General features: G+C 43.2%; 1 protein-coding gene across 2 annotated transcripts; it reads right to left on the bottom strand.

The window, feature by feature from the left end:
• Window positions 1–23,627: 23,627 nt before the first annotated feature.
• bpgm (2,3-bisphosphoglycerate mutase) lies at window positions 23,628–55,211 on the bottom strand. Of its 2 annotated transcripts, none has more exons than XM_078235367.1 (3): window positions 55,169–55,211; window positions 45,161–45,803; window positions 23,628–29,004 (listed from the first exon to the last, which is right to left on the bottom strand). In XM_078235367.1, exons 2-3 carry the CDS (start codon window positions 45,756–45,758, stop codon window positions 28,817–28,819), a joined length of 786 nt encoding a protein of 261 aa, XP_078091493.1. In that variant the 5' UTR covers window positions 45,759–45,803; window positions 55,169–55,211; the 3' UTR covers window positions 23,628–28,816. The 2 variants fall into 2 exon arrangements, with proteins under 2 accessions (XP_078091493.1, XP_078091492.1); XM_078235366.1 differs by lacking the exon at window positions 55,169–55,211 and adding an exon at window positions 50,281–50,436.
• Between the last annotated feature and the right edge of the window lie 5,737 nt (window positions 55,212–60,948).

Genomic DNA, 60,948 nt, shown 5'->3' on the forward strand with positions numbered 1-60,948 from the left:
CGACCACAATCCCACCCAGACCCTAATCCCATATCCCTACATACTTTACCCACTAATCCCTCTAACCTACGCATCTCAGGACACTAAGGGGCAATTTTAACATGGCCAATCAACCTAACCCGCACATCTTTGGACTGTGGGAGGAAATCGGAGCACCCGGAGGAAACCCACGCAGACACAAGGAGAATGTGCAAACTCCACACAGACAGTGACCCAAGCTGGGAATCGAACCCAGGTCCCTGGAGCTGTGAAGCAGCAGTGCTAACCACTGTGCTACCGTGCCGCCCGACTGTCACAGTCTACACTTAGGTAATTCAAATCCCCATTATAACTTCACTATAATGTTTGAATCTATCTATAATTTCCCTACAGATTGTTCTTTGATGTTCTTCTCACTAGTTGATGGTCTATAGACTAGACTGAGCAATGTAATTTCACCCTTTTTGTTCCTTAGCTCCAGTCAAATTGATTCCGTCCTTGAACCCTCTGCGACAAACGCAATGCACTCCTTACCCAATACCACCATCTCTCCTCCTTTCCTTCCTTTCTGAACACTTTGTACCCAGGAATATTTAACACCCAGCTCTGTGCTTCCTTGAGCCAGATCTGTGTTATTGCCACAACGTCATGGAGGTGGTTTTCTGACCTCACTGTGCCTGGCGCAGATTGCGCCGATCTTGGAAAATAGTGTGCGGGCCTAAAGGTCAGCTTCACGCCCATCGCCAAACAGTTTGCAATCATCCCAGTCCCTTTCCAATGGTGCAAACCAGATCATGCCCAGAAAGAGCACCCAAAAGAGGGACTGAGTGTGGAACAATTGTGGGTGCGAAGCAATCTGAGAGACCGCTGTGCATCGCTCCATTATTCTCGCTCTGATGACACAGGCTGGAATTTTCTTCCCACCCTCCTGCCCACCAACCCCTTGCAATCGTCCTGGTCCCTTTCACATCTCTCCGCAGCTACAAGTGAGGATGGAGAATTTGGTGCTCAGGGCAGAAGGAGACCATTCGGCCCATCAAGTCTGTACCAACCACAATCCAACCCATGCCCTGTAACCCCAAACATTTCCCTTGCTAATCCCCCTGACGCTAGGGGCAATTTAGCATGGCCAATCAACCTAACCCGCACATCTTTGGACTGTGGGAGGAAACCGGAGCACCCGGAGGAAACCCACGCAGACACGGGGAGAATGTGCAGACTCCACACAGACAGTGGCCCGAGGCCGGGAATTGAACATGGGTCCCTGGCGCTGTGAGGCAGCAGTACTAACCACTGTGCCACCATGCTGCCCCTGTTGCGTTCACTGCAGCAGGACCAGAAAATCCCACTGGAATCCCAGAAACTTACACCTTTGGTTTTTTTCGTTTGGGAAAATCCTACTTATTTCCACAATGGAATGTGCGCCTGTAACTCCACGATGTTATTTACTATACTGCATGCATTCATATACAAGCAGAGTAACCCTTAGATATCATGGGTTGAATTTGCCCCAAAAAGTCTGTGTGTCCTAATGGTGAGAAACATGAGGTGAACAATGGCAGTCTCTCAGGAGCGCTCCGCAGTGCAATCTTTCCACAGTCAATCACTCTTTTGGAAATTGGGAGCTGGGTGCCAGCATGGGGGTGGGGACGGGATTGGCTGGGGTGAGGGGGTGGGGAGGAGGGCGGAGAGACTAAACACGCAGGTGAAACTGGCTTCAGAGTGCTCGGCTGCCATTTTGCAAGGGGTTCCTGATCTCACGGTGCACTGGGAAACCCCTCTAAACCCCTCATGAACATCAGACCCCACCCCCTTCATTGGCAGCATTGGCTTCCCCCACCCTGACATGGGTCATTCGCATTGGGGCATCAAACCCTCCCAATGGGTCCCCTGGCTGACCCCCAACATGCCCCTCACGTCATGACCCACCTACATAGCCCCCCTGCATAGCCCCACTGCAATGCCCCCACTTAATAGCCCCCCCCTGCATAGCCCCTCTGCATAGCCCCACCCCGTCATTGCCTCACTCAGGCCCTACCTCCATGCACTACCCCTGGCACACCAGCAGTGCCTGATGTCCGGTACAAGGTGTCTGGTGGGCACTGCCAGTTGGACATTGTCCAATGGGCACTGTTCAACAATGACCCTGACCACCCAGGGGCTTCAATGGTCTCTGAGCCCCAAGGCATGACCAGCCGGCCAGATCTGCGCTAGTGCAGACCAGTGCTGATTCACGCTGGTGTGACGTATTGCTGGAGAGGTGAGAAGGTGAGAGGAGAGGGGAAGCTTGTGTGCTGAACTCCCCAATGATATTGAAATCCAGTCAATCTCATGCGAATAAACTTTGTGTCCTTTCGGATTTTTAGTTTTCCATACTATTTTCCCAGCTCGCCGCACTGATCGTCGGGTGTGGAGCGATGGGAAAATCGTGCCCCATTACTTCCACCCTTACCCTGACTTCACTTCTGAATGTATAATTCTCTATACAACTGCTATCTGTCCCTCCCAGTACTTGTGCATCTTCATCTCCAATATTTCCTCTTGCTTCCCACACCCCTGCTGAGTAAGTGTAAGCACTCCCGGCTGCACGAGCAATGTTTGGAGCTGCCTCATCCATTGCCCAGCTGCCAGTGATATGGCATGAAATTTGCAACAACATCTTTGTGATTGTTCCTTAAGTCAGGATGACCAAAGAAAAGCATGCACAGTTCCAGAAGAAATCAAACAGCCCAGCGCCGCAGGGTCAATAGTGTTCTTGAGTTCCCTGCCTGAGAACAGGTGATTATTCTCAAAACCACAGCAAAGTGCTAGTACATTTTCCTAAAGGTAGGACAAGGAGGGCGGCAGGGTGGCATAGTGGTTAGCACTACTGCCTCACAGCACCAGGAACCTGGGTTCGATTCCAGCCTTGGACGACTGTCAGTGTGGAATTTGCCTGTGTGGGTTTCCTCCGGGTGCTCCAGTTTCCTCCTACACTTCAAAGACGTGCAGGTTAGGTGAATTGGACATGCTAAATTGCCCCTTATTGTCCGAAGATGTGTAGGTTAGAGGGATTAGCAGGGTAAATACATGGATAGGGCAGGAAGTTGGCTGGGAAAGATACTCTGTCAGATTTGATGGGCTGAATGGCCTCCCTCTGTAGGGATCCTATGAAGGGGGTAGGCCCCAAGTCTATTAGATCGGGAATCAAATTCTGCTGTTGACATTAATCTGATCCACTTACTAGCTGTCTGGCCAGCTGAGCTAACATCCCCACTTAGGAAACAGAAATCTGGGAGCTATATTTTCACCAGGGTGCAACATAAGATTGTTATTTAGTGAAAATTTGAGACCGTTGTGATGTGACTGACTTTGATTATTCCTGGTAATATAATGGGGCTAATCCAAAAATATCCCCAAAGTATCAGTGCACATCTGCAGTCAATGGAAAATACATGGCATAAATGCTGGATTATCTGCGATACATCCGGAATATGTAATTTGTGAAAGGAATGTCTACTCCTGTCTTTTTTTCATTCACTCGGTAGCTAGAATGTAATGAATGCACGGATCTGGCAGTCAGACAGGCCAGAAAATCGGAGGGGGCACATACCAGGCTTTCTTTCATTCAAATGGTCAGAAAATGATGGTAGCTTCCCCTTGATTTCCCAGGGTGTGCGTTTGGATGGGTAAGGGTCTCCAGAATTTGTAAATCAGCCTTTATTTTTATGCACAGCAGTTGTTTTCTATTTCCCTATCTTTATATTAGTTATCAGCAATCTGGGACGTATCTGTCACAATTGCCAATACAACTCATGGTCTTACAACAATGGGAGAATGGACAGAAGGATGGTCAGTAAACTTGATGCTGCCTGTTAGGATACCTCGGAACAAATTTCAAATTTATTGATTCGTCTCACAAATAGGCTTACATTAACACTGCAATGAGGTTACTGTGACAATCCCCTAGTTGCCACATTCCGGCACCTGTTCGGGTACACTGAGGCTGAATTTAGCATGGCCAGTGCATCTAACCAGCACGTCTTTTGGACTGTGGGACGAAACCGGAGCACCCAGAGGAAACCCATGCAGACATGGGGAGAATGTGCAGACTCCGCACAGGCGGTGACCCAAGCTGGGAAACAAACCCGGGTCCCTGGTGCTGTGAGGCAGCAGTGCTAACCACTATGCCGCCGTATTTCTCTGGGCTTTCCCCTTGTGGAGCAATCAAGAACAACAGGTCACAGGTATAGGTTGTGAGGCAGCAGGTGTAAAACTGAGATGAGGAGGAACTACTTCCTGCAGAAGGTGGTGAATTTGTGGAACTCGTTGCCCCATAGCGCGGTGGAGTCTGAATCGTGGAATGGTTTCAAGAAGGAGATAGATATATTTCTGATTTTTTTTAAAAATGGGTTAAAGAGATATGGGGAACAGGTGGGGAGGTGAATTTGAGATCAGGAAGAGATCAGCCATGAACTGATTGAATGGCGGAGCAGGCTCGAAGGGGTGAATTTGCCTACTTCTGCTCCCAATTCAGGTGCTCCTATTTTCCTATGTTTCTATAGCTTCTGCACCAGAGTTCCAATGGATATGCAGGAGGTAGAATCCCTCAGCAGAAAATCATTCAAGTTTTTAAAGTATTGTTTTTGGGAATATATTCTGCACTGTTACCACGAAGATGGAAAACCAATGTCCTCTGTCTGTAAAACACAAAAATGCTGTTAATCACTCACGAGGACTGAGTAAAATTCTGTTTCTCGTAAATGCTTTGTCTCACTGATTTTGGGGACCATATTCCATTCACTTTTCTGTGACAACTAATTTGCCTTGCCAACTGGTGTTATAAATATCCCTGGTATTTCCCCTATTTAAGTATGAAGCACAGTCAGAAACTGCCTTGGGGTATGTGTGCATTAGAGCGTAAAGGGCACAGTTTTCATGCTTTTCCCATCAGTGGGAGCTTCCTTCACCTTCCTCCCAAAATAACCCGCGAATATTTTGATAAGTTTGATGCTGGGAGTAAAGGGCCAAATGGTTCCCATGCCATTATGCAAATGACAAACGGGAAAGAAAGGATCAGCCATATGGATAAATACCGTGATCAGTTAGATTACTAGGAAACAAGAGGCTTGCAGGTTTACTGAGTGTCCATAGCCAAGAAGCTCCTTAGATTTGACCTGACTCCACCAGTTTTACTTTAGTGCAAGTCACTGGTGGCCAGTAAAACCAGACTTCATCCGAACCCCGCACGATTTCCACCAAATAGATAGAGTGTGCGTGGGGAAGATGTCTCGATTTGTAGGAGAGACTAGGACCAGCGGGCATAGCCTCAGGGTAAAGGGACAACCCTTTAGAAGTGAGATGAGGAGGAATCTCTTCAGCCACAGGGTGGTGAATCTGTGGAATTCATTGCCACAGAAGGCTGTGGAGGCCGGGTCATTGAGCGCATTTAAGACAGAGATAGATAGGTTCTTGATTGATGAAGGGACCAAGGGTGACAGGGAGAAAGCGGGAGAATGGGGTTGAGCCATGATTAAATGGCGGAGCAGACTCGATGGGCTGAATGACCTAATTCTGCTCCTAAATTTTATGATCTCAGATGATGTCCCATGAACTGAAGCATGGTTTTGTTCATGGGACATCATCCAGCAAAGTCGGTCTGAGGAATTTCCCGGCCTGCATTATGGGGGAGCATGTCTTATGGTTTAGCACTGTCAGCATGGAGCTTTGCACAATGAGAGGTCAGTGCATTGTGATTCACAGCCTGTGTGATATCCATTAAAATCAAAGAATGGAAATGCATATGCTGTACTCTGCATTCAAAATATCCCATTGAGTAAAGCAGGGAAATGGAAGTGTTCTCACATAAAATTCATCACAGCACCACATGCATCACTCTTCATGGCATGGAGAGTTCCTACATGATATTGTGACCAGAAAATAGTGGAATCTGGGCAGGATGAAATAAAATAGTACAAAAGGCTGTGGAACTTTAAGCGCTAGCTATGCCAACATAGCTCGGGTATCTGTGATCTTTTTGAGCTGTCAGGCACAGTGGCACAGTGGCTAACACTACTGCCTCACAGAGCCAGGGACCCGAGTTCGATTCCCGGCTCGGGTCACTGTTTGTGCGGAGTTTGCATGTTCTCCCCGTGTCTGCATGGGTTTCCTCCGGGTGCTCTGGTTTCCTCCCACAGTCTGAAAGACGTGCTGGTTAGGGTGCATTGACTCGACCAGGCGCCGGAATGTGGCGACGAGGGGAATTTCACAGTAACTTCATTGCAGTGTTAATGTAAGCCTTACTTGTGACTAATAAATAAACTTTAACTTTAAAAGTGTTTGCCGACAAAATTGGATATGGGTCAGGAGCAGAGTTCCTGCTGGCTGCACCCTTCCAGGCTGGTCCATACATTACATAAGAAGTTCAGGCACCTCTGTTTATATTAACTCATTGTCATTATTTTTTAGATCTGCCCTTGGTACGTAAGGCTTATAACCCACAGTCAATTGAAACCAATTAAGAAGACAGGCCAAGATTATTAAATCAGTCGACTGAAAAGCTCATTTCCTACAATCCCACTCTTCACTGTAATGTCCTGCTGCAGTAACTCATAAGTTACATTTGACTATGCTGCTTGAATATGCTGGTTCACTGGTCGTCTGTGACTTGGGCTTAACAAGTTTACTGGCAGTCTGTGGTTCTGGTGTAACAAGTTTACTGGTAGTCTGTGGGTTCGGGCTTAACAAGTTTAAACTGGAGCCTGAGCATAAATTCACCACAGGAAAATCGGCACGGTCTCCAGTACATTCAGGGCACACTTTCTGATAGCTTCCCTAGCTGAAATCCCATACCTATCAGATTAGACTTGAAAGGGGGCGGCACGGTGGCACAGTGGTTAGCACTGCTACCTCACAGGCCACAGACTTGGGTTCGATTCCGGCTTGGGTCACTGTCTGTGTGAAGTCTGCACGTTCTCCCCATGTCTGCATGGGTTTCGTCCGGGTGCTCCAGTTTCCTCCCACAGTCCGAAAGACGTGCTGGTTAGGTGAATTGGCCATGTTAAATTCTCCCTCAGTGTACCCGAACAGGCGCCAGAGTGTGGTGACTAGGGGATTTTCACAGTAGCTACATTACAAGTGTTAATGTAAGCCTACTTGTGATATTAATAAATAAACTTAAAACTTAAACTTAAATTTTAACTGACAGGAAAAGTCCAATCAGAAACCACTTAGTAAATCTCAGAGGAATGCTCTAACAGTGAAGTCATACAAATCGGACAGATCCGTGTTGAATTAACAGATCTCCGATGGAGACTTTTGAGCTTGACTGCAATGCCCACTTACTCCATTCCACAGAATTCCAAAGTTCCATGTCTGATCACGTGGATAAAAGCTCCATGGCTGAGGTACCTGGGGGCTCATGGAGAGACAGTCAATGTTTTCAGCAGAGAATAGAAAATAAGAAAAAGCACTGATGGTCATTACTGATCTGAATAGAAGTTTTACATTTCCCTAAAGTTATGGAGTTAAATATTTGACTTGCACACAATAGCTGTATATCAGTAATTACATATTGGTGAATATGGCAGCCAAGGTTTCTACATGACTGGCTCATTATTCTGTGTTCCGGTGATCGAGTCATAGAGGTTTGCAGCATGGAAACAGGCCTTCAGCCCAACTTGTCCATGCTGCCCTTTTTTATTAATCACTAAGCCAGTCACAATTCCCTGCATTTGGCCCATATCCCTCTATACCCATGTAACTGTCTAAATTCTTTTAAAAGACAAAACTGTACCGGCGTCTACTACTACCTCTGGTAGCTTGTTCCAGACACTCACCACCCTCTGTGTGAAAAAATTGCCCCTCTGGACACTTTTGTATCTCTCCCCTCTCACCTTAAACCTATGCCCCCTAGTTTTAGACTCCTCTACCTTTGGGAAAAGATATTGACTATCTAGCTGATCTATGCCCCTTATTATTTTATAGATCTCTATAAGATCACCCCTAAGTCTCCTACGCTCCAGGGAAAAATATCCCAGTCTATTCAGCCTCTCCTTATAACTCAAACAATCAAGTCCCAGTAGCATCCTAGTAAATCTTTTCTGCACTCTTTCTAGTTTAATAATATCCTTTCTATAATAGTGACCAGAACTGTACACAGTATTCCATGTGTGTCCTTACCAATGTCTTGGATAAACTTCAACAAGACATTGCAACTCCTGTATTCAATGTTCTGACCATTGAAACCAAGCATGCTGAATGCTTTCTTCACCACTCTGTCCACCTGTGACTCCACTTTCAAGAAATTATGAACCTGTAGCCCTAAACCTCTTGTTCTGTAACTCTCCCCAACACCCTACCATTAACTGAGTAAGTCCTGCCCTGGTTCGATCTACCAAAATGCATCACCTCACATTTATCTAAATTCAACTCCATCTGCCATTTATCAGCCAATTCAACATTCAAAACTACGAGTATTTTTAGGACAAACTGCCTTTTAGGCTAGCTTGCTGAGAATGTTGAAATGGAGTACACATTTCACTGTCATTTCACGACATTAAGGCATTCTAGCACCAAACCCAGTCTGAAATATTCTCATTAAAATAATACATGGCCCAATTGATCAAGATCCCATTGCAATCCTAGATAACCTTCTTCACGGTCCACTATGCTGCCAGTCTTGGTGTCATCTGCAAACTTACTAATCATGCCTCCTAAATTCTCATCCAAATCATTAATATAAATGACAAATAACAGTGGACCCAGCACCGATCCCTGAGGCACACCACTGGTCACAGCCCTCCAGTTTGAAAAAACAACCCTCTATAACGATCTTGTGACATCAAGCCAATTTTATATCCATTTGGCTACCTCACCATGGATCCCATGAGATTTAATCTTATACAACAACCTACCACGCGATACCTTGTCAAAGGGCTTACTAAAGTCCATGCAGACAACTTCGACTGCACTGCCCTCATCTACCTTCACGGTTACCCCTTGAAAAATCTCAATCAAATTCGTGAGATATGATTTTCAACTCACAAAGCCATGCTGCCTGTCCCTAATCAGTCCTTGCGTCTCTAAATGCCTGTAGGTCCTGTCTCTCAGAAAACCTTCCAACAGCTTACCCACTACAGATGTGAGGCTCACCGGTCTGTCATTCCCAGGCTTTTCCCTACAGCCCTTTTTAAACAAAGGCACAACATTTGCCACCCTCCAATCTTCAGACCTCACCTGTGGCTGTTGATGATTGAAATATCTCTGCTAGGGGGCCCGCAATTTCCTCCCTCGCCTCCCACAATGTCCTGGGATATACCTCATCAGGTTAGTTGAAAAAGACATGTTGGTCTTTGGCGTCTTTAATTAATGTAACTGTGGTAACAAGAGGGATCTCAGTTCACCCACTCTGAAGAAGCTCTGAAGAAGTCATACAGATTCGAAACATTGGGCAGGATTTTACGGCCTCACATCCCGAAACCGTAAAATCCCACACAAGATCAATTGGCCTTTCCATGTTCCGCCCCTCGCCAGCCCTGGTTCCCAGGGCAGGCGGGGTGGTAAAATTCCATTAACTCTGATTTTCTCTCCACAGAAGCTGCCAAACCTACTCAGTTTCATAGAATTATAGAATCCCTCCAGTGCTGAAGGAGACCATTCGGCCCATCGAGCCTGCACTGACAGTTCCATCCTGGCCCTATCCCCCTAACTGCATATATTTACTCTGTTAGTCCATCTGGCTCTAAGGGCCAATTTAGCACGGCCAATCAACCTAACTCGCACATCCTTGGAATATGGGAGGAAACCGGAGCATTCGGAGGAAACCCACGCAGACACGGGGAGAATGTTCAGACTCCGCACAGACAGTGAGCCGAGGCCGGAATTGAACCTGGGTCCCTGGCGCTGTGAGGCAGCAGTGTTGCCAGTGCTGCTGGCACTCTGCCACCATGCCGCCCAGTTTATCCAGCATTCTCTGTTTTCATCAAGTTCACCTCTTCAGAGTTGGATTTGGACCTCTCAGCTGGCTTTGTGCTAGTTATACTATCAATCGTATCAAGCGCGGCACTAATCTGAGTTCATTCATCAGTAACTCCACTCCAAAGATGTGCGGGTTAAGTTGATTGGCTATGCTAAATTGCCCTTAGTATCCCGGGATGTGTAGGTTAAAGGGATTAGCGAGGTAATGATGTGGGGCTACGGGGATAGCGCCTGGATGGGATTGTTGGTGCAGACTCGATGGGCTGAATGGCCTCCTTCTGCACTGTAGGGATTCTATGATTCTATAACTATTTTTGAGGATCCAATCTGGGAGCAAAATGGGTAATTTGACTTGAGGAATTCTAGTACACTGAACCTTTTGGGAAGATTTCAGAAAGTCAAATCTTCCTTCTCTCTGTCCGACGCTGACAACTTCCTGGATAGTTTTGACATGTTTCTTTGTTTTGTCTTGGCCCTGTACAGATCATTCAGCTCGTGTGATGTTGAGTGTGAGGATGCTGGGGATGCACAGGTGAAACAACTCCACAGGTTGCTACTTGTTGACTTGTTAGGAGGTTTTCATACCTGGCTAATCACTTTACATCCGAGTCAAAAAGAATGTTCCTGTACAGCACTTCTGACCTTTATCTAGGTATGCAATCTACTGCCAGGACAGTTGAATACTTGTAGGGTGAATAACTGTTTACAACTGCTACTTGCATTTCTTTTCTACCCTATGTGCCTTAATAGAAAGTCGGAATTTTACCAGCCTGCCCGCAACGGGAATCGGAGTGGGTGAGAATCGGAGTGGGTGAGGGGCGGAGCATGGGAAGGTGTGTCAACTTCCTGTCAGGGGTTTACGGTTTTGGGATGAGCAAGGCTGTAAAATCCCACCCAGTGATTTTCCTTCACTGTCATGGGATTACAATCCTGAACTCCCTCCCTGACAGGACTGAGGTGTACCTGCATTGGATGGTCTGCAGTGGTTCAAAAAGGCAACTCGCCATCACCTTCTCAAGAGCAATTAGGAATGGACAGTAAATGTTGGCCTTGCCAGCAACACGTACATCCCTGAAAGAATCAGTCTGTTGCTTTTCTTTCTGGCGAATATATTTAATCAGTGCCGGCTTCAAATCCAGTAAGCAATGATTTAATGCTTTCAAGGAGCTAACCTATTTTAAGAAATAATCTTTGGCAAATTAAACATTATTAAACAAAATTACACCTCATGGGATTGGGTAATACATTAGCATGAATTGAGAACTGGTTAATGGACAGAAAACAAATAGTATAGACAAATGGAGTATTTACATGTTGGCATGCTGTAAATACTGGGGCATCACAAAAATCAATAATTCAGCCTCAGCTATTTATAATCAACATTGATCACTCAAATGAGGGGAATGATTGTGAGGTAACTAGTAAGGAGGAAGCAGAAGGCTGGAAACAGTTTGGTCAGATAGAATCAGAATCCCTACAGTGCAGAAGGAGGCCATTCAGCCCATTGAGTCTGCACTGACTACAATCCCACCCAGGGCCTATCCCCCTAACCCCATGTACTTACCCTAGCTAGTCCCCCTGACACTAAGGGGCAATTCAGCATGGCCAATCCACCTAATCTGCACATCTTTGGAGTGTGGGAGGAAACTAGAGCACCCGGAGGAAACCCATGCAGATATGGGGAGGACGTGCAGACTCCACACAGACAGTGACCCGAGGCTGGAATCGAGCCTGGATCACTGGCACTGTGAGGCAGCAATGCTAACCATTGTGCCACCGTGCCTCCCTTCAAAGATGTGTGAAGGCATGGCTACTGGGATACAATGTGGCAAAACATTAAGTTATCCACTTTGGTAGGAAAAATTAAAAAGCAGAATATTTTTTAATAGTGAGAGACAGGAAAATGTTTGTAGTTAGAGGGACCTGGGTGTCCTTGTACATGAACCACGGGAAGATAAGATGCAGGTACAGCAAGCAATTAGGAAAGCAAATGATTGTTTTCTTTTTAAGTGGATGGGAGTATAAGAGGACTAACAACAATTATACTGAGTATTGGTCAGGCCACATCTGGAGTACTGTGTGTAGTTTAGGTCTCCCTATCTAAGGAAGGACATACTTTCCCTACGTGGAAAGGATCGCGAGATTGATTCCTAGAATGACGGGATGGTTTTATCTGGAGCGATTGAGAAGACCTATATTTCCTGGAGTTTGAAGTGATCTAATTGAATTTATTCTTAAGGAGCTTGACAAGGTAGATGCTGACAAAATATTTCCCTTAGCCAGTGAATCCAAAACACGGGGTCACAGACTTAGAAGAAGGGGTTCGCCACTCGAGGAGTAGTGAATCTTTGGAATTCTCTCCCTCAGAGAGCTGTTGATGCCCAGTCTTTGGGCAGGATTTTCCACTCTCCCTCCGTGGCATGTTTTGCCATTGGCCAGTGGCAGGATCTTCCACTTTTTGCACCCTTCACCGTTGGGGAACCCACAGTGGGTGAGGGTCACTGTCGGCTGGATCAGAGGATCCCGCTGGCTGGAATGACCAGAAAATTCCGCTGGCGGGAATGACTGGAAAATCCCGTCCATGGAGTCTATTGACGACTGGTGTTGATAGATTTTTAAGTACTAAGAGAATTAAGGAATAAGGAGGATATGTATTAGCTTTAATCGACATGGTTTTCATTCAACCAAATGTCTAATTGCTTCCATAGCCAGGGCTATATGGTTGTTTAAGGACCAGCTGTACAGTCCAAATATTCATTTGGTACAGGTCGTTTTCAAACATTCTCACCCAGCCATTAAACAAAAATTTTTTCATTTATTTGATCATTGGAGAAAGATAAGTGGCTGGACTGCAGTCACGGAAATTCACTGAAACAAACCAGAGAACAAGGTATTTGAACAATGCATGCTTTATTCTTCCAGTTAGTGCACAGTGCACAGCCTTTTCTAATCGCTGCAAGGCTGGCTCGCACTCCACCTGGTGGATGAACAGTTATGATGTGGAGATGCCGGCGTTGGACTGAGGTGAACACAGTAAGAAGTCTCACAATACCAGGATGAACAGTTATAGCAGACTTTAAATGGTGCAAGACATTTTGAGAAGTAAGTTTTGTTTAAAGTGGAGAGAATTTGAGATCCAGGACATTTACTAAGCAAATAAAGCCACAAGATTCAATGGGCTTGGAACAGACAAAAATAGACTTTACTATAATAAAAGTAAATTACTGCGGATGCTGGAATCTGAAAAACAAAACAGAAAATGCTGAAAAATCTTAACAGGTCTGACAGCATTTGTGGAGAGAGAATAGAGCCAATGGTTTTGAGTCTGGGTGACCGTTCATCAGAGCTTTAGTAAATAAACTTTACTACACAAGCTCAGAAAGGTGGAACAGCAAGAGTATCTGCTGCCTATTCTGACCTTCAGGGTAACTATGAGGTACATGAGGATTAACCAATAATTGTGGTCAAACGCACCACACTACAGAGTAAATGACAGATGCGACCAAACCTGATTTCATGGATTTCTCAACAGTCCACCCAGACATTTGTCACATTGTGAGTCAACCATCTCACTGAAACATCACCTTATGAGGATTTCAAATATCCGCATTTGAGGAATTCTCTCCAAAAGTCACTCTCACTTGGATGGCTTCAACAAAATTCCAACTCACAGGATTGCAATCTTACCTTCTCAGGTTATTTTTCCCTCCATTTCTGAGTACACTCAGTCACTTTCCAAGCACAATTTCAGATCTTCAGCCATGCCAAGCAGAGCACCTACTACTCCAAAGGGGTACCTCTGCCCCAACAGCTTGCAGCATGAAATGACCAACCTTCGGCTGCTTTCTTGGATCTCCAGAGCTTCTTTCCTGCCCACTTTGCTTAAAGCTTGCTCCCTGCAGCTCCTTCCTTAATTTGGAGCCTATGTTTCTGTTCCTTTCCTTTAGTTTAACAAGACCTATTTCTGGCTTCTATCTTTGCCCCTACCCTGGACCTTTCTTCTGGGACCTCTTCCCATCCCTCTGCCTGGTTTGGGACCTTTCCCTATCTACATTCAGTGTCCTGTTCCCTGGGACACACACAGGTGCGCTGTTCTAGGTCACCTGAACTAGTTTGTGCACCATTCTCCTTCCTCTCTTTTGCACAGGGCCTGCCCTCAGCCTAAAGAATAAAAAATAATCAAACAGCATGTGTGTGAACAGTTACTTAGCTCATGTGAGGGAGGCCTTAGGTTTGTCGGCAACTGGAGTTCCGAATTTCAGACTAAGGTAGATATAGATTTCTCAACAAACTTCAGAGTCCCATTTTAGAGTGGCAAAACATATAATTGCTCCAATTTGATTTTGAACATGACAAGGAAATGTTTGCTGTTAAAAACAATGTTAATACTGCATATGAGAAAAAAAGACTGGTGCAAAATGGGAGATGAAGTGCACCAAGATATTCCAGCAAATCTTTCAGGGTCAGTAAAAACTAACCTGCTGTTAATCGCTTAAAGGTTTTGTTTTCTTAAATAGCGTTCTTGAGGAGTGGACAATATGAGAGACATGGTGACGTGAAGGTTAGCACTACTGCCTCACAGTGCCAGGGACCTAGGTTCAATTTTGGCCTCGGGTGACTGCCAATGTTTGCACGTTCTCCCCGTGTCTGCATGGGTTTCCTCTGAGTGCTCCAGTTTCCTCTCACACTCCAAAAATGTGCAGGTTAGGTTGATTGGCTATGCTAAATTGCCCTTTAATGTCAGGGGGATTAGTAGGATAAATATGTGGTGTTATGGGGATTGGACCTGGGTGGGATTGTTGTTGGGTGCAGACTTGATGGACAATGGTCTCCTGCTGCATTGTAGGAATTCTATGATTGCTGAAAAGTTCACAATTACTGGAGTGGTTTGGCCAGAGATGATGGCGAAGGACATTTATCTTGAAACAATTGTACCACTGAGTGATTTGCTAGGTTTACCTCAGAGTGCAGTAAGCATCAACTCCGCAGTGCCATCCAGGTACATGTAGTCCAGGCTCCCTTCCCTGGAGAATGTCATTCCCCATGAGTGGCGTCTATGTGAGTTTCTTTAACAGCTTTAAGAGTTTGTGTTCATGATAGTGTTATCTAGTTTCCCCAATATTGCAAATCAATTTCAATATGCTTAAAAGTGAACTGGAGCTTTTATTGGTCGGAAGAATAAGGGGGCTAACTCCTTTGTCAATAAGAATCTAAATAAGGCAGGAGGAGCAAAAGGCTGAAAGAATGCATATTCACAAATCAATAAAACATCACAAGTGTCAGAGTAATGTAGGAAAAAACACTAAATTACAGCAGGAAACATTGGACATAAAATAAGACTTGAGTTTTTTTTAAATAGACATACAAGCCAAAAAATGGCTGAAGATGTAAAATCAGTCACTGGCTGAATTTCTAGTGGTCTGGACGACAATGGGGACCCCACCCTCTTTCCAGGCAAGAATACTTCTAAATCATCCAGAAACTAATTGGCATCGCCGGTGAAGACTTCTGTGAGTAACAGAGCAGACGGTTTTGTGGATTTCACCTTCCAGAAATATACAAAGACTGGAATAAAAGCCAGCAGATAAGATGGCCCGAGTGTGTGTGTGTGTGTGTATGTGAAATTGTACTGGAAGTGTCAAAGTGTGTGTGTGTGTGAGAGATACAGAAGCAAGAGGCAAGATAGCAGCAGCAGCTCTGCAAAAAAGCTCTTGCTGGTATATCATTATCTCTGATTGTTGAATTCAGACAAGCCAGCAAGGATTGTAGCTGAACTGGAAGCAAGGAAGCTTCTCTGCCAAACTGCAGAACGACTTACAGACAGCAAGTTTCTAGGTGTCTGTGCCCTGTTTGAGAACAGAGACCACTCCATCTGACGAAGGAGCATTGCTCCGAAAGCTTATGGTATTTGCTACCAAATAAACCTGTTGGACTTTAACCTGGTGTTGTGAGACTTCTTACTGAACTGCATAACACCAGAATCTCAAAACCAACTATTTACCTGCTGAAGTCAGCACTACTGGAATCACAGATCGCAACTCACTCATCTACTTCTGTTCCTACCTGATCCTGTCCAACAGGCACAATGTACATGCTACCTCCAAGGATAACAATAAAGACTGCCAGAAAGGCAGTTGGAATGCAGACCATGGCACTTTGGAGCAGTAGGCTGTCCAAAGCAGGAGGAAGGCAAGACAACATCAAGCGCTCCACATGGTTTGTTGTTGATTAGCTGTCAGGGTAAGGAACATCTTGAAGTGACTTGAAAGGATATTTGAGAATGAAGGGGAGGATCTAGTTGTTATGATCCACTTTGAACCAACAATGTCAGAAAAATTTGGCAATTGGTCCTGTTTGGAGAATGCCGGGAATTAGGAGCTAAGTTGAAGGAGAGGGCCACAAGGGTTAAGCCACTGAATCACTTCTGAGCCACATGCAAATTGGCATTGGGATAAACAGATCAGCATGTAGTTGAAGAAGGGGTGTGGGAAAAAGAGATTCCATTTCAAAGATCACTGGCACTAGCACGAGGACAGAAAGGAACTGTACCAATGGGATGCGCTTGACCTGAACCAGGCTGGGACCTAATCCTAGTCAGAAAAGGGTAGATAGGGCTGTCACAAGAACTTTAGAGGAGGAAGTTAGGTGAGGGAGTGCTCAGATGAAAAAGGTAGATTAAATAAAAGATCGAAAACAAACTAAAGGGAAGAGATCGAAAGTCAGATGTTGCACTACAGGTAAAGGGAAAACTAAAAGATGTAAAGGAATTAAACCAGGAAGCAGAAATAGGAATAAAAACAGAACATGCTAGAAAAGAAGAAAGGATTTAAGACTCTAGCAAGGATTGTGCATTGGCCCCCTGTTATCACCGGTGAGGTGGTAGCTTATATAAATGTTAAGGCTAGATAAACATTTAGAAAAGGCTGAGTAGGGTGAAATAAGCTTTTAATTGTCATTTAATTGACCAGTATGTCAGAGAGTGAATATCCTGAGTGTCTCTGGGATAGTTTGCTGCAGCATATAAATTAAGAGCAGGAGTAGGCCACTCAGCCCCTCAAGCCTGCTTTGCCATTTGATAACATCATGGCTGATTGGATTGGGGTTTGAACTCTCTCCCTATACTCTTTGACCTGCTCTGGCAATCAAGGATCTACTTAACTCAGGGTTAAAAATATTGAATTACCCTGACTTATCCTGATGAGCCCAGAAACTTGGGGCACGGTGGCACAGTGGTTAGCACTGCTGCCTCACAACACCAGGAACCCAGGTTCAGTTCCCGGCTTGGGTCACTGTCCGTGTGGAGTTTGCACGTTCTCCCTGTGTCTGCATGTGTTTCCTCCGGGTGCTACAGTTTCCTCCCACAGTCCAAAGATGTGCAGGTTAGGTGGATTGGCTATGCTAAATTGTTCCTTAGTGTCAGGGGGACTAGCTGGGGTAAATGCATGGTTTTATGGAGATTGGGCCTGGGTGGGATTGTGGTCGGTGCAGACTCGATGGGCCGAAAGGCCTCTTTCTGCACTGTAGGATTCCATGACTTAACTGCTGTCTGCTAATGACACAAAGATGGGAGACCAAAGATGTGGTAGATGTGCAAGTCCAAAGGTGTGCAGGTTAGGTGGATTAGCCATGCTATATTGCCCCTTGGTGGCCGAAGACATGTATGTAGGTGGATTAGCTATGGTAAATGAGTGGGATTATGGGATAGGGTGGGAGGGTGTGGGTGCAGACTCGATGGGCCAAATGGCCTCTTTCTGCACTGCAGGGATTCTATGGTTTGTGAACAGTGTAGATGTATGTGTAAAATTACAACAAGATATGGATAGATGACAGAAGGGCATAACTGTGACAAATAGATTTCCATGTAAGCAAATATGAACCACTTTGGACCTAAAAAGGATAAATGAGGATACTTTCTAAATGGTGAAAAGCTATAAATAGTCATTGTTCAAAGAGACTGAGAGAAGATGGCCGGGGTTTACCATTGCGTTGTGCCCATTTTCAGGCATGATGTGATCGTAAAGTGGAGCGTAAAGTGATTAATGTGACTGGCGCCAATTTTCACGACCAGCGCTATTTTACGAGCGCCAGATTTCCAGGCGGTCAGCCTCTCGCCAGAAATGGGCAAGAGGCAGGTTAATTTATTGAAATTTACTTAAATAAGCATTTAGCGAGCCCGGCAGTCAATCGTCTGGGGCTCACCTACCTTTGTGACCTCACCTACCTTTGTGACCTCGCCGGGAAAGGTTCTCACCTGCGAAGGTGACATGCTCCCCATGAATGGGGAGCAGTCAACTTGGCCTTGCTGGTGGAACCGGAGGCTATTGAAGTCCCCTGGGGAGGCTGAGGGCAAGGAGGGGGGGTGTCCCTTCACCAAGCAGTGCCAGGGGGTAGGGTTAATGGTGGAGGGCAATGATGGGGGGAGAAGAGACTAGAACAAAGAACAATACAGCAGAGGAACAGGCCCTTCGGCCCTCCAAGCCCACGCCGCTCCCTGGTCTAAACTAGACCATTCTTTTGTATCCCTCCATTCCCACTCCGTTCATGCGGCTATCTAGATAAGTCTTAAACGTTCCCAGTGTGTCCGCCTCCACCACCTTGCCCGGCAGCGCATTCCAGGCCCCCACCACCCTCTGCGTAAAATATCCTTCTGATATCCGTGTTAAACCTCCCCCCCCTCACCTTGAACCTATGACCCCTCGTGAACGTCAACACCGACCTGGGAAAAAGCTTCCCACCATTCACCCTATCTATGCCTTTCATAATTTTATACACTTCTATTAGGTCACCCCTCATCCTCCGTCTTTCCAGTGAGAACAACCCCAGTTTACCCAATCTCTCCTCATAACTAAGCCCTTCCATACCAGGCAACATCCTGGTAAACCTCCTCTGTACTCTCTCTAAAGCCTCCACGTCCTTCTGGTAGTGTGGCGACCAGAACTGGGCGCAGTATTCCAAATGCGGCCGAACCAACGTTCTATACAACTGCAACATCAGACCCCAACTTTTATACTCTATGCCCCGTCCTATAAAGGCAAGCATGCCATATGCCTTATTCACTACCTTCTCCACCTGTGACGTCACCTTCAAGGATCTGTGGACTTGCACACCCAGGTCCCTCTGCGTATCTACACCCTTTATGGTTCTGCCATTTATCGTATAGCTCCCCCCTACGTTAGTTCTACCAAAATGCATCACTTCGCATCTATCTGGATTGAACTCCATCTGCCATTTCTTTGCCCAAATTTCCAGCCTATCTATATCCTTCTGTAGCCTCTGACAATGTTCCTCACTATCTGCAAGTCCAGCCATTTTCGTGTCGTCCGCAAACTTACTGATCACCCCAGTTACACCTTCTTCCAGATCGTTTGTATAAATCACAAACAGCAGAGGTCCCAATACAGAGCCCTGCGGAACACCACTAGTCACTGGCATCCAGCCGGAAAAAGACCCTTCCACTACCACCCTCTGTCTTCTGTGACCAAGCCAGTTCTCCACCCATCTAGCCACCTCCCCCTTTATCCCATGAGATCCAACCTTTTGCACCAACCTACCATGAAGGCCTTTGTCAAACGCTTTACTAAAGTCCATATAGACGACGACATCCACGGCCCTTCCCTCGTCAACCATTCTAGTCACTTCTCAAAAAACTCCACCAGGTTAATGAGGCATGACCTCCCTCTCACAAAACCATGCTGACTATCGTTAATAAGTTTATTCCTTTCTAAATGCACATACATCCTATCTCTAAGAATCCTCTCCAACAACTTCCCTACCACGGACGTCAAGCTCACCGGCCTAGAATTTCCCGGGTTATCCTTCCTACCCTTCTTAAATAACGGGACCACATTAGCTATCCTCCAATCCTCTGGGACCTCACCTGTGTCCAGTGACGAGACAAAGATTTGCGTCAGAGGCCCAGCGATTTCATCTCTCGTCTCCCTGAGCAGCCTTGGATAGATTCCATCAGGCCCCGTCAGTCTTTCTATTCCCTAAAAAACCTAACACTTCCTCCCTTGTAATGGAGATTTTCTCTAACGGGTCAACACTCCCCTCCGAGACACTCCCAGTCAACACATCCCTCTCCTTTGTGAATACCGATGCAAAGTATTCATTTAGGATCTCCCCTACTAATGGAAGGAGGGAGCCCACTGCTACTCTGCAGCGATTGGTGGGGTTAGGGTAGCAGGGCTGTGATCGGTCTGGGTGGCAGGGGGGTCTGTGGGGGCTGCATCTTTGGCCACAGACCCCCGTGATTGCACGGGGTGGTTGCCTGCAGTAGCAGGGGCCTGACAGCTCTCTCTTTTCTGGCAGACTCCTGTTAATGCGCATGTGCAGCATTAGAGACCTGCACATGCACACTGCCTCCCTTTGCAAGCTTCTGGGCATGTTAAGCCCCGTCCATAGGCTTCTGCAGTGAGCAACAGGCTCGCTCAAAATTTTGCAGGCAGTGTGTGTATGGGGGGGCCTGATAGCACATCCAAAAGACAGATCTGAAACTCTCCTAGTTCTACGCCCGCCCAGCACTTAGACTAAAAGTGGTAAAATACCACCCGATGAGTCTAAAACTAAGGATCGTAAATACAAGGGCCATTAATAACTTCAATAAAGACCTAAGGAGAAAGTTATTTATCATAGAATCATAGAATCCATTCAGTATAGAAGGAGGCTATTTGGCCCATCGTGTCTGTACTGACAACAATGCCACCCAGGCCCTATTCCCATAAACCACATTTACCCTGCTAATCCCCCTGACATTAGGGTCAATTTAGCATGGCCAATCCACCAAACCTGCACATGTTTGGACTGTGGGAGGAAACCGGAGCACCCGGAGGAAACCCACGCAGACACGAGGAGTAACCACCACAGACAGTGACCCGAGGCCGGAATTGAACCTGGGTCCCTGGCGCTGTGAGGCAACAGTGCTAACCACTGTGTCACATTGTCGCCCATATTGAGAATGCCTAGTGTTATGATTCTCGTAGAAACCAATAACTTTTTTGAAAAAAGGAATCTTCACGATGCTGATGAAAAGAAATTGAAGGACAAGATTTCACCTTTGAAGACTTTTGCTGCAACAAACTAAAATAAACATAGACCAAACATTAAATAACAGGCAACTGACAAATTAAAGGGAAGGTACATTTGACATTAACCACCAAATGCAAATAAAAATTACCTTATGAATAATTTTATTCATCAGTGAAATTCTTAAACAGAGTTAGTTTATCACCTCCGTACTGCATATTGGAAATCCCCACAGCAGTAAAAAAAGAATAACAACAACAAAAATAATTTGTCCGAGCTAAAAATCCTTAGCAAAAATAGAAATAATTAAAAATCAACAGATTTACTTTAATGAAATAGTTAAATTTCATACATACGCCTGACAGTCAGTATAAAGCTAAAGTACAAAACTGAACTATGTAATCCTGGTCAGATAGCATGTTTAATTAATTTGTCACCAATGAAGTGAAAAGCTCCAGTGTAGTAAACCATAGTACACCTGGAGACTTGATAATCAGATATATCGAAGACCAAGCTAAAGTGATTTGCGTCACTGAATGAGGATTGGTCCTGGCTGTAACATATCAGTGTTCGTAGATTAAGTTCCCAAAATACCAGTACTCAGGAATTCACAATTATCATGAAACATACCTGACTGCTGATTGATCTGGAGCGGTAACAGATTGGCTTTAGCCTTCTAGTTGCCTATTTCCAAAGAGTTAAACTGTTGAATCAGCTTTGATGATGCTCACTTTGAAGATTCCAAAGCAAGTTTGAGGAAGGCATGCTTGGTATGACCAGAAACAAGTCTATTAGATTGCATTCCAATCCTGTTGAGTTATGGATAAGAAAGCTCCCACATGGAGGGAGATCATAAGCAATGGTTTTGTTGGTATGTAGCCCTTGAGCTGCACTGAAAAATTAACCATTTCCCCAATTTTTATTTCATAATTATATCTTTGTGTATTCTAATGGATAAATTTCTGTTCACCTTGAGAATTCAGCAATATGTTTTCTATTTTTCTTTGATTTTATCTACCAATCCATATATTCAAAATGCAAGTCTTACATATTAGCATGTATTTCCTGTGAATAAGCATTTTAGTTTTAATTTATTTATTGGTGTCACAAGTAGGCTTAAATTAACACTGCAATGAAGTTGCTATGAAAATCCACTAGTCGCTACACTCCGGCACCCGTTCACTGAAGGAGAATTTAGCATGGCCAATGCAGCACATCTTTTGGACTGTGGGGGGAAACCGGAGCACTGGACATGGGGAGAACATGTAGACAGTGACCCAAGCTGGGAATCGAACCTAGGTCCCTGGCGTTGTGAGGCAGCAGTGCTAACCACTGTGCCACCATGCCGTGCAGGAGCGCTAAGAAAATGTGGTGGCCTTATCATTTTTAAATCTACTATTATGTTGGTTTTGATGTATCAAATCATTTTAGACCCCAATCAGTAAAACTATGCTTTTTAAGTGAAAAATATTAGTGCAGTAGACACTTTATTTTGAACTTTGTGGTATTTTGAAACATTAGTCTTTAGCATAGCTAGAATTTCATGATGCAATTTAATTATTTAATTCAATCCTATTAAAACATGAATTGCAGAAAACTTCACTTACTTTTGACTGGGGGGATGGTATATGGAAGGAGTCACGGCTTTTCTTGACTTGGGTGTACAGGCACATGGCAGATGAAATCTAATGTAGAGAAGTGTGAAGTGATACATTTTGGTCAGAAGAACAAGGAGAGGTGACATACAGTAAAGAGTAGAATTCCAAAGGAAATGCCAAAGCACAGGGCCCTGTGTAAATGTGCATAAATCATTGAAGGTGGCAGGGCAGTTAATAAATTATATTGAGTCCTGTGTTTAATAAGCAAGGACACAGAGAACAGAGGCAAATCACTTTACAACCTTCATCCAGCCCCAATGGAAAGGTTTTAGAAAGGGTGCTGAAAAAATTATAGGAATCATTTTGAGGATGAGAGACTTCAGAGACTTCATGTGCAGAGATTGGCAAAGCTGGGGCTATTATTCTCCTTGAAGAGAAAGTTGAGAAGAGATTTGTTAGACATGTCCAAAATCATGAGTGGTCTGGAGAGCATGAATGGGGAGAAAATGTTCTTTCTCCAACCTGGCCCCTCAAAACACACTCTCCCCACACCGCCTCCTCACCTCCCTCGCCACCCTCCTCCCCGTCCCCCCTCACCACCCTCCTCCTCGTCCCCCCTCACCACCCTCCTCCCCGTCCCCCCTCACCACCCTCCTCCCCCCATCCCTCCGCCACCCCCTCCCTACGAAGAAACCATCTCAGTGTTCCAAGCCATACACCATGCTTATTTAGACATTTTTCTCCATTCCAATTATTGGGTCAAAGTCTGGAACTCCTACCTAACAACACCATGGGAGTATCTTCACCACATGGACATCAACAATTCAAGGTGATAGTTCAACTCTTTCGCCAGGCAATTGTGAATGGGCAATAAATGTTGGCCTTGCCAGCGACACCCACATCTGAAGATCCTTTTTAATTGGATTTTTGTACATTTCTGTCATTAACATTTAAGGTTTGATAGGTTATGATTACGATCATGTTAGTTTAGTTAAAAAAAATCAATACTACCTAGATTTCTCATTGCGTGTTCAAAAAGTGAAAAAACAAAAGATTACTGACTCAATTCAAGGGCAATACTTGCACATTTAATCATTAAAACCATTGAACAAGCATAAAATGTTAAATAGTAAAAGCTAATGACTATAAATGTTTACAATACAATCAACCCAAGTTTTAACACAGCGATAGTCATAGTGAATCACTCGTGCTCTTAAAACATTATACAAGACTTGAAAGTTAAACCTTAAAAAATTCACAATTGATTTTCCAACTTTAACAACCAAATCTCGTCCTTACTCAGAGAAAATGTCATATGTGTTTGTTGTAACCGTGCAGAGGGAATTTACTCTGTCTCCTCTGTTGCAAGAAAAGACAGCATTTCCAATTCAAGGGTCGCCTTATGAAAATGATTCATTTGGTTGCTTTGTTACCTTACTCAGGAAGCAAGGACAAAAATATTGCAGAATAATTTACAATAATGAAAACATTCTTGTGATTAATTAAAAACTTGCATAGCAAACTACAAAGTTTTTGGATTGGATTTGGATTGATGTTTTAACAACCTGAATGACAAGAGAAAGAACATTTTTAGTGCAATTATCTGCAAACAGTATTCTTTATGCAGTTATTTCATGAAAGATGGTAATGAAAATATCTGTATCTTCTTCTTAGGCAGTCACTCCATGTAGCTTGGAGGCATTCAACTTTCTCCATGATACACATTGTGAATTTCTAATACATGGCCAAATTGAGAAACAATGTGACCTGCTAAGCTCTAGCCATTTTTCTGATAAAAGTGCATATTGTAGACATTCTGCATTTAAAAGAATAATGTTTTTTTCAATATCTTGTACTAAAGCAGTAACCAAATAGGAAAATAAGGATTACACACAGCAGCAAGCTATACAGCTCCTTCAGTCTGCTCTGCCTTTTAAAATCATATTTGATCTTTGATCTCAATTCTACTTTGCTTCCTGATCCCCATATCCCTTGATTACTCTAGAGCCCTAACTTTAATCTACCTCAGCCAAGAGCACACTCAATGATTGAGTAGCATGGCCTCTGGGGGACAGAATTGTAAAGATTCATGACCTGTAGAGAGAATTCCCCCTCATCCCAGTCTTAAATGATCGACTTGTCCCATCAAGGATAAACGTCACAGAAATTGTAACAAAAATAGGGTAAATCTGGGAATTCCAGTGCTGCATCACACTTGAGGAAACACAGATCAAAGGATTACACCAACACTGCTGTAGCTAAAACCTCTCGGCTTCTCATTCAGAATAATGGATGGTTGAATTGAATGCTTAATCGCCAGCAGTTAAAATTATTTCCAGGGCTATAAATGAATTTGCCTAAAGATTTTTTTTAAATTTACTTAATGGGGTGATGAAACATTGAAGATATAATGGATTACACAAAAGACTTAGTCAAACAGTATTTTATAGCCAAAAGAACAACATAAAATACAATAATACATTTCATTACAAAAACCACCACACTGTAATAACTATTTTGATGCTATTCTCCAGACACCAGGTAGGTAAACCATCTTCAATATTTTCATATATAGTACTCAGACATGTAATAAATAACAAAGTAATAATTTAAATAGCATACACAAATTGAAATTTGATGTATCGCATCTACAGATTATACTAAAGATAAATACCTCAAGTAAACTGAATAATTCTGATAATACTGCTCAACCAAATGGGAAGACTGAAATACTCCTTATACTTGTACTGTTAAAATGGCATGTTTTTATTCATTCTCAGAAGGTAGACACCCTGACAATGGTGACATTTACTGCATGTCCCTGCCTGCCCCCAATTGCCTTCTTGAATCACTGTGGCCCTGTGAGTTTTATTCACATTTTCTGCAGCCGTTGAAATTCAACTGAATGGCTTGCTAGACCACTTCAAAGGGCAGTTACCCATGAGCCCAACCAGTTTCCTTCCCTAGGTGAACCAGCTGGATTTTTGACAGCAATCCAACAGCTTTAATGGTCACTCCTGCTGATAGCCAGTTTTTTTGTTTAAACCAAATTCAACTTCTCAAACTACCATGGTTTAAATCCTCGTTCACTAGATTCACTAGTAGTCGAGTTACGTAACATATAGGTTCACCATTGAATTTTGTTTTACTTTCATTCAATAGACGTGATGTTGACAGTTCATGCAGTAAGTGAAACGTCAATGAAAAGGATAATATTCAGCATGAATGTCCATGACATCATTCAACTGACAATACAATACTAGGGCTCCATTTCTCTGCATCTGTGATTAGACGTACGCCATAAAACAAAAAAGTCTGATACATTGGGGCAAATTTTACCATTCCACTGGCGATGGGAATTGGAGCGAGCGAGGGGTGGACCATGGAAAGGTCAGTTGACCTCAGGTGGGATTTTCCGGTTTCGGGGCGAGCGAGGCCAGAAGATCTGCCTTGTCTTTTTTGGCTTGCTCTTCATTCTTCATGGGATGAACTCTGCACTTGCCCTTTTCCCCAAAAGTACTTGCTGGAGTTTAGTTCAATGGGCATGCGTGGTCCTCCAGTACTTCATCCAAATGCCCAACGATCCTACATCAGCCTTAATGAGTGCATGCAAACACAAACTTGGGTTGCTTGATAGCAATCGAGAAGGCTTTGGGCAAAAGATAATCTCAACTAAAATTTCTCTCCTTAATCTAGAGATACTGAGATCAATTGTAGTATCTCCACCATTACATCTATCAAGATGGATCAAGTCAGTACAAATTAAAACAAGTTCAAGGGATACCCTGTCTGTACAAATGAGCATCTCGTGGGATAAGCTTAACTGAGCCATGGGTGGAGGCATAGCTAGGGAAACATAAGAGGTATGAATACTTGATCTTTAAGTCTTCATCACAGTTGACAGTAATAATGCAATACAGTAAAAAAAGGTTACTTTTCTATTTCTAATCATTTGAAAAGTTACATAAAGCTCAAAAAATGCCTACAGTTCCAGACACCAGAACAACTAGTAATGTAAACTCGAAAATATAAAATGCCATGGTGCTTTTTATCTTGCAGACTACAGTACAGGAGCATTCTCCTATATTTCAAGATGTTTTTTCCCCAGGTTTCTATAGCACTGACCATTCAGTATTCCCCATTTGATCTGCTTATTGAAATAATATTCTGCACTTGTTTTTCTAATGAATTTCCATTGAAGCTATTGGAAGCGATCAGATTACAGATACTTCGAATAGCAATATATGGTTAAGATCTGAAAAGACATGACCTCTATTAAGGATTCTCCAATTTCTCCAATAATTGAAGCAGACAGCTATATAAAAAAAGGTCTGTGCGTCATTTCTTCAGGGAAGTCTTAAAATGTTTAGTCAGTTTTAGAATACCCAGAGAATCTGTAAATCTTTACCGATTACTTATTATCCTATTCCTTCTGATTATTTGGACCGTATAAGGTCAAGAAAACAATTTGGCTGGTATGGTGGCACAGTGGTTAGCACCGCTGCTCCACTGTGCCACCATACCAGCCAAATTGTTTTCTTGACCTTATAAGGTCCAAATAGTCAGAAGGAATGCCAGGGACCTGGGTTCAATTGGGGCCTCGGGTCACTGTGTGGAGTTTGCACGTTCTCCCCGTGTCTGCGTGGGTTTCCTCTGGGTGCTTCATTTCCTCCTACACTCCAAAGATGGGCAGGTTCGGTTGATTGGCTGTGCTCAATTTCCCCTTAGTGTGATGGAGATTAGCAGGATAACTATGTGGGGTTACAGGGATGGGGTCTGGGTGGGATTGTTGTCAGTATGAGCTCGATGGGCCGAATGCCTCCATCTGCACTATAGGGATTCTATGAATAAGCTGGTACGTATGGTTTGAAATTATGTTGATAATCAGGAAATGACACGGTAAGGAATTTGGGGAAGTGAATGGCACCATGGGTTAAAGCATCTCTTGGACAGGAGCTGGGATTTTGTCAGACCAATGGAGTGTCTCCCATCTGTCAGAGAACTGGCGAGTTCCCCCACCAGTTCCGTGGGGGAGGTCCAGAGGAATCAAGTGCCTTTTCAGCACATAATTTATCATATTTATATCTTTTCCGCAGTTGAGCTCTCACCTGACCAGAGCTGCCAACCAATTAGAGGCTACCAGCTCCTCATAGCACCAGTAGCTGCTAGTGACACTGCATACCACATGGCCCTGGATCATGGAGGGACCCAAGCCATAGGTGAGTGAAGATAGGATGTAGCTTGTGGGTAGGGGTTCGTAGGCAAGAGCAGGTGTGGCTTCCAGCTGCCGCCCCTGCCTGATGCCAGGTTGTACAATCGAGCACAAAGTGCAAAAGACCCTCCACCAGGAAGCTGCTGACAAACTCAACCAGTTTTAATCCCCAAACCATCACTAAATTGCAGTAGACTCAAGGACAAAAGGTGTCAGTTGGCTCATTAATTATTGATATTGATTGATATTCTGTCAACACCAGCACAGAATCTTGCATCAGTACCTTCTACCATCCAACATAATTAGGAAGGTTTTCCTGCCGCCTGAGACTTTGCTATGATTAAGTGGGCCCAGTTATCATGGGTGCTGCAGTACCAAGATACTTAAAATTCAGCCCATGGTCTCAAATCCAGCGCAGATTCATACAAACTTTTAAATCCTCTATCTGCTGGCTTTATGGGTTTCATGTGAAAAGTTAAAGTTTATTTACTAGTCACAAGTAGGCTTACATTAACACTGCAATGAAGTTGCTGTGAAGTAAGTTTGTGCCAACATTGTTGTGCTGTCTCCAGCACCAACCTCCCTCAGCATGATAGCCAGAAATAAAGAATGGAGACTTGAAATTCTAGTTCACAGAAAGGTACCTCCTGCAGTTCCTAAATAACGAAGCAGGCTTTCCCAAGGAGGTACGTCACAGCTTATATTACAAATTATAATTAACATCACTTTAACTTTACCTTATAGTAACTAATTTGGCTTGAAGAATCCTTAATACAGGACTAAAGCTATCGTCTTGTGTGTGAAGACATATGAAGTTTTAGATTTTTAAATTAATTAGCCTTTAAGACATTAGTGCAAAGCAGCAAATAAAACTCAACATACTTCAACAGTGCCGAACCTAAGATATTCTCACCAACTGCAGCAAATCTACACAGAGCATTCCAAACGAAATAAATTTCCCCTCCCAAGTATTTTTTTTCAAATGGTTTCCAATTACACCTCTCCTCCAAAGGTCATACACTGAGAGCTAAATGGCACAAGCGGGTTAATTGCCGCTCTTTGCTGGAACTGACACTTTGCCCTGATCCTCCACCTTCTTGATAGCTGCCTGGATGGCCTTCTGATCACCCAAAAATTCATGTGGTCGAACTGGATGAAGGTTCTCATCTAGTTCCAAAAGAACAGGCACTCCAGTAGGCAGGGTCACATTAACTATTTCATCATCTGGGATACCTGCAATAAAAATACAAGTTAATTAGAAGTAGAAATTTGAAGACTGACGGTATCCTAAAGATTTCCTTGTTGAGGCAAGTTTGCAAATGTTGGGTTACTATAAGAAAACCCTTACAAGGCTCTACAGTAGTATTACGCATAGTAACTACAGTACAAAAAAAGGCAGTCAAATGATCCAATGGTCCTATTTTTAGTGACACCTCAGATGAATTTGGCACTGAAAAATCTCTATTGGTCTTTGCAAGATTCATGTCTGCAATTAAGTGCAATTTCTCCAATAATGATCTGCTATTTGAAAACACTCTCTACTATTAACCCAAATTTAACACAATATAGAAAGCCTTAACAGTCACATAAATATCAAAACAAACAGCAATTAAATGATGTTAATATTCACAATCAAAAATAAACCATATAATCCTGTCTCATTGGGTAAAGTTTTTATTTTAGTGATACATGTGAATTTTATGCAACATATTTATACTTGAAAATGCTAACACCACCTTGCATTTGGATAGCACCTTTAACATAGTGAAACATTCTAATGGCGCATTCACAAAATTTGACACTGAGCCACATAGATTACATTAGGACATCTGGCTAAAAGTTTGTCAGAGGTAGGTTTTATAATCAACATCTTAAAAGCGGTGAGAGAGAGGTTTGTGGGGGGATTTCCAGAATTTAGGGACTAGACACAGCTATGAATGGTGAAGTGTTTAAACTAGAAGATACACAACAGGCCGGAACAGGAGGAGGGTAGCGATACCAGAGAATTATAGGGCTAGAATAGTTAAGGAAATAGGGATGGACAAGAGGTTGGAGGGATCTGAAAATTAGGATGAGAATTTTCAACTCGAGTTACTGTTGGATCAGGAGCTTACATTGATCTGTAAGCATAGGGGTGATGGATGAAGAGGACTTGGTGCAAGTTCGGAAGGGGTAGAGTTTTGAATGAGCTGATATCTGAGGCTGGAAACTGGGCTATCGGCTGGAACAGCAGTGGAACAATCAGATCTAGGAGTAATAAAAGGCATGGATGAAAGCTCCAGCTGATGTTGAAGCAGTGACAGAATTGACTAATGTTAGAGGTGGAAGGAAGTCGTCTACATGGATGCTCAGACATATAGTCAGAAGCTCATCTGGAACTCTCAACCACATGCTTCAGACTCAGATAGTTGCCAGAGAGAAGGAAAACGTCAGTGCCAAGGGAACGGAGTTTGTGGTAGGCTCCGTATACAGTTGTTTTGGCCTACCTATCAAAAATGTAACTACCTATCCTCTAATTGAGAAAAACATATTTAAACAGTTTTAACTTGCAGTAAATCTGGTTCAGACCAGAAACCCTGGTTTAAACGTTGACTGCTCAACCATCTTGTTTCCAGTAGCTGTGCATTTATGCAGCCTCAACAACAACATCATCAAACTATAGATATCAACAGACCTTGGTGTCGATTAAGGATTTATCCAGTATTAGGAACAGCTTTTTACAAAGCTAATAGCCTAGAACGTTCAAACAGGACAAACTGCAAATAGAACTTCAAACGAAGCTGAGCTGCCCAATCTGAGGCTAATAACAGCAATTAAACAATTATTTACAATCTTTTTCACTGACATATAAACATTAAAGTTACAAAATATAACTGTAAAATTATGCTGCTACACGTTTCTAAATAGAAAAAGAGTGGGCATAGATATATAGTAAGGAAGCCAGGTTTTTCCAGCAGTTAGCAGTTAGATTTTCCAGCAGTTATGTGTGGAAGGTTGTTGCTGACTGAGTTGAGCTGCTCCTCCGAAAGGTACATGATAATGGTATCTCGCTGAGTTGGGGCTTGTACATTCCAGTGAAAGCTATTTTTTTTAAAAAACAGAATCACAAGCCGTAGCTAATGCCAAAAAACCTCCCTGCACTCAAAATTAACTTTTACAAGCGTGGAGTCTTATTCTTTTAGATGTTAACTGTTGATGATTTAGAATATAAAATTTCAAACATTGTCTTTTAGCTCTCTCACTCCCATCTTTCTTTTGCGAAACCTTTTCCATTTTGATAGGTCACAAGCCAGGGATTCTCATGAGTCGGCAGGAATGTTTGACCTTGTCAGGGATGCTTTGAAGACATTCCTTAAGCATTTCCACTGTATTCCTGTGAGACTCATACATGGTCAAGTTCTGAGTAGAACAATTGCTTTGGGAGTCTGATGTAAGGCATATGAACGACATATCCTGTATAACGCTTTGACATTGGGCATGTTGGTTTAGGAGAGGATGCTGCTGATGGACTGCCATTCTTGCTTTCACAAAGGGGAAAATAAGTGTATGCCGGGGAAGGGATGCTATGATCATGACTATATTCAAGAAGGGAGACAAATTCAATTGTGGTAACAGCGCAGGTGTCTCATGGCTGTCTGCCACAGAGAAGATCATTGCAAGGATCCTCCTCGATCACCTCCTCCCAGTGGCTGAAGTTCTCCCTTCAGAGTTGCAGCTTTAGTTTTCAGTCATCAAGAGGCATCACATATGATCTTCGCTGCACAGCAAACTCCAAGAAAAATGCAAGGAACAACCCCAATTGCTTTACAAGGTCTTTTCACCCTCATGAAAGATTTTGGGCACGATCTTACCAGCCGTTCAGGCCACACTCTCGCTGCAGCGAAGTCAGAGAATTTGATGCCCGGCCAAATCTCGGTTCATTGCAGCGGAATGGGAAAATCCCACCAGCAAGAATGGCCATAACCCTCCGGCCTTTGACTCTTGTCCACCACCAAGGCTAATGGAATATCCTCCTTAAATTTGGCTGCCCTCAAAAATCTGTTACCATCCTTGATGACATGCAAGCCATGATCCTCATCAACAGGTCCACCACAAACCCCACCTCAGTGAAAACTGGGGTCTAATGAAGCCGTGTCATTGCACCAACTCTCTTTTTTATTTTCCTCGTGTAATGTTGCACCTCATCTCTAACTTATTATTTACAGGCATGGTGATAATCTATAGAACAGAACTGTTCAACCAAGCTGCCTTCAATTCAAAACCAAAATTTATGAGGCTGAGCCTGACTGTGCACATTTGACCCAGTGATGCACTTCTAACTACATAAGCTTACTAAGATTGCCTATTTCCACCTGCCATCATCATCCTACTTCAACTTGCCTCAGCTTCTGAAACTCTTATTATATTCCTTGTTACCTTTGACTTGTCCAAGATTATGAGGCGCATGGAAAGAGTCGATAAGGGGCACCTGTTCCCCTTAGTGGAAGGGTCAATCACAAGGTGACATAGGTTCAAGGGGATGGGAGGAAAATCTTTTTTACCCAGAGGGTGGTGGTGGTCTGGGATGCGCTGCCTGGGAGAGTGATAGAGGTGGGTTTTCTCGCATCCTTTAAAAGTACCTGGATGAGCACTTGGCACATCATAACATTCAAGGCTATAGGCCAAGTGCTGGTAATTAGGATTAGGTGGGAGGTCAGATGTTTCTCGTGTGTCAGTGCAGACTCAATGGGCCTCTTCTGCACTGTATGATTCTATGACTTAACTGTTACCTGGACTGATCAGTCACTCACAATCAACTCCTGATAAACTTGAGGTGATCCAAAACTCTAATGCCCATGTCCTAACTCGCACCAAATCCTGTTCACCCATCGCCACTTCCTACACTGGCCAACGGAGAAGCAGCAGCTCAATTTTAAAATTCTCAACCTTGTTTTCAAATGACTCCATGGTTGTGACCCTCTCTATCCTCTATAATCCCCTCTACTTCCACAAGCCTCTCAAGATTTTTGGGCTCCTCCAATTCTGGCCTCCTGATTTTAGTTGCTCCATAATTAGTGGCTGTGCCTTCAGCTGTCAAAGCCATAAGGCCTCTGACATTTTAAAGCAAAAAGAAAGTCTATGGCCAGTTCAATTACTTCAACTGCTGGTATGGTTTGCAGGCTATGAAAATACTCTATCAGCCTCTGGTGACAGAAATTGGATACTGCCTTTCCACAGCTTGGGCAAAGAGCCACCTCTATTCTCTCTGCAGTTCAGGTTGGTGAGACATTCCTCCTTAGCTTTGTACTTAATTAAAAAACTTAAATACATAATCATATTTCACATATAAAGGACAGAAAAAAAAGTTCAGGATAACGTGGCAATATTTTATATTAGTTGGCACGTCTGTATTTCCTTACTGATTGTACAAAAGACAAACAGACCTTTGGATATTTTAATCTTAGACTAAATATTTGAATCCTAGATTTTATAACATAAGCGAAGTTTAAATACTGCAAACCACATTCCGCGAGCCAACTTTATTACACTGAATTAATGAACATCTTCTGCTTCAGGGCCATAAGAACACAGGATGTAGGAGCAGGAGTAGACCACTCGGCCCATCGAGCTTTCTCAGCCTTTCAATACAATCATGGCTGATCTTGGGCTTCAACTCCACTTTCCTGCCCGCTCCCCATATCCCTCAATTCCAAGAGACTTGGTCGATCCAAATCTTAAACATGTTAGGTGGTGGCATATCCCAAACCCTCTGGGATGGAGAATTCCAAAGATTCACAACCTTTTGAGAGAAGTAATTTCTCCTCCTTTCAGTCCTAAATCATTGGCCCCTTTTCTTGAGCCTGTTCCCCCATGTTTTAAATTTCACAACCATTAGAAACAATCTCTCAGCGTTTAATCTATCAAGCCCCTTCAGAATCATACAGTCCCTACAGTGTAGGAGGCCGCCATTTGGCCATCAAACCTGCACTGGCAACAATCCCACCCAGGCCCTATCCCCGCAACCCCACATATTTACCCTGCTAATACCCCTGATACCGAGGGACAATTTACCATGGCCATTGCACCTAACCCACACATCTTTGGACTGTGGGAAGAAACCCCGCAGACACAGGGGGAACGTGGAAACTCCACACAGTGACCCCAGGGCTGGAATTGAACGCAGGTCCCTGGCGCTGTGAGGCATCAGTGCTAACCACTGTGCCACCGTGCTGCCAAATCTTGTACATTTCAGTGTGATCACCTCTCATTCTTCTAAACTCCGGACAATATAGACCCTATTTACTCACCCATTCATCATAGGACAATCCCCTCATCATAGGGACCAATATAACGAACCTTTGTTGTACTGCCTCCAATGCAAGGATATCAGAACAAAACTGCACATAATATTTCAGACGTGGCTTCACCAAAACTCTGTACAGTTTTAGCAACTGACCAGCGTTAACTATCCCTTGCTTTCACATGTTTATTGCTTCATAATACACATGCAAACACACAAATGTAATACAACAAGATCAGCTGATGCTGCAACCCTGATTTAGCTGTACAAACTTTGGAAACATAAATGAAAACTATGTAGAACAGATCAGACTGATAGAACAAAGGAAGAAAATCACTTTTTTATGCTTGATGGTGGGTAGATGGACTTTCAAAGGTGTTCGATAAAGCACAATATAATAGACTTGTTAGCAAAATTGAAGTCAATGGGATTAAAAGTGGCTGAGGCAACATAGACATAAAATTGTCTAAGAAACAGAAAGCAGAGAGGAGTGGTGAACCGTTGCATTTCAGGCTGGAGGGAAGTATACAGTGGTGTCCTACACGGATCAGTACTAGGACCACTGGTCTTTTTGATATGCATTAATAGCCTGGACTTAGGTCTAGAGGGCATAATTTCAAAGATTTCAGATGATGCAAATTGGAAATGTAATCAGTGAGGAAGACAGGAACAGGCATCAGGAGACAATGGACAGACTGTGGAAATGCGGAGCTACATATCAAATGAAAGCTAATGCAGAGAAATCATAATTGGAGACAAAAATTCCTAGTCACCTAGATAAAAGCGAATTAAGAAAACCCAGCACAGATTTATTCAGGGCAAATCCTGTTTAACTAACTTGTTCAAGTTTTTTGATGAGGTAACACAAAGGGTTGCTGAGGGTCACATGGTTGATATGGTATACATGGGCTTCCAAAAGGCAGTGAAGTATCACATAACAGAGTTATCAGCACAGTTAAAACACATGGACTAAAAGGGGCAGTAGCAGCATGGATGAATTGGCCAAGTGACAGAGAATAGAGGCAAGTATTCTTTTTTTGGACCAGCGGAAGATGTATAGGGTTGCTATTAGGACCACGGCTTTTCTTCATCTATATTAACAAACCAGTCTTTGGTGTATAGGACACAATTTCAAAATTTGCAGATAATACAAAACTTGGAAGCATTGTGAACTCAGTGATAGACTTCAAGAGGATTTAGACAGGCTGGTGGAAAGTCTAAAGTTTAAGTTTAAAGTTTATCTATTAGTGTCACATGTAGGCTTACATTAACACTGCAATGAAGTTACTGTGAAAATCCCTTAGTCGCCACACTCCGGTGCCTGTTTTGGTACACTGAGGGAGAATTTAGCATGGCCAATGCACCCTAACCAACACGTCTTTCGGACTGTGGGAGGAAGCTGGAGCACCTGGAGGAAACCTACAGACCCCGCACAGTTACCCCAGCTTGGAATCGAATGTGGGTCCCTGGCACTGTGAGGCAGCAGTGCTAACTGCTGTGCCACTGGTTGGACAAGCAGCAGATGAAATTTAGTTCCAATGAAGTTGTTTATGTTGATATGGAGAAGAAGAAGAAGCAATGTAAAATAAAGGGTACAACTCTGAAGTGGGTGTAGGAGCAGGTGGACCTCGGAGTACTTGCATACAAACTATTGAGGGTGGCAGGCCAGTAGCTAAAAGACATTAGGAATCCCGGGCTTTATAAAATGTTATAATCTGGTTCGGGGCCTTTAATATTTAAAGAGAAATCCAAACACCTCATTTTAATCACTACCGCTATACTGCAAGGTTGCACTTTTTTAAAACAAAACACATGTTTTATTGTGTACAAAATAATTAAACAAAGTTGTAACACTACTAACAATATGGTTTATAACTATACACCCTATGTTCTCCGGTTTACTTACCTTCCCCAAAAATTCTCTTATAAGACATGTCAACCTTGAATTGATTAGTCAGTCTTCCTTCTGAAGGGACCATCCTCAGTATGCCAGAATCCGCTGGAAAATTCCTCTCAGCTCCAGCTATTCTCAAAGGTAAAACTTTCATTTACCCTCTCTTGACTGTCAATGCCTCAGTCCCTTGTTGTGGTTAATTTTACAATACTTCCACGTTGATCTGCATGTTCCTTTACTGTAAGACTCAGCATGGACCACAGTAGATCCTCCCACTAGTTTCAAACTGATTATGCCTCACATTCCACGTGGTGAATGAACAAGTTTGTTCTTTACACGTCTGTATTTCCACGTACAGTGCAGTTCTAGTTAACTGTCATTTACTTTGGTTATCTTCTCTCTCAGTTTCAAATCATACAAGGTCCAAACTGCACCAAATGCTCTTTCACCAAATGCTCATTGAAACCAGAGAACCTTCCTGAGCTCTCATTGTCCCAATAATGACACAGCTTGCTCTGGGATGTCCTCAAACTGACCTTTAGGTTAGTTACCCCTCATTTACAATTTCCTTTTTAAAAGGTTGTAAATGGATTTTACAACCTTTCAGAGCTCATTTAATGCTTTTAAATTAATCTAGCTCTAACTCAAATATTAAAACATCTCTTTGGACTGCCTTTACCACAAGGATTGTAGACATCACATCTTCCGTTCTTTAGCTAAGTAAGCCTGCTTGCTATGTTATAGTTCTCTCTCTTCTATTCTGACTTTATTAAACAAACAAGGGTCATATTTTGATCTGCCATTTCTTAAGATGTTTTGGCAATCTCTAGAGCTCTCTATTTTAATTACCTTAAATTTACAATTTTAATCTCCCCAGACCTAAGAGTTACCTCCGTCCCACAGTCCAAAGATGTGCAGGTTAAGTGGACTGACCATGCTAAATTGCCCCTTAGTTTCCCAAGATGCGTCGGTTAGGGGGATTAGCAGGGTAAATGCACAGAGTTACAGGAATAGGGTGGGGACCTGGGTGAGATGCTGTTGTCAGAGTCGGTGTAGACTCGATGGGGTGAATGGCCTCCTTTTGCACTGTAGGGATTCTATGATTCTATTCTGGGCACGTGAACAAAGAACAAAGAACAGTACAGCACAGGAAACAGGCCCTTCGGCCCTCCAAGCCTGTGCCGCTCCTTGGTCCAACTAGACCAATCGTTTGTATCCCTCCATTCCCAGGCTGCTCATGTGACTATCCAGGTAAGTCTTAAACGATGTCAGCGTGCCTGCCTCCACCACCCTACTTGGCAGCGCATTCCAGGCCCCCACCACCCTCTGTGTAAAAAACGTCCCTCTGATGTCTGAGTTATACTTCGCCCCTCTCAGCTTGAGCCCGTGACCCCTCGTGATCGTCACCTCCGACCTGGGAAAAAGCTTCCCACTGTTCACCCTATCTATACCCTTCATAATCTTGTATACCTCTATTAGATCTCCCCTCATTCTCCATCTTTCCAAGGAGAACAACCCCAGTCTACCCAATCTCTCCTCATAGCTAAGACCCTCCATACCAGGCAACATCCTGGTAAACCTTCTCTGCACTCTCTCCAATGCCTCCACGTCCTTCTGGTAGTGCGGCGACCAGAACTGGACGCAGTACTCCAAATGCGGCCTAACCAGCGTTCTATACAGCTGCATCATCAGACTCCAGCTTTTATACTCTATACCCCGTCCTATAAAGGCAAGCATACCATATGTCTTCTTCACCACCTTCTCCACCTGTGTTGCCACCTTCAAGGATTTGTGGACTTGCACACGTGAGGATGCAGTGAAGATTTACGAGAATATTTCCAGGGATGAACACCTTCAGCTGTGTGAATAACTTGGAGAAGCTGAGGCTGGTCCTGTTGGTAGGAAGATTGCGAACCAGAGGACACCAATTTAAGGTGACTGGCAGAAAGAAGCAATGGTGATATGAGGAAAGAATTTCCTTACGCAGCGCATGGTTAGGATTTGGAACATTTTGCCTGACAATGTGATGGAGGCAAATTCAACTGAGGTCTTCAAAGGAGAACTGGATAATTATCTGAAGTGAAAAAGATTTTGAGGCTGTGGGGGAAGTGGGAGTCGATGAGTTGCTCTTGCAGAAAGCTGGCAAAGGCATGGCAGACCAAATGGCATCCTTCTGTGCTGTAACCATTCCTTGAAAAGTGAACTGATGCAATTTGTACGCAAGACTGAATAGAGGCAATACAAATGGTATCATTTTAAAGATAAGGACCTGCATTTATAAAGCGCCTTGCACAAGCACCAGATGGCTGAAACTGCTTTACAGCTAACAAAGTACTTTGCTGATGTGTGGTCACTGTTGTATTGTAGGAAACATAGCAACCAATTTGCGCACAGCAAACTTCCACAAATAACACTGTAATAATGACAAGATAATCTATTTTCATGATGTTGATTGAGGGATAAATATTGGCCAGGACATCAAGGATAAGTCCCTTCATTTGACATACTGCCACTCAACCGAGTAGATGGGTGTGAAGTATGTTGTCTTTTCCAAAAAATCTGGAAGTAAGTTCCATAGTAACATTCAAAATGAAGTTGGATATTAATTGAAAAAGGAAAACTAGCAGGGTTATGGGGAAGGAGTAGGTAGGGGGGACTAAATGGAAAGCTTGTTCAAAGAGCTAATGCCAACACATTGAACTGGTTGGATTACTTCTATGCAATATCCTTTGATTCCATGCCATACAATAATTAACAATGTCTATCTCGAAGTATATCTTACATTTATTTAAGATCTTTAAGTAATAAGATCTTGTTTTAATTTTACAGGATAAGTGATGAACGTGGAAAAGGAATCGAGAAACATTAGGGTAGGTGATCAAACACACTGGTGAAGGAAGCTTCTGAAGAGAACAGAATAAAACAGTTTCAAGAATTTATGTAGTTAACTAGCTTAAGTTTTATTCAATGTCTTGATTTATTGAGTTCTATTAATGTTTGAAGTAAAACTGATTTAATGACTTTATCCATAAGTTTTGGTGTCCAATTCCTTTCTTCATGATCTTTTCCTGGCTTGCGAAATAGAATCTGAAAAATATTAGTTTTAAGTGGGTAATAAAATGAATTTTAATGAACTTTTAAGTGTGGCCAAGGAGAAATTTGAAGACCAGGACAAAGTTTTGAGTCAATATGCTGAGGTACAAGCAGTCAGAGAGAGCTGATATGTAGGATACATGAGCCGCAGCGTTCAGAACGAGTCTATTTGTAGAATGGGGATTCTGATGATGGGAGGGTTAGCAGCCTGAAGATTATGAATAACAGATAAGAGGTAATAGTTTCAGAGCAGAGGGTAGGCAAACATTTTCTAGAGATGGAAGTAAGCCATCTTGGTAATAGATTAAACATGTGGTTTGAAAGTTGGGAGTTAACAGAATGCCAAAGTTGCCTAGCTTTGAGGTCAGCCCAAGGTCTGTCCACAACAATTCCTTCCTTCACATATTCTCACACACACTGATCAAACCTGACCAATCTCAACAGCAGCACTACATTGCCTTGCTGAAGACACCAGATCAATAAATTCTTGAAGACATTGCCCTAACCGTTCCCTATTTTCTCTCAATGTGTGAGGCAGAACCTGTAGCAAGGACTCACCAGAAGACTGCAAGCACCTCATCAAGCACCCCTCAGTGAGAGTCTGGAACTATCGCCATTTCCAAATGCTGACAGCATACTCTCAATACATTCAGGCTGTGGAGTATTCCAAACTTACTGTTGTATGTTGCATAACCCAAGAACGTATCCTTTTAAACGTTAGCCTCCAGAGATTGCAATCTCAGAGATTGCTGCCACATCTACTGAAGGAACTGATCTCCACCCTTGGTGAAATGCTTTCCCCTTATTCGTCACCTCCTTCTACTAATGCTCACTGTGCTCAGTGCATCATCCAGTGTGCTCTTCCTTCTACTGTCCTTAGAAGGGATGGCTTCATGCTGCTGCGCTACACTGATACCATGCTTGATGAGGTACTTGCTGTCTTCTGGAGGGTCGTTGCTACACATTCTGCCCCACCATTGCCCCGTTTCTATTTTTCTGTCAATGTTTTCAAGAATTTATTAATCTGGTACTCTCAGCAAAGAAATGTAATGTTGCTCTTGAGATTAATTTGGTTGGATCATCATGTGTGGAAATATGAAAAGGAAGGATCAATTGTGAACAAGCCTCGAGCTAACATGGACAGAGCTCAAAGCTAGGTTATGTTGGCATTGAATTTAAATGCCCAAGTTCAAACCACATCTTTCAACTCAAAAGTTTTATTTATTTATTAGTCACAAGTAGGCTTACATTAACACTGCAATGAAGTCACTGTGAAAATCCCCTAGTTGCCACACTCCAACGTCCGTTCGGGTGCACTGAAGGCAAATTTAGCATGGCCAATGCACCCTAACCAGCGTGTCTTTCTGACTGTGGGAGGAAACTGGAGCACCCGGAGGAAACACGCAGACACAGGGAGAATGTACAGACTCCACACAGACAATGACCCAAGCCAGGAATCGAACCTGGGTCCCTGGCACTGTGAGACAGCAGTGCTAACCACTGTGCCACCGTGCATGGTAAGAACATAAATATAGGCCCCTGCAATAAGGAGGGGCTAGCAATACATTACGTTGCTGCCGCTACAGTTAGCGACACATCCAGACTGATCTACCTACCCCATTGTTTATGGTAATCTTAACATATCGACATTTGCTCTCTCCCTCCCTCCCATCAACACTCTGGGATGCTTCTATTTCCTCCAATACCCATTAAAATTGAATGCAATCCCCAGTCTTATGATTCACTCCACTAAAGTCCAAGTTTTTTCATCCCTTCATGGAATGTGAGCATTGCTAGCTAGGTCAGCATTTGTTGCTCATCTTTAATTGCCCTTGAGAAGATGGAGGTGAGCCACCTTCTTGAACTACTCCAGTCCATCTGGTGTAGGTATACCTAGGTTGCTTTCAGAGAATTGCAGGATTTTCACCCAGCGGCAGCAAAGGAACTGTGATACAGTTCCATGTCAGGGTGGTGTGTGGCTCGGAGGGGAAGTTACAGTTGGTGGTGTTACCATGCATTGCATCTTGCACTCCTTGTCCTTTTAGGTGGTAAAGGTTGTGGATTTGGAAGGTGCTGTTGCAGGAACACTGGCACGTTGCTACAGGGCATCACTTATGGTACATACTGCTGCCACTGTGCATTGGTGGTGGAGGGAATTAATGTTTATAGTGTGGATGGAGTGGTGATCGATGATATTGCCCAGGCCAATGCTGGTAGGTATAAAAGGTAAAAAGATAATGATGTTGGAAATGCACAGCAGATTTGTTGGTGCATAATGCTACATATTTTGCAATAGCACACAATAAAAAGTGCAACAATATGCCATCTTGCCAGTGTTAGTGCCTCATCACATCCTCAGGATGTTCGGACTTGTTTTGTAACCAATGCAAAATTTTGAAGTTAAGCAAATGAGAAAACCAACATATGCACATCAGATCATGTGAATCATCAGGTAATCTGCTTTCAGGTGATATTGGTTGCGGAATAAATTGGGTTTCAGGAAAATACACTGCCCTTCTAATAATGCTACAGATTTTCTTTAATGTCCACCTGAGCAGGCAAGCCAAACCTTAGTTCAGTGACTTATCTGATAGTCTAGACAAAGGGCCCGATTTTACCATTGCGTTGCGCCTGTTTTCGGGCGTGAAAACTTGGTAAAGTTGGGCATGAGGTGAGTAACTCAATCAACGCCCGCCTCTGCGCCGGTTCCCCCTTTACTGAGGCCTGAAAATGGCCACAATTGGGACCTAGCCTGAAACGGGCGCGACGGCCATTTGCATGCATTTGAATTGACTTAATGGGCCGCCTTTACCAGCACTTACCCCTTTACCACCGTGTTCACCCATCTAGAATCGGCGCAAAACAGACATGCTCCATATGTCCGATTCGGGCGCTCCTTAGTGTGAAGGTAAGTGCCGAGCATCCGACGGCTCTCTGCTTGAGATTGGTGGGGGGGTGGGGTCGGTCCGCCACTCTGCTTGAGATCAGTGGTGGGGTTCCGCTGCCACTGTGTCTGAGATCAGTGGGGGGTCCGCTACCACTCTGCTTGAGAACAGTGGGGGGGTGGGGGGGGGGTCCGCTGCCACTGTGTCTGAGATCAGTGAGGGGGGGATGGGGAGGGGCCTGCGATTGATCTGGGTGGCAAGGGGGTGGGAGGATAGAGGGTCACTAATGTTGTGGGGGTGGGGCAATGTCTGTGGGGGCCAGGGGGAGACATTATCCAGCCAGGGGGGCAGCATTCTATCATTTTTTTTCTGTGCATGCTTTGTTGGAGGCGCCGATCGGAGCTGCAGGGTTTCAGGCGCGTTCAGCCCTGCCCACTGCCTTCTGCAGCACGATTCGGACTCGCTGATATTTTTGCAGGCAGAGTGAGTATGGGGGCACCTCACAATGGATCTAAGAGTCCGATCTGAAATACTCCCAGTTTCAAGTCCGCCCAGCACTTAGAATCAAAATGGTAAAATAGGGCCCAAACAGTCTGTGGTCAAATCCATTTTGGGGTCTAAATCTACAACCTTAAGACTCAAGCAGCAACAATCTTACGGGTTTAAAAACGTTGCAAGATGCAAAATGCTTTAAAAAAGCTTGTTTAAAAAAAGCATTGCAGTTACCTCCCTAATGAGTGTAGGATTAGATTTATGAGGCTCATCTCACACCGACAGGTTAACTGCAGTCGTTCCTACACTCTCGCACACAGCAATCTATTAATAAAGTAATGCATTGCAAATATGGCTTTGGATGTTTTGCCATTTCTAAATGTCACAAAGTTCATTTCACTCTCTCTGTAATTCAAGCTGTTTGGCATATCTAAAAAATAAGGTTGTTTGTACAATGTAAATTTTAAAATATTAGAGTTTAGGACAGCACATTTTAAGATACAGGATTCCAACTTTTATAAACTAGAAAATGAATTGTGCAGTACCAAGACAAACACCGCAAAAATGTCCAACTCTAATCTATGCCAATTTAGTTGGCCTCCAGTACAGCAGCAGTGCTACAATTAGCTTCAGTATCCCCAACCCAACCATACAAAAATATTCAGAAGTGATCCAATGATCTTGGAATCTACATGCACTGACAAACTCAGACTAAGCCTGTTACCTGATGGTTGAATAACCTGCAACAAGCTGTTGGGCCTACACCAGAGAAAGGACCATGTGGGCAAGATTGGCAGCTGTGGGATTGTGTTCTGGTTTTCAGGAGAAGGAAATAAATCAGGAGAGGTGCACATTTGCATTTTGGGATGCAATATTTCTGATTGATCCATTTTATTGGGGCTTCTCCCGCCATTCTTTATCTAACCTGATCAGCATAACCTTCTTTTTCCTAACGTTTATGCAACTTCCCCTTAAATGCATTTAACATTAGTCTCCTCAACTCTCTGTTTGAGTCCCACATCTTAACCACTCTGGGTAAAAAACATTTCACCTGAGCCTCTTAATTGGATTTACTCATGAGGGCGGCACGGTAGCACAGTGGTTAGCACTGCTGCTTCACAGCTCAAGGGTCCCGGGTTCGATTCCCAGCTCGGGTCACTGTCTGTGTGGAGTTTGCACATTCTCCTCGTGTCTGCGTGGGTTTCCTCCGGGTGCTCCGGTTTCCTCCCACAGTCCAAAGATGTGCGGGTTAGGTTGATTGGCCAGGTTAAAAATTGTCCCTTAGAGTCCTGGGATGCGTAGGTTAGAGGGATTAGCGGGTAAAAATATGTGGGGGTAGGGCCTGGGTGGGATTGTGGTCGGTGCAGACTCGATGGGCCGAATGGCCTCCTTCTGCACTGTAGGGTTTCTATGACTATCTTATGTTTATGGCCCTAGTGTTGGTATTCACAAGTGAAAACCTCTTCTCCATTTCTAATTTATCAAATTCATTCATACTTTTTAAGACATCCTTAGAATCTCCGCACATTACTCCAAGTATGCTCTAATCAATGTGCTATGCAATATTAATAACTTCTACTTTTCAATTCTATCCCTGTGGAAATGAACTCCAGAGCTATTTTGCTTTTTGTAATGGCCTTAATAAACCATTGCTGCTTTTGGTGAATTGTGCATTTGGAATCGGAGATATCTCTGTTCCTATCTGCCCTATTTAGACACATAGGTTGAAAAGTATCTCGGGTGAGTGGTGCAAAATGGGTACTATCAGACAGTCAGGTGCTGAGTATACTGGGCGGCTGATCGAATGAAACTTGTTTTGTATCTTTTCTAGGGGTGAATTTCTACCCCACCACCTCACACGTATCTACTTGGAAATTAAATTGCCATCCATTCGGCAAGTTTATCATTATATTTTATTTGGAATCAGGCAAAATTTTCAAATTGTACTTCTGATTCAGAATTCTTTACGTAAATAATGGGAAACAATGGTCACAGCACTGATCCTTCTGAAACACAAGTTTCCACCTTGTGGACATAATGAGAGTTCCAACAGCAATAGTATTCTCACGGCTATTTAAAACACTACCCTCACATGGTGCCTGAACAATGGTAACTAATACAAATGTAGTCCAGTGGCACAGGGGCACAGTTTTGATTCCCGGTTTGGGTCACTGTCTGTGTGGAATCTGCATATTCTCCCCGTGTCTGCATGGGTTTCCTCCGAGTGCTCTGGTTTCCTCCCATAGTCTGAAAGACGTACTGTTTAGGTGCATTGGCCATGTTAAATTCTCCCTCAGTGTACTCGAACAGGCACTGGAGTGTGGCAACTAGGGGATTTTCACAGTAACTTCATTGCAGTGTTAATGTAAGCCTACCTGTGACACTAATAAATAAAATAAACTCATTAATGCCTCTAGTAATTGACTAGGATGTTGCTATATAAATGATTTCATAGCTTTATTGGCTTTATCATAGGGAGAGATTTTCCCAAATTACACAGTAATTCATATTCATTAATTCATACTCCTCTTTAAGCTAGGTAGCAGTTGTGAAGGGGTCCCATTATCCACTTTTTAACAGTATGTCCTTCAATAATACAAGACGACCCAGCTGAAAATGGAGATCACGGATTTGCCCACGTCCATCTCAACGATCCATGGTAAAGCACAACATACATTATTACATATTTTAAACCGTGACGCAAGGAAATAAAAATATATATCTTTTACATATATATTACATTACCTTCCAGATATTTCAACAGAGCCCTGGCACTGTTTCCATGTGCAGATATTAGAATACATTTCCCCTTTTTCACTTCCGGCACAATTACATCATGCCAATAAGGCAGCAATCTGTCGAGAACTTCTTTCAAACTCTCGGCTTTGGGTAGCTTTTCCTTTACAACATCACAATAGTCATATCTCCGATCATTGTAAATTTCATAGAAGTATGAATGTGCTTCATCAATTGGGGGAGGAGTGATATCATAACTTCTTCTCCAAAGCTTAACTTTGGCTTCTCCATGAATCAAGGCCAACTCTGCCCGGTTAAGACCTATTAATGCTCCATAATGACGCTCATTAAGTCGCCATGAGCTCACAGTTTGTACCCATTCTTGTCCCATCTCATGCAAAACTATCCATGCGGTTTCAATGGATCGGCTCAAAATAGATGTAAACACAAGATCAAATTCAAATCCTGCTTCCTTTAGGACTTTTCCACATGTTTGGGCTTCTTTGATACCATTGGGAGTCAATCTCTGATCAACCCAACTGCAAAATTTGTTTTCTTTGTTCCACGCACCTTCGCCATGCCTTAGTAACACCAGCTTGAACGTCATACTGATCTAAGTGGAGGCAAATTGTGTCCACAGCTTCAAAGGCTTCTGAAAAACAAAATAAATAATCTGTTAGAATTATTTGGAAATGTGGTCATTATAGATTGGATACATAACCATTTCATATGTTTAGAAGGTCATAAAATTATGAAAAGGTACAGTTAAGATTAAGAAACAGATAAGAAGCATCAGCCATGTGGTTATTCAAACATCTGATCAAAGCTACACTGCTAAGGGTGGACCTTTGTCATGAAGAGGACATTTGCAATAGATTGCCCAGACTGGACAGTGAGAAAACGAAAAGGGGAGAGCGAGGGAGGGAGAAGAGGGGAGAGCGAGGGAGGGAGGGAGAAAAGGGGAGAGTGAGGGAGGGAGGGAGAAAAGGGGAGAGCGAGAAAAGGGGAGAGCGAGGGAGAGAGGCGAGAAGAGGGAGAGCGAGGGAGAGAGGAGAGAAGAGGGAGAGCGAGGGAGAGCAGTGAAGAGGGGAGAGCAAGGGAGAGAGGAGAGAAGAGGGGACAGCGAGGGAGGGAGGAGTGAAGAGAGGAGAGTGAGGGAGAGGAGAGAAGAGGGGAGAGCGAGGGAGAGGAGTGAAGAGGGGAGAGCGAGGGAGAGAGGAGAGAAGAGGGGAGAGCGAGGGAGAGAGAAGAGAAGAGGGAGAGCGAGGGAGAGCAGTGAAGAGGGGAGAGCAAGGGAGAGAGGAGTGAAGAGGGGACAGCGAGGGAGGGAGGAGTGAAGAGGGGAGAGCGAGGGAGAGAGGAGTGAAGAGGGGAGAGTGAGGGAGAGAGGAGTGAAGAGGGGAGAGCGAGGGAGAGAGGAGTGAAGAGGGGAGAGCGAGGGAGAGAGGAGTGAAGAGGGGAGAGTGAGGGAGAGGAGAGAAGAGGGGAGAGCAAGGGAGAGGAGTGAAGAGGGGAGAGCGAGGGAGAGAGGAGAGAAGAGGGGAGAGCGAGGGAGAGAGAAAAGAGGGAGAGCGAGGGAGAGCAGTGAAGAGGGGAGAGCGAGGGAGAGAGGAGTGAAGAGGGGACAGCGAGGGAGGGAGGAGTGAAGAGGGGAGAGCGAGGGAGAGAGGAGAGAAGAGGGGAGAGTGAGGGAGAGAGGAGTGAAGAGGGGAGAGCAAGAGAGAGGAGAGAAGAGGGGACAGCGAGGGAGGGAGGAGAGAAGGAGGGAGAACGAGGGAGAGAGGAGAGAAGAGGGGAAAGCAAGGGAAAGAGGAGAGCAAAGGGGAGAGCGAGGGAGAGGAGAGAGAAAAGGGGAGAGTGAGGGAGAGAGAGAAAAAAGGGAGGGCGAGGGAGGCAGAGAGAAAAGGGGAGAGCGAGGGAGAGAAGGAGAGAACAAGAGGGAGGTTATAAGTGATCGGGGTGAAGTCAGTGCAAGATAGAGGAGGCAGAAAAAAGAAAGTAAAAGGCCAAGAGAGAGGGGGGAAAAATCCAAAATTCATATTCCACATCAGCAGTTAGTCAGTTTGTAGTTAATGGCCGTTTGCATGCCTTCTTGAGCTTTCTTCTTGCTCTCGCATTTTCAGCCTTCTTCTTCCAGCTTTAACAAAGCTTCGTCTGGACTCGAAACGTCAGCTCTTTTCTCTCCTTACAGATGCTGCCAGACCTGCTGAGACCTGCATTTTCTCTTTTGGTTTCAGATTCCAGCATCCGCAGTAATTTGCTTTTCTTCATCTATCATGCTTAAAAAGTGGCTACAGCATGGTGAATGAAGCAAGACTTGCCATCGTGGGAATCGAGTGCACTTTCTTCCCAGCTGCTGAGGTCAAAGCCAATCTTCAAGTCGACTTTCAGGATATATTTGAAATGTTTCCACTGGCCGTCCTCTGATCTTTGACCAGTCACATGCTGGGAGTCGAGAGCGCCTTTTAGAAGGCTAATATACTTTATTAGTTTGCTATTTAGGTCAGGTCAAACGTCAAAGAGAAAAGGTCAAATCACATGCTGCTACAGAGTTATTTCAAGTTATACTTACTATCAGGGAACAAAATCATATTTCCAGAATACAATGCAGTAAAACCTAAAAATTAAATGTTCAAATCAGACATCCCTGGCCCAGGTACAGCGTATGACCTCTTTCCAAAAGATCCCAACCAATCTCAACAAAAGCAGCAGAATTAGCAATGTGTTCAAAGAAAAGAATGATGTGTATGGGCTTCCTGAACAAAAGGTAGCAAAGTCAACAAAAGAAACAATCTGAAGATCAACTCGATACAAAATGTTTCAAATGTTATGTTTACTGACAAATAGGAACAAAGCGAGATTGAGCTTTCTTCTATTATGTACACAGCAGCCAAATATTTTCAAACAAAAGTCAACAGTAATTTTGCCAAAGAAGTCCTGGTCACAATTGCTAGGGATATTTAATGAGTTGTAGCTGAACAAATCTTTTGACTTGCTTCATATTCTCAAGAGAATAATTAATTCAAGCCAGTTTCAACTATTGCAATTTTCAAAGAACTAGATGGATTTGTAGTCACAGAGCCATTTGGTCTTTAGGTCCACATCGGCTGTGTTGAGAGATTCAATGAGGACAATTCCTACACTCTACCCCTGTAGCCCTGCATGCAAAGTTTATTTCCCTCAAGTGCCCACCGAATTTCCTTTTTAAATCACTAATTTCCTTCACTTCCACAATCCTTGGAGAGAGCAAGTTTCAGGTTGTTCCCATTTGTTTCTATGTTCATCTGTTACTAAACAATTTCAGTTAAAATTTTAAATGATAGTGGGTGTGAAGCTTTTTTTGCTCCATTGCATACTGAAGACAAGGCAGGATAATTCCAATAGATAAGGACAACAGACAAATTGTTCTGTTCTCGTAAACTATCCAACACCAAAGCCTGAAATTTAGTAAAAACAGAAAGAATCCTTGGCTTAGCCAAAATGGTTCCAGAAGTTCCGCTCCTGGATCTAACAACCACCATTGTCTCTGGGAGGATCAAAGATGGGTTGTAGTTTGAACATATGTGGTTCATGGAGACAACTGACTTGTGCGTCTTACACTTTTCAGGATAAAGTCTAAACTTACCAGAGTTCTTTGGAGAGATAGGGTCCCTTATGCTGTGGCAGTAGCGCTAAGCGATTATGTAGTTGAAGGAATATAAATGCAGTGAATTGGTTTAATGAATGAAGGTGTTTTCTTCATGCGTGAGTGTGTCTTTTTTATGCAATAGACACTTGGAACTTAATTTTATTTAACCTCAGCATAGGTCCCAAAGTCCCAAACCATAGGTACTGGTGAGTTGACATGCAAAGTGCAGTTGCAAGGGTGTTGGGTCGGGGAGGGGGCACGAGTTGGCACTAAGTTGGCATAGGCCAAGGCTATAAACAGCCATGGGGTGGGTACAGGGGCATAGTATGGCATAGAAGACATGAGGGACCATGGGGACTGGGTGCAGTGACATAGATTGGTACGGAGGGTATGAGGAACCATGGAGGGTCATGCAGTGGCATGGGTCAGCTTAGACGAGGCATGGGGAGTGAGAGCTAGAGGGCTATTTCTTTAATTGTTTATTTACAGCTGGGATGAAGTCCCGGAGCACCAATACAGGTCATTCACACAGTAAACCTCTTACACCCAGCAGCCCTGTGGCTGCCTTCAAACTCTTTCTTGGGGCAGTCGACTCCCATTCACACTTGCCCTGGAATGAAAATTAGACCACCTGGGGAAATTTCTTGAGTCATGTTTGTTGAGTAGTCGAATTTTCCTGACTTTACCCTCCTGACTGGAGGAGAAGGAAAATTCAGGCCCAAGTCTTTCTTGTTCACCCATTTTTCCATCCTCACTGACCTACACTGCTTCCTGGTCCCCAGTACCTCAAATTTAAATCTCTTTATGGCCTTGCTCTTCGCCACCTCTCATCTCCTCTAACCCAATAACCACTTTTCCCCACACCACCAGCCCACCTCTTCAATCCCGAACACTCATTTCCGCCCACTGTAATTTCCCCCGCACACGCTAAATCCCTCTTTTTAAGATATTTCTCACAACAAAGGACAGAACATTGAGAGGAAGGGAAGAAAAGACCCCAACAAGGAAAACAAAAGTCTCCTTTTATTTGTAGATCCATGCTGCCATAATAGAAAACTGCAACAAAGAAACCACTTTAGGACTCATACCTCCTCCCAATACCACATCTTGTTTTCAATGCAAAAAGCAAATCACATCAGTCCATGTTCAGACAGTTGTGCCAGACTGCATTTTGTGTGTAATATAGTACACTGCCTGTTTCTATAAACTTGCTATCAAATGCTATTTAGAATTAATGTACATATCATCTATTAGAAGACATAATAATCAACAAATGTTAGATATTTTTTGGAACAGGTTAAATTATTAAGCAGATTTTTGAAAAGAGCCATTCATAGAAGCAAGCAGTATAGGAGAGATATAGGAGAGAATGTTCACATTCAACACAGAAGCACTTAGACAAGTAAGGCAGATAAGTCTTGTTTAAATCTAAACCAGGTTAAGTTTACCAACAGACATATCTAATTGGAATCATTACGTTATTTTAGTTAACTGTTTTTACCTGGAAAATTGCATTCTGAACAGCTTGAGCGAGACAAGGAATGAACTCAGGGCACTGGCCTTTTACCAACCATATCAGTCACGCAGGAGAGGTCATAGTGTAGCCCTGTCTCAAATTCCTACTTACACTGGTGCTGTAATTTCATCTGCAGCAGGAAATTAATATTCCTTCTTTTTAAAATCAGTGTCATATGGATCAAGTCCTATAATTTTCTTCTGTAAGGTAAGGTTAGCTCTATAAGTGCTGGAATTGTTATGCTTCTGTTCTCTAAACACTCAAAAGTTTACTATTTTTAAGGTAGAATACCCAAAATATTCCAAATCCAGTTATTAATTCAGGGCAGTGAGTATTCAAAATGCCCGTAAGATGGATCCTAATTCAATGACTATCTTGCTTATAGCTTCAAATAACTTTGAACCTAATAAACAACTTCAGATTTTTTCCCTTCACTGGGGCGGCACGGTGGCATAGTGGTTAGCACTGCTGCCTCACAGAGCCAGAGACCCGGGTTTGATTCCCAGCTTGGGTCACTGTCTGTGTGGAGTTTGCACATTCTCCCTGTGTCTGCGTGGGTTTCCTCTGGGTTTCCTTCCACAGTCTGAAAGACGTGCTGGTTAGATGCATTGACCCGAACAGGTGCCAAAATGTGGTGACTAGGGGGAATTTCACAGTAACTTCATTGCAGTGTTAATGTAAGCCTTACTTGTGACACTAATAAATAAACTTTGAAACACTATCTATATCTCAGTATTTATAGCAAGATTTCACCAAGAATATGATGAAAATGGCTCAATTTGTATGACAGAAAATATTATTTATGCCCTATTTTTAAGGCCCAAAAAAATAAAAACTGCTTCTTCTGAATAAAAGGCTGACACCAGTTAGCATGATGTATTCAGAAACTAAACTTTCTGGTATTGTCTAAAAGACGCCTTCTAAAGTTACAATTAATGAAAAAAGTTAACTTTAAAAATTGGAAAGGACAGTGTTTTTGATGACTAATATTGTGAAAATAGCTTATTTCTATCCTTGGCCATGAACAATTTTCAATTTCAATGGTCTGCTCTGGATCAATTTGCTCCCAAGTATTATTGAATCATTGGTAAGAGGTTAACAGATGGGTGAGTGAGGGGAGAAAGGAGGGTGTGCATGGACAGAGATACAAGAAAGGGATTGGATTGGCCTTACCTGTGATTGATGCAATCGGAGCAGCAAGGCCACATGAGTTGGAAGGTCAAGGGGGGTTACTGTGAATATATATTGGGATTTTTTTGTGGAAGGAGAAATTAAAGAAGGGTTGGAAGGCAGTGAATTCAAGAGGAGAGAGAGAAAACAATGAAGTGATATGGGCATTGAAGTCACCAAGGATGAGAAGACACTCAGTGAAAGGGCTGACTGGGAAAAACAGTCATCCCATATAGTGAGAACATTTTTATGTTACTTGGGTGAGTGGTAAAGAATGAAGGTTTTAAAGTGAGAGCTGAGAGGGGGTGGAACAAGGCGAGATGCTCAGAGGTGAAAGTGTTAAGAGTAGCAGGGGACATCATCAAATCATGCAGGGAATTCTCTGGCCGCTCTGGTTTAAAAACCAGAAATTCCTGCCCGACTATCATTCTCCGCATTCTCCACTGATTAAAATTCCAGTGAAGGGCGGGATGGAAGAATCCCAGCCCATATCCTGGTCTCAGAGCCAGGGCATCAATTAACACCAATAAGTTATCTACGTGCACAAAATACTAAAAAAGAGGTGGTGGTGGCATAGTGGTATTGTTACTGGCTTGGTAATCCAGAGGGTAATGCTCTGGGGACCCGGGTTTGAAACCCACCATGGCAGATGGTGAAATTTGAATTCCATAAAAAACAAATTAAAGTTTAATTATGACCATGAATGCATTGAAACTTGTGAGTTTGGATTTTTTTCCCAAAGAATATGACTGTGAAAGTTTTGGGATGTATTTTCTACCTTAAAAGTGCCATAAAAATACAAAGATCTTGAATCATACAAGTGAAACTCAAGCACTATAATTTGAACTGTGTTTGATTTAAGATGAAACAGCATTCCTTCTAACCACTACAACTTAATCTTCATAATTTAATTGTAGAATAAACCTCAAGATGGCAAAACACATTTAAATTTCACTGGGCGCAGACTGTAAAATTTTGAGTTACTAATAGTCAAACTAATATTTCAGATTCAATGGGTACCACAAGTAACAATGAATATTAAAATGATCACAGACACCATTAAACTATATTTCACAATACTGGGATGATAAAGTTTTTCAATATTGATCAATTCAGTGCATAAAATTGAAGCTTTCTTATAGTAATATGCATGTTACAAGGTCCAGTTTTATATTACAAGCTCCTTAAGATTTATCTCAAAATTTTGAACAAAAGAGCAGAGTTGCAATTATCTAGCAACTGATAATATCTCAAATGTCTCAAAAGTAACTTCACACAATTCATTAAATAGTGACTTATGTGCACAAATGAAATAGCCAAAGACAATATAAAATAGCCAAACACAATAAATGACACAGAAGTAAAAACTAAATACATGAAATTTAACAGTTTGGCTTCTAAATCAAGTACCAACTATTCCACTGAACCACTTGAAAGGGATCCAAGAGTCCATAATCAGTTTTAGGGCTACCTATCCCCATCGTTGTGTTTGATTCCTTGTATTGAGCTTGTCAAATAATCCTGAATGTATATTGATAACTATTTGGTGATAATGTTAGAATGGTTAATTCACGTTATAAAAACAAAGTTTAAACTCAGTTTAAGTAGTGTTTTTCTCTTATTCTCTTGAATTACCATGCAACAGAACCCCATAGGCACAGTAAAAAACCCCAAGCATCTCGCAAAGCTTTGCAGCAATTATGGATTTGTGCTCCAGTTACGTCCAAGCCTGTACTTCCATTTAAAGACTTTAGGTCATGTATACTTTTTGTTCAAAGTAAACCTATCAATATAAATGTGGAAAATCAGAAATTGATTTATTAAAAATTGCTGACTAGTAGAAACTCACTATTTTCTGCCTCCTTCTCTCCAAAATGACTTATACAGTCACTGATAAACCATGAGTTCCCAGGGTAGCCCAAGAACACTGTTGACATTGGCATGCCAGTATCAGTTTTTGTGATCAACTCCTAAATGGCTTCAGAATACCTCTACCGTTCCAATTTCAACCCCTTCCAGTTTTAGGACATCATTTCCAAATGCTAAAATGTGCCAGTATTTAAAAATACTGCCCAATTTTCCTCAATACTGCCATTATATTTTGTTGGGAAAAAACTGGCTTGTCAATAACAAACGCCATTAATAATATGCAAATTGTCCAGCAAATTTTGGAAAGGAGATATCTGGCCAATTGCAAATAGCAACAAATTGCCTGCCGGCCATGAAAAGGGCTGACTAGGGCTTAATGACTTTCACCAAATTGTTTCATTTTCATGTTGAGGAAACTCATTGCAAAAGTTAAGTCTTGTAAGTAACAGTGCAAGTACTCTTAGGATTAATCATAATTTGTACCAACCAACCCATTGATCAAATCATAGAATCCCTACAGTGCAGAAGGAAGCCATTCAGCCCATCAACAACAATCTCACCTAGGCTCTATCACTGTAACCCCATGTATTTACCTTTCTAATAATCCCCCTGACATGAGGGTCAATTAGCACAGCCAATCAATCTAACGTGCATATCTTTGGACAGTGGGAGGAAACCAGAGCACCCGGTGGAAACCCATGTAGACACAGGGAGAACATACAATCTCCACACAAACAGTCACCCGAGGCTGGAATTGAACCTGAGTCCTTAGTGATGTGAGGCTGCAGTGCTAACCACTGTGCCACCATACCACCCAAAAAGTAAACAATAGGGAGACTTATGATTTCAGTTTGTGAATTCTTTTAAATTTTAAAAATGTAAAACTTTTAAATCAACATTTTTTTCTCACATTTACTTTCTCTCTGCCTCTTTTGAGGCTGCACTGTTTAAACCTTGAAACATGTACATGGAAATTTTAAAAATCCATTAATTTGAATGCAAACCAGTAAAATGTTATCAAAAATCTCCATGCTTTGCATTTGCTGAAACAATAATGATACAAAAGTTGCAAGTTGTTTTAGCTTGTAAAAGCATTTTTAAAAAACAACGGGAGGGGTGCTATTTGGTACAATTCTCCACTGGCTACTACCCCCCTCTAATCTCAAGGTGATAGTAAGTAGTCTCACAACACCAGGTTAAAGTCCAACAGGTATATTTGGTAGGACGAGCTTTCGAAGCGCTGCTCCTTCATCAACTTCATCATGGTATGGCACGGTGGCAAGCACTGCTGCCTCACAGCACCAGGGACCCAGGTTCGATTCCCGGTTTGGGTCACTATCTGTGAGAAGTCTGCATGTTCTACCTGTGACTACGTGTGTTTCCTCCCGCAATCTGAAAGACATGCTGGTTAGGTGCATTGGCCATGTGCCCAAACAGGTGCCAAAGTGTGGCGACTAGGGGATTTTAACAGTAACTTCATCGCAGCCTATTTGTGACACTAATAAATAAACTTAAAAACTAATTTCCCCATGTCCTCAAATAATGATCCAGTGATACCTGAGTCCCTGTCTCACAAGCCACTTTGTAATGATTCCGAAGAAGGGAGGGTCCTGATTAAGATGGAATGGATAAATGTAGGGAAGTTATTGGATATGATGTTGGATTCTCCTGTTGCTGCTGCCCATCCTCCTGGCTGACTTTAGCTCAGACACTACAGAGGCACATAGTACCCGCTCAGCCTCGATCTCTCTCACTGGGAATGTCTGAGTCACCCCACGTTAAGAGTCTCTCCAGTACACAACCCCCTATACGGCCCCCAGACCCCCCCGCTCACCGCCTCTGTCGCTCCGCCACCTTCCTCCGTCCACAGCCCAGGCTTCCTCCCTTTGCTGCCCCCACCAGGCCCGCCGTATCCCAGCAACTGGCGCTGGCCAATCACAGGATGTCGCTCTTCCAGCCGGCCGCGAACAGCCCAATCGGAGCGCGTGTAACAAAAGGCTGTCCCTCCCTGATTGGCCAGCGGTGCTAACTGAGCCGGTCAGATAGTATCTGTCGGAGGGAAGAGTTAGACTGAGCAGGTCAGATAGTATCTGTAGGAGGGAAGAGTTAGACTGAGCAGGTCAGATAGTATCTGGAGGAGGGAAGAGTTAGACTGAGCAGGTCAGATAGTATCTGGAGGAGGGAAGAGTTAGACTGAGCAGGTCAGATAGTATCTGGAGGAGGGAAGAGTTAGACTGAGCAGGTCAGATAGTATCTGGAGGAGGGAAGAGTTAGACTGAGCAGGTCAGATAGTATCTGGAGGAGGGAAGAGTTAGACTGAGCAGGTCAGATAGTATCTGGAGGGGGGCAAGAGTGAGACTGAGCAGGTCAGATAGTATCTGGAGGGGGGCAAGAGTGAGACTGAGCAGGTCAGATAGTATCTGGAGGGGGGCAAGAGTGAGACTGAGCAGGTCAGATAGTATCTGGAGGAGGGAAGAGTTAGACTGAGCAGGTCAGATAGTATCTGGAGGGGGGCAAGAGTGAGACTGAGCAGGTCAGATAGTATCTGGAGGGGGGCAAGAGTGAGACTGAGCAGGTCAGATAGTATCTGGAGGGGGGCAAGAGTGAGATTGAGCAGGTCAGATAGTATCTGGAGGAGGGGAAGAGTGAGACTGAGCAGGTCAGATAGTATCTGGAGGAGGGGAAGAGTTAGACTGAGCAGGTCAGATAGTATCTGGAGGGGGGAAGAGTTCGACTGAGCAGGTGAGATAGTATCTGGAGGGGGGAAGAGTTAGACTGAGCAGGTCAGATAGTATCTGGAGGGGGGGGAAGTTATACTGAGCAGGTCAGTCATTCTCTGTGGAGAGGAAAGCAATTTGAATAAGAAATATTGAGCAGGTCAGTCAGTCTCTGGAGAGGGAAATAGTTATACTGACCCAGTCAGACAGTATCTGTGAGGAGGAAGTGATTATACTGAGCAAACGTTTCAAAACTCAAAGTTTATTTATTAGAGTCACAAGCAGGCTTGCGTTAACACTACAATGAAGTTACTGTGAAAATCACCTAGTCGCCACACTCTGGCACCTGTTTGGGTACATTGGGGGAGAATTCAGCATAGCCAATGCAACTAACCAGCACGTCTTTCGGACTGTGGGAGGAAACTGGAGCACCTGGAGGAAACCCACGCAGACACGAGGAGAATGTGCAAACTCCACACAGACGTCGCCCAAGCTAGGAATCAAACCCAGGTCCCTGGTGCTGCGAGGTAGCAGTGCTAACCACTGGGCCACTGTGCTGCCAGGTCAGGCAGTATCTGGAGAGGGAAAGAATTATACTGACCAGGCCAGACAGTATCTGATTTGATTTGATTTATTGTTGCCACATGAAAAATATTGTTTCTTATGCATTATACAGACAAAGCATACCATACATAGGGAAGGAAAAGAGAGAGTGTAGAATGTAGTGTAACAGTCATAGCTAGGGTGTAGAGAAAGATCAACTTAAAGCAATGTAGGTCCATTCAAAAGTCTGATGGCAGCAGGGAAGAAGCTGTTCTTGAGTCGGTAGGTATGTGTCCTCAGACTTTTGTATCCTTTCCCCGATGGAAGACGGCAGAAAAGCGTATGTCTGGGCTGTGTGGGATCCTTAATTATGCTGGCTGCTTTTCCAAGGCAGTGGGAAGTGTAGACAGAGTCAATGGTTGGGAGGCTGGTGATGGATTGGGTGAGGGAAACAATTACATTGATCAAGTCAGACAGTATCTGTGGTGAGGGAAATCAAAGTTGTTGATGTATGAAGCTTGTCAGTATTTGTAAAGAAAGCATTGGTTTGCTAGTTCTTTGCTTATTTGTCTTTTTTGAAAATCTCCTGTCTGTTTCTAATGTTTTCTGTTTTAACATTTAGATTTCCAAGATTTGCAATTTTTGCTTTATTGAAAGAAGGAATGGGATATTGTGTTCCATGCATGCAAATCTGAGGGACAGCACCCGGGTTGAATACAGCTGATGAGGTCATTCATGTTGGCTGCCTGCCTCACTTCTTTGATGACCATTAGCCATGGATTAATGTGATTAATGTTATTTTTTTCTAATTCATTTATAATTGATACTTATTGTTTAAAAGGGGACATTGTGATTATATTAATTTGTATTAGATTTATTACATATTCTAATTTGCAAATAAAGAGGTGAGAGAAGCACAATTAAAACAAAAACTATTCATTCACCTTGCATACATTCTTTTTTAATGTTTAATTCTCTACCACTTCCTGCCATTTATTTGAACTTTAATACAAAAGTAAAACATTGCCAATGCTTAACATTTGAAAGCCCCATCTTTTCTTTCCTTCGCCCAGTTTGCCTTTCACCATCATTGCTTTTATCATTTAATCTCCTCTTCTTTCCACCCTATTATGGACCTGACTTTCAATTGTGGCTCAGTTAGTAGCACCCTTGCTGTTGATTCATAAGGTTTGGGTTCAAGACCCACTGCTGGATCTGAGCACAAAAACCTAGGTTGCTATTCCAGTGTAGTATTGTGTTAACGTTGCATTGTTTTTATTATTATTCTTTCGCGGGATGTGGGCATTGTTGACTAGGCCAGCATTCATTGCCCATCCCTAATTGCCATTCAGAAGGTGGTGGTGAGCCACTTCTTGGAGGATATGTTGAAGGGGTAAGTTTTGGATGAGATGTTCAGCTGAAGTCCTGTCTGCTTTCACAGATGAATGTAATCGGTCTTCCATTTTGGAGGAGTTATCCGCAGAGTCCTGGCCAATATTTATCCGTCAATCAACATCACAAAACATATTACCTGGTCATTGCTGTTTATGAGAGGTTGTTGTGTGTAAATTGGCTGCTGCGTTTCTGCATGACAACAGTGACTATGCTTCAAAAAGTACTTAATTTGCTCTAAGATGCTTTGGTACATACAGTGATTGTGAAAAGCCCTATGTGAATGTACGTTTCTTTCTTTCCCTTTTATTCCTTCCCCCTTCCCTGCTTCTGTTCTTGCTCAAAAACTGTTGCATTTTATTTCCAGTTCTGATGAAAGAGGAAAGACCTGAAAAGCTAACGTTTTCAAAATTCATACATGGGGTCTGAGCATTGCTGGCAAGGTCTGCCTTTGTTCCCCATTCCTAATTGCCCTTGAGGCGGTGGTGGTTGAATTGCCATCTTGTACTGCTGCAGTCCATCGAATATAAGTACACCAACAGAGCTGTAAGGAAGGGAACCACATTAAAGGTAGATGCTGTGGAGAGGTCAAAAAAGGTGGTGGGGACGGTGAGCAATCTTTCATCAGCATGTGTGTGGAACCTGGTGTGTTTTTTGGCTATTACTGAGGGATAGCATGCTAGTAGAATGGGGCAAGGATAGGTTCTTGGAGGGAAGATATCTCGATGAAAAACTTGTCTTATACTTGGGTGGGTGATAGAGAACAAGGACTTTAAATAACATGGACAAACTGGTGGAGATGAAGTTCAATTGGGAGAAGTGTGAGCTGATGTATTTTGGTGAGAAGAACATGGAAAGACAACACAAAATAAGGGGTAAAATTGTAAGTGCATGCAGGAGCAGAGGGACCTGGGTGTATATGTGCACAAGTTTTTGAAGATGGCAGGACAGGTGGAGAGAGCAGTTAATAAGGCATATAGCATTCTGGACTTTATTAATAGTAGTATAGAATACAAGAGCGAGAAGTTATGCTGAACATATAAACATATAATTAGACCTCAGTTGGAATATTGGCCGGAACTCTACCACCATGCCTGCCCCAGAATCGGGTGAGGGTCCAACAACAGAAATCTCCTTTGATCTCGGGTGGGAATTTCTGGTCTCGACCAAGCAAGGCTGTAAAATCTCACCCAAAGTGTACAGTTCTGAGTGCCACAATAGAAAGGATGTGAATATGTGGGAGACCGTGCAGAAGAGGTTTACAAGAATGATTCCAGGGATGGGAATCTTCGGTTATAAGGATAGATTGGAGAGTTTGGAACTCTTCTCCTTGGAGAGAAGAAGGCTAAAAGGAGATTGGTAGAGATGCTCAAAATCATGAGGGAGCCGGACAGGGTAGATTGGGAGAAACTGTTCCAGCTCGTAAAAGGATCTAGAACAAGAGGACACAGATTTAAAGTTATTTGCAAAAGAAGCAAATGTGATGTGAGAAAAGGTTTCTCTCACAACGAGTGGTTCTGATCTGGAATGTATTACCTGGAAATGTGCTGGAGGCATGTTCAATGGAGGCATTCAAGTGGGCATTAGATGATTATTTATTTGAATAGAAACAATGTGCAGGGTTATGGGGAAAAGGTAGGGAATGGCATTAAGTCATGATACTCATTTGGAGAGCTGGTGCAAACACAATGGGCCAAATGGTCTCATTCTGTGCTGTAACAATTCTATGATCCCGTGATTCAAGAGCAATGGCAAATGAGAGATACAGCAGGAGAAGGTAACAGAGGAGTAAGAGATAAGATAAGGTGTGTTTTTATACAAAGTGCCACACCATTACAGTCTAGATAGATCAAGCAATGAAAGGTAAAACCAGGTGAGGAGACTTTATCATGGACAAAGATGTCTCACCCATCAACCAAGTTTTGTGTCAAAATTATGTAAATGCAATTATACACCATAAGCACCTGGAAGGCAAGGGACTTGTGAACAAGTGAATTGTCATTTTATTATGTGTAATACTACACTATTATACCTTAATGTTTCCCCCTTTTCTGTTTAATTCTTACAAAGGCAGAGATCTTTCCACCACTTGATGGTATCATCAGGTTTTAAATCTAGGTGTGCTGATACTATGCCTTTAAAAAATATATTTATATCATGTTTAAAATTCAGCTCTGTTTTGCAGGATGGCAGTTAAGGGGTAATTGGGATCTGTACCGTTGGGAAGGTCTACACCTGAAGGGGCTGGCATCCTAGCGAACCACATAACTAGGGAAGTAGAGAGGATTTTAAACTGAAGAGTTGCTTCAACAGGAATGTCATCATATTTCTCAAAGTTGATTCCTGTGTTGCTTGCAGAAAACAACTCCTGTTCCATACGTTCATTTGGTGGTAGCTGTTTTGACCAATCGTCATCATCGCGTTTGTCTTCCACCCAACAGCTATTTCCACCACCTCCATGTGATCCAAATCCACCTGAAGAGTGGGACAAGGGATCAATTTTGGGAAGATATGGCAAACCAAAGAGTAGAGACAAGGCAAGAGAGTAAAGTATTAATATGGGAAATGATGAACAGACTGATAGGAAGGGACAGAGTACAAACCTAAGTAAATCAACAGATAAGGCTGGATGCTACAAAGATAATTGGACAAAACTAAAAGCTCTGCGACACACTCAGCATTCGAACAAAAGCAGATGAACTGATAGCGTAAGTATAAATTAGGAAGTATTATTTGATAACCATTACAGAGACAGGATAACATCGATTTGCCTTAAAGGGTATTTAGGAAGGACAAGAAGTTAGGAAAAGGTGGAGGGGTTACTATGTTAATTAATGAAGTATGAGCACATTAGAGAAGGATGACCCAAGCTCAGGAAACCAGGATGTAGAGGTGGTTTTTCATTGAGATGAGAAATGATAAAGGCAAGAAGTCACTTGTGGGAGTGCTGTACAGGGCCTCT

The sequence above is a fragment of the Mustelus asterias genome, chromosome 19 (assembly GCF_964213995.1).
Source record: "Mustelus asterias chromosome 19, sMusAst1.hap1.1, whole genome shotgun sequence".
NCBI classification, from domain to species: domain Eukaryota; kingdom Metazoa; phylum Chordata; class Chondrichthyes; order Carcharhiniformes; family Triakidae; genus Mustelus; species Mustelus asterias.

Excerpts from the sequence above, each read along its gene's own strand:
- bpgm (XM_078235367.1), bottom strand. The coding sequence starts at position 45,758 with ATGACGTTCAAGCTGGTGTTACTAAGGCATGGCGAAGGTGCGTGGAAC. Across the intron at positions 29,005-45,160 it reads TCTGTTGAAATATCTGGAAG|GTATCCCAGATGATGAAATA; the intron begins GTAATGTAATAT and ends TTTTTATTGCAG.